Here is a 71,241-nt window from a genome sequence, read left to right as displayed (position 1 = left end):
AGCCTTCATGGAACCTGAATGGATTCAAGCTATGCAAGAAGAGTTTCAACAGTTTGAACTGAATAATGTATGGGAACTGGTTAAGCGCCCTGATCCACGGAAGCACAATATAATAGGCACCAAATGGATATGCCGCAACAAGCAAGATGAGCATGGTCAAGCTGTCAGAAACAAAGCTCGTCTCGTTGCTCAAAGATATACTCAAGTGGAAGGCATTGACTTCGATGAAACATTTGCTCCTGTGGCTAGACTTGAAGCCATACGTATACTGCTAGCCTATGCAAATCATCATAACATACTTCTATATCAAATGGATGTGAAGAGTGCCTTTCTCAATGGCAAGATTGAAGAAGAAGTGTATGTTGCACAACCGCCTGGCTTTGAAGATCCAAAACATCCTGACATGGTATACAAGCTCAAAAAGGCACTGTATGGCCTCAAACAAGCCCCTCGGGCCTGGTATGACACACTCAAATATTTCCTGAAGAGCAAAGGCTTCATACCTGGTTCCCTAGACCCCACTCTCTTCACGAAGACATATGATGGTGAACTGTTTGTGTGCCAAATATATGTGGATGACATTATCTTCGGCTGCACCAATCAGAAGTACAGTGAAGAGTTTGGATACATGATGCAAGAGCAATATCAGATGTCCATGATGGGGGAGCTGAAGTTCTTCCTCGGTCTACAAATACAACAACAACACAGCGGCATCTTCATATCTCAAGAGAAGTATCTCAAAGAGTGCCTGAAGAAGTTTGGTATGCAAGACTGCAAAGGCTTCACAACACCAATGCCAGCCAAACATCATCTGGGTTCCAACGACAATGGTAAAGAGTTCGATCAAAAGGTATACCGCTCCATGATTGGTTCTTTGCTTTATTTATGTGCATCTAGGCCAGATATTATGCTTAGTGTTTGCATGTGTGCTCGATTTCAAGCGGCACCAAAGGAGTCGCATCACTTAGCTGTGAAGCGAATTCTTCGATATTTGGCTCACACCCCAACTCTAGGACTATGGTATCCAAAGGGCTCAGAGTTTGATCTGGTTGGATTCTCGGATGCTGATTATGCTGGTGACAAGGTTGATCGAAAGTCTACATCAGGCACATGTCACTTTCTGGGACGATCACTTGTATGTTGGTCTTCAAAGAAGCAGAACTGTGTATCCCTCTCCACTGCTGAATCTGAATACATTGCTGCTGGATCTTGCTGCGCTCAGCTTCTGTGGATGAAGCAAACTCTCAAGGACTATGGCATTCATCTGAAGCAAGTGCCACTTTACTGCGACAACGAAAGCGCCATCAAGATTGCCAACAACCCAGTTCAGCACTCGAAGACAAAGCACATAGAAATTCGTCATCACTTTCTCAGAGATCATGTTGTGAAGGAAGATATTGATATCATACACGTCAACACTGAAGAGCAATTGGCAGATATCTTCACCAAGCCCTTGGATGAGAAGAGATTTTGCAAGTTACGGTGTGAGCTAAATATCCTGGAATCCTCAAATGTCATGTGATCAGGCACACATCCTAACACTTATGCATATTGATGACTTAGATGTGCAACACACGAAGTAACGTATATCTTCAATCAATGAAGACATACATTCTAAGTGTGAATACATTAATGTGGAATTTGACTTCGGAGCACCACAATAATTGTGCGCCGTGTCTGGGTCTAATACTTCCTATACGGTGGGTAACGCCACCACCAAACGTTCTATTTTGAAGTGTTTCACTCATGGCGTTACCTTGCAATGTCTTCACATTTGGTTTGGCTTCAATCTCAACATGTCTTCATGATTATCTTCACTATGTTAATTATATAGATATATATATACTAGTGTTCTGTCCTCTACAGCATTCACTTATAGCTATGTCTTCTTGTTTGAATCTTTTGAACTAAGTGAATGTGATCGGACCCTAACCTCTCTATGCTTTCTATCTCAAATTCTATCTCTCCAAATCATATGCATTCTATTGAAACTGTCGAATGTCTTCTCTGCGTCCTTGTCAGCAGAAGATATAGAGATAACCATTAAGTCCGTTTTCAATGCTCATTCCTCCACATCAAAACCGGAGAAGTAGGAACGACCACCCGACAATCCAGGCGTGCGTGGGACGTGGAACAAACCCCAAAATTCCGCATGATGGCCATGTGTTCCTCAGATGCAAATCGCCAGGGGCACCTGTGTACTAATGCAGTGCCGCCCCTGTACCTATAAATACACACTCACAGCGGTCATTATCTCTTCTTCCACCCTCGCACGAACCCTAGCGCCACCGCTAGCCCTCGACGACGCCGGCAACGAAGCGCTTCGCTGCCGCAACCTCTCCGACGCCGTCTTCACGCCGATCGCGGACATCGTCCTCTCCGCCGTCGCCGTAGGTGTCCTCCGTCACCAAGTTAGGGCACGGAAGATTGAACTGCTCGGCCTCATCTCCCACTTCGTCTAGCAGTTCTTGGTGTGGTAAATAAAACTCCCTTTTACAGCACTGTTGATCCTATGGATTTATCACTTTCTACCACAAGCAGTTTCTGTTCACACAAGTTAGATCTCCCTCATACTGCATCTCATAACATGCCTAGTATATTCACTTGTGCTTCACAAAGTAGTTAGATTCCTCACTTGTACTGATCTGTGGATTCGTACAAATCTGGAACCAACTTCTTACCTATGAGTGAATGTCTTCGCACGATGAGGTCAATGTCTTCTAAACTGATTTATCTTCAAAATCTTCTGAGAATGCATATGAACTCTTCCCCTTCCCTCGCACCTTAATGCTGTCACAGGTACATGTCCGTGGGAGAATCCTTTGGTTCTCATAGTCTGCATTCATTTGCAGAATTCTTACAGCATCACATAAATTCTCCTGAAGCCAGTTCCTGTTGGTCCAGCAAGAGAAAGCCTTTGAAGCCTTTGAACGTCTTGAAGCCTTTCAAGTTAAAGTTTATGGCTTCAGAGAAAGCAGCAAGGAAGGGGGGCAGACAGCGTCGTGGCGGAACATCCAGAGATCTGCCAGATGAACTCGCAGAAATGTACAAGACAGATCCTGAAGAGGATTACAGTCAGCGCAAGACCCGAATCCAATGGATTCGACGATATTGGGCAGAACAATGGTTCAAATACCACTTCGTAACCCAAGAGTACGCTGAGAAAAGTGCCATCAAAAGACCGTGGGGAGACATCCTATACAAGAACCTTCTACCCAGGTCCAGAGATGAAGCCATTGCCCAAGGCTTCTATCCATGCATGGTCCGTGGGCCACAGCCTGATGATGCACATCCGTCGTCACTACTCTGGTGTCGTGACGACAATCTGTTCAAGTGCAACTTTCAGTTTGCCCAAAACTCAGCAAAGCAGAACAAGAAGAAATTTGGGTTAGACTTCAACCCTGGTCCCTCAGCACCAAGGGCAGATGGCACACGAGAGGCAAAACCCAATGTCATCGGTCCTTACGCCAACCTTGAAGGCCTCATCACCCGCATCTTAGTTCAAGGGACTGCAGTGAATGAGCCTCCAGCTGACTCTGAATCAGAAGAAGCTCCTGCAGTGCTGAAGCCAAAGAAGATGAAGAAGCCTAAAGCTTCAAAGCCTGCCCCTTCACCCAAAATTTCAAGGGCGAAGCCACTGGCAACTGCACCTCCTGAAGACAGTGTGCCGTCTGAAGACTTATCACGCATCTCAAAGCCACAGAAGGCCAACATGCCTCTACCTCACACTGGCCAAGAGCTCACTGTTGCTGCCATTCTGCGCAATGATGACATTGATCTGTCAAGTGACGAAGATCTAGCAGATGACGCTCTTGAGCAACTCATCAAGAGCAAAGAAGAAGCAGAAATCTTCAATGATCTGCCGCTCTTTGACGTCACCATCATCCACAACTTCATTGACGAGTGGTTTGACATGCCAAACATCAGCTTTGATGATCTGCAGCTACCCATTGGCCTCAGTGTCGCCTTCCAAGGAGCCATTGCTTCAGAACTAGCCATCGCCCAGCGCATTGTTGAACTGAGCAGAAGATTGACTATGAAAAAGCACAGTTCAAGAAGCATATGGCCAAGATCAGCGTGCAAGAAGTGAAGAACTTCAAGATCATGATGCACGAGCTCAAGGAAAACTTTCTGAAGAAACGCGCCGAAGCTCAGGGTTCGCGTGAGCGCATGAAGACTCTGGCTGACAGATGTGTGCAAGCCTATAATGAGGCTGAAAAACGCAAGGCACTTGGGCGTCCTGGCATCGACCCCAGGATGGCCGCGAAGAAGAAGAAGAAGCCTGCTATGGCTGAACCCGACGCACCACGGCAAGACGAAGTTCCGATTGCCTTCCCAACTGCAATGACTGGCTCGAAGCCAAAGAGCCGGTCAACAGCTTCAGAGCTCAAGAAGACCAGGACTTCTGAGGCTGAAGCAAGGAGAGAAAATATCCTGAAGCATCTGCAACTGCCCCCTCTAAGAAGAAGAGGAAGACCAAGAAAGATCGGATTGCTCCCACAGAGCCCTTGATGGTTGAACCCATTTCTATGGTCTATCCTGAAGCTGAACGCCAACTGACTGTCAATGAGCCTGCTTCCACAGAGGCTCCTGAAGCTGAAGACACTCCAGCAGCTGATCCCTTCACTGCTGAAGACATTGGTCAACATGACAATGTAGAAGATGATGCAGTCCTTCCTCAGTTTGAACACAGCGAACTCATCAGCATTGGTCGTCCACTGACGCCAATTGCATAGGATGCTTCATGGGCGGATCGCCCACAAGAGGAAGAAGACAATGAGGCCCAGCCCACTCAAACTCCACAGGCGTCGCCCGCGTTGCGCAGGCTTCGCAAAGGTCCAAGGCCTCAAGTCTCTGCTGAAGACATTCCGGCTGCATCAGCCGAAGACGAAGAAGTACCACAAGTCCCCCCGTCTCTCCAAGAAGCAGTTCTTACGGAGAACATGCTTGTGTCCGACCCTCCAGCTCGTCAAGTGGAGGATGAGGCTGCCACAACTAACAATGAAGCTAATGTGGAGCCCTCCCCACCAAAAGCATCAGAAGAAAGCGAAGCCACTGATCCTGACACTTCTGTTCCTGAGTCTGCTGCCGGTCCCCAGTTCGACTATCACGTTGAGCACAGGCCTCAGGTACAGAAGCCAATCCCAAGACTGCCAAGGTTCCCAGGTCCTGCATCTGCACCTGGCTCCTTCAACGTCCATGGCTTCAGGGCAGACAATACATTCTTCAATAGCTCCAAGAACCCCTACTCGAGGGAAAGGATTTCATCAGATCGGTTCTGGAGCTATCCTCGGCGAAGCTATTACTCATGCATATTGTACAACCAAGGTCGCATCTTCCCACACAAGCGCCTTTGACGTTGAAGCTATAGCTGGTCTGCCCTGCCTAGAAGAAGCTTTGGATTGCTTCAAGCAAGTTGGACTGCTGCCATTCATAACTGATCAAGAGCATTGGAATGAGGAGTTGCTGCTCCAATTCTATGCCACACTCCACATCCGTGGGTACAACAGAGATCTGAAGACTTGGGTCCTGGAGTGGATGACCGGCAATGTTCATCACGAAGCCAATGCATTTGACATCATTGAGCTCACTGGCTTGCCCACTCCTGGCGATCTCTTCGAGCAAGGCTGTCAGCTGCATATAGAAGCTATTGAGAGCATCTTTCAGAGGCCTGAACCTGATATGAGTCAGATGCTCAGCATGATGAAGCCATTGCCCCAAGATGCTGCTTATCCCACAGCGTTCTTCGTTGAAGACCTTGAGTATCTGCCAAGAACCATCTATCACATCATCCAGCGGACTCTCTGGCCCATTAAAGGACACTCTCCAAATGCCAAGATTGAGGGTGCAATGAAGACTTTGATATTCTATATCCTTCATGGCAAATGCTTCAATGCACAGGACTTCTTCATACGCCAACTTGCTGCATCAGGCTCTGATCTGTTTGGTTTGAAGTTCTATGCCCCTTGGGTAATGCGGCTGATCAAACTTCACTTTGCTATCTCGTATCAGCCCTCAGCCCGCAACCATTGGATCTTCTTGCCTGATGTGGATGCCTCTGCTGAAGCCATCTATCCTGAGCCTGCCAAGCAACCTCGAAGTCTTCAGAATGCAGAACACCAGAGCTTCACTCAAAACATTGAAGGAGTTGAACCGGTCTCTCGGGTGTATCCTTTGGCTGGCACTACACGTGCACCACGCCCTGCTTCCACTGAAGCCACTGACAGCACAACTGCTCCAAGACCCAAGAAGCGCTCTCGCGTTCTCAACGACCGAGAACTTCTTGTGGCTCTTCATCAGAAACAGGATCGGCATCATGACTGGCTGAAGCGACGGATGAAAAGCCTCTTGGTGGATGTCAATCGCATTCGAAATCTTGCCACCAAGAATGCTTTCGTTGCCCATGAAACCTGTCGACGCACATGGAAAGGACTCACGATGATGTGTTCTGAAGCTGATCTTCAAGAGGATGGCTTCACAGAGTGATTCAAGTTTGACTCCACACCTCCTCGAAGGGCTGTGCTGCGAGGAACTCCATCCCTTGAAGACTCTGAGTTCTCTTCATCTGCTGCCACAGTGACTGCCAAAATTATCGAGGATGAAGACAATGCTACCTCACCACCACCTTCTTCAGCACCGCCAAACACCACCAACGACCCTGCTGCTCATGGGAACGAGTAGAAACTCTATATCTTCAAACCTTTTTGGTCCTTACTGACAAAAGGGGGAGAAGCATATGGGGTTGATAGTCTTCAAGCAGGTCCATATGGGCGGGTGCTTTATATTTTGCTATATTTTGCTTCGTGCTTACAACTCTCGTTTTTCTACATTTGGTTCTTTGAGTTGTAACACTTAAACTCGATGGTCGTCTGCTACTTGTTTGCCACCTTGTTTTGCGAAGATAAATTCCGCACTTAGATCATTCTGCAGACGTCCATTTTCCATTATGCATGACATTATCTTCATATACTTTTACATGCATAGTGGATTGTCATCATAAGTTGAAGTGGATCTCCACAAGTACAACCTGCCATGTGCATTTGCATTCCAAAAGCAAATTACTTATATGCACATCTTCAGGGGGAGCCCTTGCAACTTATGAAGACAATTCCTTATCCTTTACAATTTCACAGATTATATTCCCCGTTGAAAACTTCAACTAGTTTGTCATCAATCACCAAAAAGGGGGAGATTGTAAGTGCATCTAGTGCCACCCCTTGTTGGTTTTGGAGTATTGACGACAAACCTAGTTGAGGGACTAATGTGTTTGTGAGAATTGCAGGATAACACAGGTAGAAGTCCCTCACTGATTCGGTTTTCCTACCAGAGATGACCCCTAAAAATGTATGAAGACATTGAAGTCAATGGTGGTATATGAAGATATTCACATTGAAGACTGTGACAAGAGAAGACACCACATGAAGCCTATGGAGCTCGAAGACTTAGATCTTTCGTAGTTCTTTATCATTTGTGTTGAGTCATAGGAACCACCGTACTGTTAAGTGGGGTCCAAGAGAACCAGTCAGAATGACTGAAGTGATGCCTAATTAAAAACCTATGTCTTCAAGTGAAGACTATGAGAGCAAATCTTGTCCAGAGTCGGACAAGTCAGCTTTGCTTGTAGCCCAAGTAAAGTTGCCGTGTGGGTTTGAAATCTGACCGTTGGAACACGTGTCAGTTCCTTAGTGACCCAGGGTCATTTCGGACAAATCGGGTCGGGTTGCCTAGTGGCTATAAATAGCCCACCCCCTACAACCATAAACGGTTGGCTGCTCAGATTCAGTGCACGGCTTTTGTCGTTTGAGAGCAACCCACCTCGAAGCCTTTGAGAGAGAATACCTTGCGAGGATAAAGCCCTAACCACCCAGAGCCAGAGAGAATTGGGCATCACTTAAGTCTTCTTGTCTGAGTGATCTGAAGACTTATTACACTTGAGGACTGTGCATCCTCCAGCCGGTTAGGCGTCGCGTTCTGAGCATCCAAGAGACATTGTGGATTGCCGGTGAACGAAGTCTGTGAAGGTTTGGGAGTCTACCTTGAAGACTTACCAGAGTGATTGGGCGAGGTCTGTGTGACCTTAGCTCAAGGAGAATACGGTGAGGACTAGGTGTCCTGAGCTGCGTGTTCAGGACTGGGTGTCAGGGACTGTGTGTCCTAAGGTTTAAATGCCTAGCCGCTCCAACCAGACGTACAGTTGTCACAGCAACTGGAACTGGTCCAACAAATCATTGTCTTCAACGAGTCACTGGTTTCATCTTCACTTCTCTTTACTTACTGTTACTCGTTGTGAAGTCATTGCATATTTGCTCTATCTTTTGTCTTCACTGAGTGACTGTGTGTTCTGTTTGGCTTCACAATATCTTCCTACCTGATCCCTACTACACTACAGCTATTTGTCATTGTGCTTTCACTCTATTGAATACTTGACCATGGCTTGCCTAGTGTAGTCTACCTTCCGCTGCATAGTAATAGGCATATTTCTACTGTTTGTCTTCATAACTTCCACGTTTTGAAGACTTTCTTAAAAATCGCCTATTCACCGCCCCTCTAGTCGATATAACGCACTTTCAGACTCCTATGAACCTCTCAAAGGGGAACATATTGTGTAGAAATACAGGACCCAAAACGTTAATCTCTTCGCATAGGTGAACTAGGACGTGCGTCATGATGTTGAAGAAGGATGGTGGGAACACCAACTCGAAACTGACAAGACATTGTACCAAATCATTTTCTAACCTTGGTATGATTTCTGGATCGATTACCTTCTGAGAGATTGCATTGAGAAATGCACATAGCTTCACAATGGCTAATCGAACGTTTTCCGGTAGAAGCCCCCTCAATGCAACCGGAAGCAGTTGCGTCATAATCACGTGACAGTCATGAGACTTTAGGTTCTGAAACTTTTTCTCTGCCATGTTTATTATTCCCTTTATATTCGACGAGAAGCCAGATGGTACCTTAATACTAAGCAGGCATTCAAAAAAGATTTCCTTCTCTTCTTTGGTAAGAGCGTAGCTTGCATGACCCTGATGTATGCCGTCTTTTCCGTGCATATGTTGCTGGCCCTCCCGTGCCTCAGGTGTATCTTTTGTCTTCCCATACACGCCCAAGAAGCCAAGCAGGGTCACACATCTTCGTCACGTGCATCACGTCGATTGCGGAGCGGACCTCTAGGTCTTTCCAATAGGGCGGGTCCCAAAATATAGATTTCTTGTTCCACATGGGTGCACGTCCGTCAGCGTCATTCGGAACAGGTTGTCCACCAGGACCCTTTCCAAAAACCACCTTCAAATCCTTGACCATATCATGTACATCAGCACCAGTACGGTGGCGAGGCTTCGTCCGGTGATCCGCCTCACCTTTGAAATGCTTGCCTTTCTTTCTTACGGGATGCCTGCTCGGAAGAAATCGACGATGTCCCAGGTACACATTCTTCTTACAATTAGCCAAATATATACTGTCGGTATCGTCCAAACAGTGCGTGCATGCGCGGTATCCCTTGTTTGTCTGTCCTGAAAGGTTACTGAGAGCAGGCCAATCATTGATGGTCACGAACAGCAACGCCTTTAGGTCAAATTATTCCCCCATGTGCTCATCCCACGCACGTACACCTGTTCCATTCCACAGTTTTAAGAGTTCTTCAACTAATGGCCTTAGGTACACATCAATGTCATTGCCGGGTTGCTTAGGGCCTTGGATGAGCACTGACATCATAATGAACTTCTGCTTCATGCACAACCAAGGAGGAAGGTTATACAAACATAGAGTCACAGGGCAGGTGCTATGGTTGCTGCTCTGCTCCCCAAAAGGATTAATGTCATCAGTGCTTAGACCAAACCATACGTTCCTTGCGTCATCTGCAAACTCCTTCCCGTACTTTCTTTCGATTTTTCTCCACTGCGACCCGTCAGTGGGTACTCTCAACTTTCCGTCTTTCTTACGGTCTTCTCTGTGCCATCGCATCGCCTTGGCATGCTCTTTGTTTTGGAACAAACGTTTCAACCGTGGTATTATAGGAGCATACCACATCACCTTGGCAAGAATCTTCTTCCTGGGGCGCTCGCCCTCGACATCACCAGGGTCATCGCGGCTGATCTTATAGCGCAATGCACCACATACCGGGCAAGCATTCAAATCCTCGTACTCACGGCGGTAGAGGATGCAATCATTAGGGCATGCATGTATCTTCGGTACCTCTAACCCTAGAGGGCAGACAGCCTTCTTTGCTTGGTACGTACTCTCGGGCAATTCGTTGTCCTTTGGAAGCATATCCTTTATCATTACCAGCAACTTTACAAATCCCTTGTCAGATACACCATTCTCTGCCTTCCATTGCAGCAATTCCAGTGTGGTGCCCAACTTTTTCTTGTCACCTTCGTAATTCGGGTACAACAATTTTTTGTGATCCTCTAACATGCGCTGCAACTTCTTCTTCTCCAAATCACTTGCGCAGTTTCTCTTTGCATCGGCAATGGCCCGACCTAGATCATCAACGGGCTCATCCGATGCCTCTTCTTCAGCTTCTTCCCGCATTGCCGGCTCAGCTTCTTCCCGCATTACCGGCTCAGCTTCTTCCCTCATTGTTGTATCATCGTATTCAGGGAACCCATGGCCAGGATAGTTGTCGTCGTCCTCTTCTTCTTCATTGTCTTCCATCATAACCCCTCTTTCTCCATGCTTGGTCCAAACATTATAGTGGGGCATGAAACCGGACTCAAACAGGTGGACGTGAATGGTTCTTGACGTAGAGTAATTGCGACCATTCTTACAGCCAGCACATGGACAATGCATAAAACCATCCGCTCGCTTGTTTGCCTCAGCCGCAAGCAGAAAAGTACGCACGCCATTAATGAACTCGGGAGAGCATCGGTCATCGTACATCCATTGCCGGCTCATCTTCAATACACAGCACCGAAAACATCAAATTAATACAATACATAAAGTTCATACATAAAGTTCATACATAAAGAGCATACAACACTTCAATGCAACAAACAAATAACTCTCTAGCTAAAGAATTTAAATGCAACAACAAATGCGATCAAGATCGCAACTAAGGTAACAATTGATCTAACAGCATAATGATACCAAGCCTCACTATGAATGGCATATTTTCTAATCTTTCTAATCTTCAAGCGTATTTTCTCCATCTTAATCTTGTGATCATCGACGACATCGGCAACATGCAACTCCAATTCCATCTTCTCCCCCTCAATTCTTTTCAATTTTTCCTTCAAATCCTCGTTTTCTCTTTCAACTAAATTTAACCTCTCGACAATAGGGTCGGTTGGAATTTCAGGTTCAACTACCTCCTACATACAAATATCTATGTCAACTTGATGGGCATAATTTTTCATAAACACGAAATGCAATGGATAGTTTTAAAAAAGAATATACCACATCCGAATCATAACCCGGACGAGGGCCGACGGGGACGGATATCAAAACCATGGCACTATGCATAACAAACAACGTATGGGTAAGATAATTATACGAGTAACTATATATCCAAATCACACAAACATCATTTTTTTTATATAAAACTTCATGAACAAGAGGCTCACCACAAGGTGGTGCCGGCGACGGGACGTTGCGAGCGATCGACGGTGGTTACGACGGAGATTTAGAAGGTACTAAGTAAACCACACCTACATATGCAAAACTAAGTGTTATTTTTGACCTCAAATTGCATATAAATCAAATACTAGCACATATATATAATTCCTCCCAAATTACTAAACTCAAAAATCAATCACTATATAAAGCATTGCACGAGCTAATCTAGCAATGAGAGATGAAAGGAAAGAGTTGCTAACCTTTGTGACCATTTGAATGGATGGGGGCCTTCAAATCTTGGGCAAAATGTGTGATGAGCTTGAGAGGAAGAGGGGAAAGAACAGAGAGGAGAGGGGAAAGGGGAAGAACAGAGCGAGCTCGGGTGGACGAAGGGTCTATGTAGGACGACCTTTAGTACCGGTTCGTGATACGACCCGGTACTAAAGGTGCTGGAGGGGCCCCGGACTGACAACATCCTGCCACCACTCACTTTAGTACCGGTTCGTGGCACGAACCGGTGCTAAAGGTTCGCCACGAACCGGTACTAACGAGAGCAGCCCGACTAGCCGTTGGAACCGACACTAATGTACACATTAGTGCCGGCTCAAATTCAAACCGGCACTAATGTGCTTCACGTTTGACCCTTTTTCTACTAATGACACAAACTCCTTGCCTCTAGTATGATAATCTTGGTGCCACATTTTTGTCTGCTAACCCTGTTTTTCATGCAAGGACAAAACATATTGAAATTGATTTTTATTTTGTTCGAGAAAGAGTTGCCAACAAAGAATTGGAAATTCGCTTTATACACTCAAAGGGTCAGGCTGCTGAGGGTTTCACAAAGGCTTTGCCTACAAGACAGTTTGAGGAGTTCAAGCGTAATCTTAACTTAGCTAAGTTATGATTAAGGGAAGGTGTTAAACATGTAACATGTCACGTCTTGAGGCTGCCTTGTGCACCAAGGAGCTGTAACAGGAGTAGGACTCTGTCTTGTTGGTCTTGGTCTTTCTTATCTCTTGATATCCCTCCCGTAAAATCTCTTCGGTTGTAACCTATGAGAGATGGGTCTCTCCCCGTCAATATATACACCACGCGGCCCTCTGTATGAGGGTAGAGACGCTTACACAAATTGACACCGGTGACCGCCGCAGGGCGCAGATTCGCCTGTGCCGCCTGCACGTCTGCCGCCGAGAACCCACACCCTGACCCGCAGGTGGCTACACTAGAACCTGAACACCCCGATCTCCGAACCCCTACACTGAAGTTGCTAAGTTCTGAATCCCTACACTGTTGTTGACTGTTCATGTGTGCCTGAACTCAGAACTTTCAATCAGACACTGGAATGCGAGGATGTGAAAATGAAGCCTCCACCTCTGCTTGTAAAATCTTGGATGTTAATTTTCCTGCTTGTCAATTCTAATTAACTGTTTGTTTGTACTCGACATTTTCTAGAGCAACATCTTATACTACTGCACTGCTTATTCAAGAATAACTTTTTGAGAACAGCAAATATGGAGCATGTTTCTCTGTTTTGTGTGCAATGTTAAACAGTCAGACACCCAAGACTGATCCTCCTCTGTTTTCTCATGTGTCAGATAGTTATCCTAATGTGGGCCGGTAACAATGTCACGAGGCCGTTCCGAGTTGCTTGCAGCTGCTTTAGCACCGGTGGTGATCGACAGAGGGTTGAAGGGTATTCAGGAGAAACTTTATCTTCCAAGCCAGATATACGCTTTTCTACTTGTGGTTGGATCTGTGGCTGTGGTAAGCTTCACATTCATTGCTAGTTTCCTGGTCGTCTCAAAATGTGGAAAGTGAAAATTCAAGAGTAAACCCCAAGATGGTAAAGTGAATAATGCATCCTTTTGCATATGTTTGCTTTAACCATGAGTTATCTGAATACTGAATCCAAATGGGTCAGTTTAGATGTCTCACAAATCTTATGTTCCTTGTCCTCTTCCAAGGACACTAGTGTCAGGTGGTTAATTCTGCTTACCCTACCAGATAAAAGCAAAAAGTGGAACATCTTATGCGCCTCTGTGCACATCAAATTATGCAATGTGTGGTAAATAAAGGACAATTTAAAATATACATACATCTTGATATTTGACTGTTACATGATTTCTCATTTCACTCTACATAACATATGCATACACTACAGGCTTCAAGCGTTCATGAATTTCTTCAGCAAATTTAGCATTATCACAGAGCAAGCCAAACTTGTGACCAAGCACCCTAAGCACTGCCACAGGGAAACAAATTCTAATAGCAAACAGTGAAACTCCCAAAAACTGTCAGCTTGCTGAAATATATCTCTATTTCCTCTGCTGGTTAATCTTCAGATTTTAACTCACCCTTGCATTCCTCTCGAAGACAGGTCATATCCTCCTTTTATATTCAAGTCTAATAGGAGCAGGTCCTCAGTTTTCGGGGTGCATTTGACACTCTTAGCCTCCTGACTTCGTACACGGTAGAGCTGGAAATCCAAATTATTATCATGAAGATTGTCGTCAGACATATCTTTCACCAACTGTTCACTGCTTTCTTCATACACCTGTGTTCCATTCTCCGACAAGCCCGGAAGAGCCAGGTTAAAGTCCGTGAGCTGTGATCTGGTATTTTCTAGGCCAGCAGATCCATTTGCATCAAAGGAAATGTTTTCCTGAGCTTTCTCTAGTATTTCCTTTAAATACCTCCCTTGAGCCTCTATTCGCATCTGCAGCTTCTTCTGCACCTGATCGCACATATATATAAGCATTTTTAACCTACGCCTGGTACAGAGTCTGGGAGTATAAGCAGTGATGCAGAACTTGTCTAACCTCAAGCTGTTCGCACAGTTCTCTTTGGACCTGAATTTGGTACCTGAGGGTATCCTCGAGCGGCATTTCTCTGATTCACATAAGAAATGTTTTAAAAATGGTTAGTTAAATCATCATATAGTCTCAACTGAAGAAAAAGATCACATAGAAGACACATGGCAGTAAATAATCAGTAGGGTTCCATCTATGTGCCTCTATATAAGGAACTTTGCATATATACTTTTGGAAGGGTTTTTTTCCATCTAAGAAAAGGTGACACTTGTTGTTAACATGTACTCTATACATACTAATCAGATCTCACTTCTCAGTCATACTTGACTATCTAGTACCAATTCCTGGTTTGAGTTTGTTCTATCCATACTTTTACAGTCCCATGCAGGCAAAAACAATAATGCTCCATTTCCAGATTCCTGATGATCTCTGAGAAGTTGGCTCTAGCACACGATGTCTTTTAGTTGACTAAGCAGAATGCAGCGGGGTGGCGCGCATCTTCGAGATAAGCTCGTAAAATACTGTTACTCGCTATTGACTAGTACGTATATTTTTAATCTCTCCCAGTAGACAAAAGAAAAAACAGGTATTTTGCTCTCAGATATGTTCAGAGGGAGAGGAGGAATCTCTAGCCAGTTACCTTGCGGTGTCGCGTCCAGCAGGAACAGCAAGAGGCGCACCGATTTGGAAGCTGATGTCTTGCGAGGTAAACTCTGGTAAAAACAAAGATGGCAAGCTTGGAGTTTAGAAGGGGAAACGTTGGCTTGACTGCATTTTGGCGTTGGCTGTAGCAGTTGCAAGGTACTATATGTGTGTACCTCCATTGTTGGCTAGTTCCAGGTCTGTTGATTTCTTGGTGTGCTTTCCCAGCCTGTATTTCTGACAAGATAAAACAAACATCGCTGTGTTAATTCGTGAGTGGTAGTGTACTACACTGGACTGGACTGCAAAAGGGAAGAGAAGAGAAGAGATATGAGCGAAGAGCAGGAGTGGAGCAGACAGCAGAGTTGTTGAACAACAAACCTGAAGGTGGCTTTTCAGGTGGTACAGAGTGAGGCCCTTCATGGCCATCAGCCTCAGCACTGCCTTGGGCGTCGCCTCTGTTGGCAGGCAACAATAATAATCAGTATAGTTAAGCTGATGCTCAAAGAAGCTAAAGTGATAGTGAGCTGATGAATCAGGCACATGATCGCCGGCGTTGCACTGTGGCGTGACGACTGACGGGCAGGGGGAAGGAGGAGCAAACGAAGAAGACTACTCACTGTCGGGGCCGCCGAGCCTGGCGACGGCGTGCACGAAGCGGTCGTGGAGGTCCGGCGTCCACCGCAGCCGCTGCTTGGGGTCCCGCGACGACAGCGCCGCAGCACCGGCACCAGCACCAGCACCAGCACCACCGCCGCCGCCGTAGCTCATCCCCTCCATCCCTTCAAACATCTCAGACCCGATCGGCTGCTCCCCTGTGCTCGCAAGATCAAGCAAGATGAGCTCCTCCTTACCAGCATATAACGCGATCTTGCTGACTGAGGTGGTGGTGCTGGGAGAAAAGATACGTTGCGCAAGTGTGAAGCCTACGCGAGGACAAGGAGACGAGAGGGGGAGAGATGTTCGATCCGGAGAGCAAGACGACGAGAGGAGGTAGCGGAGATGGTGGCGCGGGGAGGGGGTGCAAGGCATCATGTCATGTGTCTGTGCGCGGAACGGAATCTGCTCGGCCCGGCTGTGGCTGGTGGGTGCAGCGCACGCAGACGCCACAAGAAACAAGACGACAAGCCGGTCGACGACGCCGGGCATCTCGGCGACGGCGACACGCCACGCCCAACCAACTGTGACGGTCGATCCAGCACGACGCCGCCGACGGTAACCAACTGTGGCTGCGTACGTCCTACGTACGTAGTGTGTGACGCTGCACACATGCCTCGTTGTCGTAGGTAGCACATCCCATAGCATCTGTCACCGCTCACCACCCATGGCATCTCCGACGTTGATCCCTGGATAGGACACCGTGTCCGTCCGCGGACGGGTGAAAATCAGTCCGGAAAAAAGTGATGCTCGAGTCGACTATCTAACCATATATGCACACATTTCAAAATAAAATTGAATAAATCAGGCAGATCTTATCAAACATGACAGATTTCAGCATAGTTTGAAGATAATTTACATAAAATGAACGATATTTCAACCGATCAACTGAAAACTAAAAGAGACTAACTTGTAGCGGACGACGACCTTGTACACGTGGCCGCCTTGCCGGCTGCGCCGCCTTCGCCCTCTATGCCATCGTCGTCATCATTCCAACGGCCGTAGGGCGCGAGGCCGCAACCGCCTTGCCCAGCCGCCGCCAGGCACTCATGGAGGAGCCATTCCGCTTTCTCCTGTGCCGTGTGGACGACCGTCGCGACCAATGCCAACCTAGGCCGCGGTGCCCTAGCGGCGGCCTTGGCCCTGACGGCATTGGTGGGCGTGTCGCTTGGCGACCATTCCTCGCCAATGAGCTCCTCGTCGAGACGACGGGGACGAAGGTCGGACCTCTCCACAATGGTGACGGAATGGTCGAGAGCCCAGGTCGCGGTGCCCTGGCGGCGGCATTAGCGAAGGTGTCGCTTGGCTACCATTCCTCGCTAACGAGCTTCCCGTCGAGGCGACGACAACGGAGGTCAGCCCTCTCCACGGTGGTGACGGACTGGTCAAGAACCCAGGCTACTGTCAGGTCGGGGTCGTCACGGACCCACGCTAGCGCCTTGTCCGACTTGACGAACGCGAAGCGGCGGCCGCTCCTGCCTTGCCGCCCTATCCTCGGCCGGCATGAATGCGGCGCAGGGAGCGACGCATCCGTTCGAGAGAAAGCGCGAAAGAGGCGGGAGAGGATTTTAGGTGGGTCCGAGGTGTCGGACACGTGTATGGCAGCGGCGAAGATGTCCGCACCCCCACCCCCCTTCCCGATTTGCGAAAAAATGAACGTCTAGACCAGCCAGTGCACGGATGCGGAACCGTGTTAGATGGCAAAACACTGAATCGCACGATCCAAACAGATAACATGGGTTTGAGGGTGAGCATCGAAGATGCCCCTCGCCACTCGTCGTAGTGTGGCCTATTGACCTGACGGACGCCTACTCGAGATTCGTTGGCAAAGGATGTTACGCTAGGCCAGCGACCTGCCGCGGCCAAAATGGGAAAGCTACGTGAAAAGCGAATCTCGCGGCTTATCCTTTGTTCTCAGATTCGCGCTGATCGATGCCAACCGAACAGGCGGTGCTCCGGGGTGGCTCCGAAATTCATCGAGAGAAGGCGACAGCCACTACGCATGCACGATCGATGCAACGCAACGCAATGCCGACCTGGATCGGCAGGCCAACGGATCGATTTCCTTTCTGCGCGCGCCTTTGCGTTTTGTTCCTGGCTGGAGAAGAGAACCTTCACCGACGGAACATCTGAGACAGTCGCCCTCGTCCTCGTCCGTGGTTAATCGGTGCATCTGGAGAACTGACACTGCAGCGCCGTATCAGCGTACAGTGGGAGTGGTGGCAAAAAGAAGAGGACGATTCTTTTGGTCAGGAATAACATGATTCCTCCGTTCAAAAAAAAAAAAACATGATTCCGAGCGGCGCGTCGGGCCGGGCCGTGGCTGCGGGGGCACGCAAGCGCCAGCTTCCTTCCGTCTGCGCATGCGCGTGTCGACGTGCGCGGGGAATATTCCGTGGTCCACGTGGAAGCCCGTGACGGGACCCGACCCCAGCCGCGGAGCGAGCGAGACGGTGGCGACGCTGCCGCTCGTGTCGCTGGAATATTCGCGCCAGCGCGGCTCGTTTGACTCGCAGCCGGCGACCGGCTGCCCGAGGCGACGGCCCAATAAACGTCGAAATCAGTTTTCAGTTTTTAAAAAAGAGAAAAAAATCGAAATGATAAGAGAAAGTCTGAAATAAACCCTGAATTCGTGCTCCCAGTCTAAATCAAACCCTTGAACTTGAAATCCCTGAAATTAGCACCATATACTTTCTAATCCGGGTCTATCCCGGGTTGATTTCTACTAGATACTTATTTGTCGCGGCGGGAAAAAGACAAACCCCGGAGGGAATCACACACTTGTCACGTTCACTGCGTGGGGCTTACACGCCATCTATTCATCTCCATGACCTCGGCCACGCAGGAGCAACCGGTGTGCAGAGGTTATCAACTTCGTCATCGTGGGCGCCCCCAACCCGCACCATCGGTGGCGAGACTGTTGTGCAGGTGCTGCCAAGTGAAGATGCCACGCAGGAGGTTTCTACCGACCACCTGCCATCTTTTTTTCGCGGATGACCACCAGCCATCTTGACGCGATGGATGAAATCCAAGTGCATGCAAGGTATCAGTAGTTGTGTGTGATGAGTTATGTCACTTGCTTCTATTTGGCGGCCTACGCTGAGACATGGTACGGACTTAAAACTAGTACTGCTACCAAAAAATTGCAGGGAATCAAGGGAGTCAGTGACCACGACGCCAGACGAACTAGAGGAGGAGCTCAAGAAGGAGCATGGCGGGGAAAGACAAGAGGAGCACAACGTCAACGACCACGACAAAGGGAGAGGGTTGGATCTGTTACATGAGAGAGAGCAAGTGTGTGTGTGTGTGAGAGAGAGAGAGAGAGAGGGAGGGTGTGTGAAGGAGGAAGACGAGTATGACACGTGGACCTGTATAGTCATTGAGAGCAGTGTGGGACCCTGTCTGAGATCATCCTTTTCGCGGTGCACCAAAGGAGCACTTAGCATAAATCAATTGGGATAGACCGGGATTAGAGAGCACGTGATGTCAATTTCAGGGATTTTGAGATCAAGGTTTGATATAGATTGAGGGTATAAATTGAAGGTTTATTCCATACCTTTCTCAAATGATAACCGAGCACTGTAGAACTATAATGTTAGCAAACGCTAAGGAAATACCCCGAGGGCCTCATTGATTCAAATGACTTTTATCAAATTCTTGAGGGAGTATAACTATTAGAGTAAATCTTTTACATTAGTCGTTTGATTTTAGATTGGACTAGCAAAAGAGCTCGTGCATTGCAATCGTGACCTACATATTCTTGTGGTTCAACCTCAATTGTGTCTAACATATACCTTTAGCATAAGTCACACATGTTTCAGAGCACATGATAGTGAATTTGAACAGTCTTACTCTAACTATCATGATGTGAAATAGGATGACATTAAGAGAGGTAAGAGAAAGGAGCTTGATCTATCGAGAAGCAATGAGGGATGAAAGACGTATATAGGTTCAGACCCCTCGACGCTGAAGGTAACAACCCTAGTCATGTCTCTCTAAAAGGTGTTCTTGCTTATAAGTATGAGATTACAATGGTTTCGAACCCATAGCCGGACGCTAGGGTAGGCTTATATAGAGTGTTTGTCCTCCTCGAGGCCATCTAATAGTTGCTCCCTCCGTCTCGTATACTATATGTGCCATGTTGGGCTATACCGTGACAGGCACGTTTAGCCCACGATGGGCCGTGGCCAGCTTTGGATACGACACACGGACACACCCAACGTCTGTTTCGGGGTGATTCTATTGTATGCCCATTGGTGTTTAGTAGTTAACCTTTTGCACAAGGCATCACCAAGTGGGCCAGCCTAACAACGAGATGCCACTGTAACTAGTAGATCTATTGTAGCAATTATTTTTTTCTAGTTTTTTAGTTGATTTTTCATATTAAAATACAAACTTTTTGAACAATGAGAGAACGAATTTTGCAATTTCCATTCATTTTTTGAAAGTTTTGAACAAAAAACTAAAAATTTCAAACATCTTTTTAGTATACATGAACATTTTTTAATATACAATGAGCATTTTTAAATGCAAACTGAACATTTTTTAATATATGGTGAATCTAAAATTTTTAAATATATTTTGATTTTTTAAATAAATATTGAACATTTTATAATAAAGGATGAACATTTTCTAATACATGAATTTTTTTTTTTAAAATACATATTGGACATTTTTATAATAATGAATGAACTTGTTTAAAATTCTGATTTTTTGAAAACAATAATCATTTTATAATAAAAAACCGAAAAATAAATAAATGAAAAACTCCAAAAAAAAGAACCAAAACAAAAAAACCTACAGAAAGAAACAAAACAGAAAAAATAAGGAAAGAACCGGAACTATGCCGGCCCACTCGATGTAAACAGCGGCCCGTTTCGTAGACCCGTATAATTGGAAAAAACCCCGTTTCGTGCGTCCTTTATTGCAGCCCTCAAGCCCGGGCGAACGAGCAGAGTCCTTCCCGCGACAGGTAGGGCTAGCCGCCGCCGGCCTGCCTCCACCACTGCCAGCCCGCCGCCGCGGCGCGCCCAGCCGGCCGAAGCCTCCGCTGCCCCGCCGCCGGTACGGGAGCCCAGCAGCGCGTCCCTCCGTCGAGCAGCCGCTCCCACCAGCAGCGCCTCCCTCTCTGGAGCAGCCGCTCCCGCCCAGCAGCGCCTCCCTCTCTGGAGCAGCCGCTCCCGCCCAGCAACGCGCCGCTCTGAGCCACGCCGGCGACCAGTCCATAGGCAGGTAGCGACCACTCCTTCGTCCTTCGTCCTTCGTCCTCCCTCCTTCCTCACCCCCTCCCTCCTTCCTCTTGCATCCTCTGTTTGTTCAATTTTTTTTCCTGATTTTGTATTGGACGAGTACTTTGCTGTAGACTCGATATTGTGAGAACATAATGATGATTATTTCTTGATGAGTACTTGCTGCTTGATTTTTCCAGCGCGTGTTCAGGTTTACATGTGAAAGGATTTTGCTTGATAGGTGTTTGTGATAATGCTTGTAGGGGCAAATGTTTACTATTGTAGTTCGAACTTGTTTCAGATGAGCAAATGGTTTGGTTTAAACGTGCAATGATTGGCGATATATGAAAATGAAAAGATTAAGCTGTTTTATCTGCACTGTCTTGACCTGAAGTCATAGCTTAGCAGTAACATGTAATTTGGGAGAGCAGGAGCTTTGTCTTGGTTACACTGGCCGAAATTGGTTAACACATTAGTACTAATGGTATTGTTGGCATGATAGATGTCCCAAATCTTGTTTATGATTGGGAATATAGTGGTACTATCACGCTGCGTTGTTGATTCTAACAGTCAGACCTTACCATTTAAAGTGATTGTTTCTCCTTTTGCATGTTAGCTGATTGATCTTCAGGTTCCACCTTTCGTGTTATGCCACGATAGATGTACAACTAACTAATGATTTGATTTGATGCTCCATATTCATTTTACACTCAGTAAAAGTCTAATTCTACCCCTTTGGAACTTGGAGTTGGAACAGGGCATCAACATTGTCAATTGGAGGGGCTTGGAGCTGCTTCGGCATCCACAGTAGAGCAAACTAGAAGGTAATCTGCTGTTCCTAGCTTCTATAATTTTCTTTTGTGTCAACTAAAAGATAGTAAAACGTATCCCCTTGTTGGCGCTTTTCAAAATGCCGAATTTATGTATCCGACCCGATACTGATACACGTATCCGCATTGGTGCATTTTAGATGGAGTGGCTTGGAGCTGCTTCGGCATCCTCAGGAGAGCAAACAAAAAGGTATCTGCTGTTTCTGGCTTCTATACATATATTTTTTGCTGAACTAAAAAATAGTAAAACGTATCCCCTTATTGGCGCTTTTCCAAAATGGCTAATTTACGTCCGTATTGGTGCATTTTAGGGTGGGGGAGCCAAAACGAGAGCAAAACTTGGTAAAGGTGGGAATGGACACCTGGAACCAGTCATTCGGTGCATCCTATAAGATCAGGTTGGTCCATATCCTTAAGAATCTCCACACTTCGGAGGTCAAAATCTACTCAGACGCGTCGAGGGAGTTCATCGAGCTATTGGACGGTGATTCTGGTGGTGAGGTGCTACGGGACTATGTCCAGCAGTCCCCGCGGCTCGTGGAGCTGATGGAGGCATGGCGGCTGCACCGGGAGAAGCCAGGGATGGCGTACATACTTTCCCTGTTTGCCACTGTCCTGGGCAACCCCGGTGGCAAGTCGCGGCAGCATGCTTTTTCTAAGAAGTGCTTGGATGCCGTTGCTAGGACGATACTGGAGGATAAGGACAAGGTGGGGGATGTGTACCGTGAACTCAACAGTGGCGAGTTCCGGCGCCAGAATGCTGCATTGGATTTGCTTGCTGCCATTGTCAGGCGTGGTGCGGGGCTGGCGTCGGAGGTTGCCGAGAGCTTTGATTTCAAGATGGCTGTTGTGACGCAACTAGCAGGGATACAGAAGAAGAGAGGGGGCAGGGATGGGAGGAATCAGAAAAAAGGTGCTAATTTTGGCTCTACAAGGCGATCACTTGTTGGGTTTGCCATGTCGTTCCTTGAGGTTGGGAACCCGAAGCTGCTAAGATGGGTCCTTCAACAGAGGGAGCTTTACTCAGGGGTGCTACGCGGGATTGGAGAAGATGATGCTGAGACTGTCGTGTATGTCCTCTCAACACTGCGGGATAATGTTTTGGTAGAGGAGTCACTTGTCCCACCAGGGCTCCGCAGTGTCCTTTTTGGAAGTGCCACATTGGAACAGCTGAGCTTGATATCGGGGAATTTGGATGCAGGTGAAGCAGCTGACCTTGCTCATCAAGTGCTGGTCATGGTCTGCACTGATCCAAAAAATGGATTAATGCCATCCTCACATTTGAGAGGTAACGAGAAACGCTTGCTGGATCTGATGAAGAAGTTGAAGTCTACTGAGAGCGTTCACCACAAGAATCTGTTGCTGGCTATTGTGAGTAAGAGGCTTTCTTTTTGCGCGGCATACATGAACGAGTTCCCTTACAATATTGAACCACGGCCATCCCCCTCTTGGTTAGTTCTTTTAGCATATGTATATAATTAATTTGTTTTGAGTACAGTGCACTTATTTCTGTCTGATTGCCGTTTTGCAGGTTTGCTGCCATCTCCCTAGCAGCGGATATAATATCTTCAGCAAAAACTGATAGCATATTTCATAGTTTCCTGTCACATGATCTGGTATCCGTCGATGATGAACAAGTACAGGTAGTTCTGAAGTGCATCGTGCCCCATGTATGCTCTCGAGCAGTGATAAATAGGGGATTGCAGCATTCTGATGATCTCGTGAAGCATGGTTCTCTGAGGCTTGTTTTTGAGTCAGTGAACCTACTGTGCTGTGTTACTGAAGCAATCAATGGTGTGGTATCAAGTGTGGGATCGACATCAGAATCCAGTAGCTCAACAAAAGGGAAAATCAGAATGAACAGTTTCCCAGGATTAAGTTGTTCCACTGCAACAGATGCATTCTTGGTAGATAAACTTAACCAGGGAGACCAAATGCGTGTCAAGAGGTGGATATCTCTGAGAGAATACATTCAAGATGAAGTGCGCGGAGCTATTCCTGATCCACAGGTCCTTCTGAAGTTACTTTCTTCTGCCAGTCAGAAACACCAAAATTATTCTCAGAGTAGACTTGAGAGACGTGCTCTGGTTTCTGAGCCTCCTCAAAAGAAACAGAGATGTAATGCTATCGATGAGGACGATGATATTATTATTGGTGGAATTGATGTTGAGTGGGCCAAGGATGTATCTGAAGAGCAAGACCAAGACTTGGCAAGCGATCATGCTACCACTCTGTGTGAGATATGGGGCTTAGATAAGCAAGATCTGGAGATGAAAGATGCAGAAGTGGTAGACAGTGTTTTCCACTCGAAGTTGCTTGATGTTCTCCGGCTCTATTTGGTAGGTATAGTTATATTTTATTATGCTTCCTCTATACCTTTTAATGTGTATAAACTTCATTCAACTATCCTAGCCTCTGTCTTCGTTGTCTGTGTCTACTTTTAAGGGATGTGTTTTTTTAATGCAACTTATAGCCTTGACATTCTAATCTAATTCTGTGCATTGATTATCTTCAATTTTTCTTTCAGAGGGTAATGCCCAGCTCATTTGATGGATCATTTGACTTCTTTAGGGTTATACCACCTAATCCGTTGGATCTATCCAAGGATGAGCAGCACTCCTTATTGTCACTTTTAGTTGAGTATTCAGGGCAACACGAGGGACATTGGGACCCAGAGAGAGTTCCAGAATCAATGTACAAGCATTTGCAACCACTGATTGACATCATGTTGCACTCACCAGTTAAGATCATCCGTGAGCAAGCGTACATTTTAGTTAAAGCTGCTCTAGCAAGTTCTGGTGCGTATGATCAGAACTTTGCGGAGATTGATGCATGGTTACTTTTCTTGCCTGGTTATGAAGCCAAATGGTCTGTAAGAGAGAGCCTAGGAGTTGGAGTATCTAATAAATTGTCACAAATTGTGATCCCTTTCCTCTGCGATGCTGTTTCAATGGTTGGGAGCAATTTGTACAAATACCAAGATTACATGCGGAAGTTCATCTCTAAATCAGGCCAGCTTGAAGGTACTATTTTCCTTCATGACATGAATGAGTGCCATTACACTTTTCTGAAATTCATGCCATACTGTTTAACTTTCTTACCTATCATTAGCTGTTTTCCTTGGTCGTTAGGTTCCATTTGATCTGATATAATGCCATATATAAATGTTACCGGTACCTGTAGGCCGCGGTGCAAAACAACATGGAAAATCGACGGCTGCTTTTCAGTAAACCTTTCACGCCCCACCTGAAACACAGCATAACTATCACACTTCTACATTTAAGGGTGCAAAGTCTTCCATGTGTATATGATCAGATCATGTAAAATCATCAGATTTACCAAAATGCTTGGCTGCTTGTCTTGCAGTTGCTTGTTTGTACTATGCACTATGTTGTACTAGCATCCCTTCATCATTTGATCATGTTATCATCAAATTTACTTAAATACTTGTCTGCTGGTCTCATGGTTGTTTTGTTTATACTATGCTGCAATCAGATCTTCTTTTCTTGGACTTCTGTACTTCATTTTGAAATTCGTGATCACTCTTTAGCACTTCCTGATCATAAATGTGTTACTTTATTGCACCTGTCCTTTGACTTTAAGTTACGTAGTCTTCCTTTGATACTTATTATCATGTCTTTTCTTTTAAACAATTCCCTAATGAGATCTAGTTCATTCAGTCATTCATATTCTCACCTTTTTTCTGTGTGTGGTTTGTAGTCTATTCTCCAGCTTTCAGTCCTCTGGTTATTTGTGTTCTTCAGAAATGCCTTAGGCTACTTGACTCTGAGTCTGGAGGTATGAAAGTACATGAGAAGTCGACAATTTCATTATATGTGTGCAACACAATCTACCTTATTCTGCAGTCCCAGGTATATCATTTATGTTGCCTACAGCTCTCTTGCCTATTTACCCTAATAATTGCATGTTCAAGTGACTGATCCGATGATGATCAAACAGGTAGATGCTCAATTATTGCTTGACCTTATTGGTGCTGTTCTGAATCAGAGATTTGATATTTTTTCACCGGAAGAACTACAGTCTAGGATTTATATTGCTGAATGGAGGCCATTCATTAATTTGTTGCATATCTCTAGGAATATCTCAGACCAACAAAATTCTAGTTTGTTCACAGCTGTGGAACATTCTTCTGAACTTCATTCAAACTCTTTGTCCTCTGTGATTAGAAAGGTTCAAGAAATGTTAAGCCAGCAACACACTAATTTGCCAGATGATGTAGCGACTGCATTCTTATTTTCAATCATGTGTGCAGCTCCACAGGACATTATCTGTAGCTTTCCAGAGCTTCTTGATGTTGTGAAAACACACTGTCCTTCTCATATGCAATTCTTGTCGTCAGTTCTTTATCTGCAACATGATTACCTAGCTGAAATTGCTACTTGTTGGCCGGATATTTTCTTCTGTAGTCTCAGACAGATCGAGGGTAATCTTGATGTTGATGAGGGCAAATGTCAAAACCACTCAATTTCTGCAGAATTGACTGCATTGAGTACATTCCTAAATGTGACTCCGTTCTGTGCACTCTTACCTTCAGTATTAAGCCTTGTGTTCTCTGGGCCAGCTAAAACTGGGGAGGCACATGCATTGCTACTTGATGCACTTGTCCGACTTATTCGAGCTAAGCTTTATGAAAGCATAATCAGTGAGTTGACATTTAATCTGAGAGTCATATTATTCTGGAGCCATCGCTTGCTGTTGTCATACACTAGGAAGGGTTCAAATGTTCTTGAAGAACTTTGCCATGTATGCTCCACTCTTGTTGATAGCATATTTGAGCGCATCCGAGTTTTGGCTGCTGATACTGCTGACTTGAATGCTTCAGCGGAATGTTTCCAAGATATTGTTGAATCGGTTCTCCACCATCCTACTATTGACCTGCCATGTTCCTTATCCAATTGCCCGGACTTGACAGATGGGAGTGCGGAACATGTGGAAGAAGCATTTACTAGTTTTTCAAAGGAAAATCTGCACCTTGTAGATGGTTTTGTTGTGAATCTTCTTAGTAAACTATATGACCTTTTACTGTTGGCTGAAAATGATGGTCAGTCCTTAGAGTCGCTGTTTGCTTCCCCAAAGGCCATGCTAGGAAAAATACTGCTGTTGTTCAAGGATAAATTTCAAGTCTGCATGGACAATGGAAACTTTGGACTGCTTTTGCCAAATTTCTACATGGTTCGGGCATTGAAAAAATTCATGTCCCCTGTCAGACTTCTAGAACTTGTAAATTGGATGTTCTCAGAGTTAGAAAGTCGTGGGTCGAGTTGTTCAGCTGCATTTGCCCCTGCTGCTTTTGTATGTCTATCTATTGCTGATATTGCCATGGAATTACTGTATGATTATCTACAACAAACTGATCAGAGATCAGAATCCTGTCAATTATGGGGCTTGGAGATTCGAAGTTCAGATATTGCCACCATTCAGCGAGTATATCATTTCATTCTCCATTTTACTGCTAAACTGAATCTTGAATCTGCTGATGTTTGCTTGCTGAAGATGTTGATTCGTATCCATAATGCAGAAAGATCTGCAGGACAGAACACTGAATATACTGCATTCCACATGATGTTATCTACCATGGCCATCAACACTCCCCTTAGCATTCTTCATCACTGTATGTTTCCCACATCTAAGGTTAAAGCAAAAGTTTTACGGTTGCTTTTGGAAGTAAGCCCTATACACATGAACTTTTTTGGCCAGATGTTGATGAAAGTTCTAGAAGAAGACACTTCTATTCTGCAAGGCATGGATTATAATTCTGATTCTTCATGGGCTCATGCGGATAGCTCTATACTTCTGCTGCCTGCTGCTTTGTCATACATGAGGCATCACAGTGATGGCCATATGCAGTGTGCTGAATTCCTTGAGCCACTTGCAAAATTTTACTGTGAAATGCTGTTAGGTGATAATGGGTTTCCATGTTGGAAAAGTTTTATTACTAGGACCATTTTTGAGGAAAATTTTGGTGACTTTCAACATGAATCAGTTCCAGATATGATGGATTATTTCAGTGACACTCTCTTGGGGAAGTCTGTTACCATGTTGCACTACTGCTTGTCTTTAAAAGAAATGCCCCGGAAGCAACGCTTGGAAATAGTTGCTTCACTTTGTCCACAATCTTCTGGCCTATTAGATTTTGATGTCAATGATATTAATCCTGACTCTCACAAAGGTCATGTGAAGCTTACTAATGAATTGCTTGCAAAGATATCATTGATTAGGTTGTTGCTGTCTCCTCCCAGAAGATTGTCGTCTAATGGGACAGCATCAGATAGGGAGTCCAAGAGAGTGAGCAATGCTAAGCTGAATTTCATAAGCATCTTGGTCAGAACTTTAGATCAAATACTCAGGAATTTCCCCCGCTGTGATGGCTTATCACACTCTGATAAACAACAAAGGGTCATCTGTTCTTTGGAATATACAGTTCTCAAGAATATTATCGAACTGTCTTCAGAGATTCAAACTCATCTGAACCAATTGAAGTCAATACCTTTCCTTAACCAATTCATCAGATCATCTCTCTTGCACAGGTTCAATGATCATGTCACACTAAAAGCAATTCGATGTGTTCTTGTTGTATTATCAGAAGGGAAGTTTCCTGCTGATGAAATTCTTGAGCTCATACTGGGCCACTCTCATTTTCTGTCATCAATAACCTGCAGTGAAGTTTCTGAATATTCATCTGCATTTAATGCTACAGGGAGCCTTCTACAGCCAGCACCAGGCATTTTAAAATCAGTCGATTCTCTTTTCACTAAAGAAAACGAGTTCCATATTTGCATAGCAGAAAAGAGAAAAATAGAAATCATCAGATTACTCAGGATACTGTATGATATTAAGAGTAGACAACAGAGTAATGGCCTATTGAATGAATCAAAAGAGCTAAGTTTCTTGCTTTTATCTGTTTATGGTGCAACTCTTAGCGAAACAGATCTGGAGATATTTAATCTTATGAATGAGATAGAGTCACATGAGTGTAAAACTATTGCTGAAATGGATCATCTATGGGGGAGTGCAGCTGTTAAATATAGAGAAGAACTGAAACTAGATTCTTCAATATCAGAAATCCACAAAACAGAGAACACAGAAAGTAATAGTAGGCGAAGGGCGCTATTTCGGGAGAACATACCAATTGATTCTAAGCTCTGTGTCATGACAGTCTTGCAATTTTGCTACAAAAGGTCTTCAAGGACTTCTGTGTTCTCACTAGAACAGCTTCGTCAGGACAAATTTGATGATATTTTGAAGGTAATTTGTTGAATATTGGTTCCGATAAGGGTTTTAACCTCATTATTGTTTTTTTATGCTTTTGTGGTTGCACTATTTTTGTCCACCCGGCTCACATGTTACCTCATGTTCCTAAACCACTCTTAACATTGATTGACAGACAACATCTCGAAGCATGGATATGGTTCAGATTTATGATCCTATGTTTATCTTGCGTTTCTCGATTCATACTCTTCTCATGGGTTACATTGAGCCTGCTGAATTCTCTCGAGTTGGACTGCTTGCCATTACGCTTGTTTGCATATCATCTCCTGATGAAGAATTGAGAAAGCTGGGTTACGAATCTCTAAATACATTCAAAAAATCACTCGAGGTAATGCTCTGATATTTTTGAGATCCTGATATTTTATCAATTGACTTGTTTATTGATTGTAAGTATCTCATCAATTATACCTTGCCCTGCCTGCAGTTGTCAGTTATGTTTACTTGCTTAGTTGCCAGCTATAGCATTAAAATTTGGGTTGGGTTTCCAGAACATGCATAATATAAATTTCATAATCTATAGCCGTTATACTGCTTCTAACTTTCATAAACAAAATCATATTCTTGCATGAATATATCCATGTTCCAGCACTACTTTACATTTTCTTGGTGCATTCGAACTGCTGTGAAAGATTATCCTTATCGAACATTCTGGGAGCAATTTGATGTCCAATCTGAGTACAGAACAAATTTTGTGCCCGTAATTTAATTTGGGAAGTCCATTTTATATTATGTTGTACACCTGTGACATGTGCAGGCTTCTCAGAAAAGCAAGGAAAAATGGCAGCTCCAGCTTCTTTTGACATATCTACAGAATGGGATATCCAAACCATGGCAGAGGATACCTTCCATTATTGCTATTTTTGCCGCAGAAGCATCATTGACACTGCTGGATAGCTCGCATACCCAGTTCAATACCATAAGCAAATTTTTGATGAATTCGGCCTGTGTCGACATGCAGGTGGGTCGGTTATTTTTCACTTACACATGTGAACTATCCCGAGCTATGACTATCATGTTGAGTTTATCTTTATCACATTTTTTTTGCAGAGCATTCCATTATTTCCAACATTATTGAAGAGTAGTTCTGTGCATTTCAAAGCTGATCGATTGTGGATGCTTCGCTTATTATACGCTGGATCAAATCTAGCTGATGATGCTACGATATGCAAGAACAAAAGTGTTTTAGAGCTTGCTCTTGCCTTTTGTTCTTCAGCTATTTCAGATTCTGAATCGAAGTATTTAATCCTTCAGGTAACACTAATTTTTTATTAGCATACATTTGACTTTAGGATGTGTATGATGATGCACTAAACTTTTAAAAAGTTACTATGTGCGTTACGTTAAGGAGTTAGTGTGCAGCAGTACAAGGACCCTTTTATATGCTTACTATCCTGTCTTACTTTTGTACAACTGCCAAGAGCTGAAGCACGCTCTGAAATACAACTTAAGAAGTGTAACAATGTGTGATAAATAGAGTTGTCTCCAAACATCAGTATACCTTTCTGTGCCGCACTTGACATTAAGCAACATTTCATCATGCATATTTTGTACTGTTATTTGATTTGATCCTGTCCATATTGGCATGTATTGATCTTTTTCATGTGAAATGTGCTATTTTTCTTGTCTCCTGAAATATAATAAATCAGTATTATTTAAAGTATTTATCCCACTTAGATTGCTCCCTTTGCATGTAGGTGCTAAAGAAGTGTGTGAAGCTGCCAGTTCTAGCTCAGCATTTAGTAAAAAATTGTGGCCTTCTGTCGTGGATATCCTCTGTTATTTCAACTCAGGACAAAGGACTGGACAACAACTCTAGTTCCAGAATAGTTGGGTTAGCATTGGAGGTAAGCGACTGTTTTAAACTATCTCAACTATGGTGCACACCTTTCTTAGAAGCAACAATTCAGTATATGCTCTTCCATTTTCCTTGTGAATCTTGACTAACTCGTAATCCATCAATTATATCACGGGGTTTCTGTTTGTGAACATGAGAATCATTGATAACATCAGTTTTTTGTTACACCAATTGTTAGGTGCTGCTTTCTGTGTTAAATACGACTGGCATATTTTTCATTAGACACTGCTAGTTTAATGCCTTCGGCTCCAGCACAAGAACTTCACTACGCGTAGTTGCGTTATGATTTTGGGATCATATGCTGCAAACGATTACTGGATAGAAAAATACTTACCGGAAAATCAGTGAGAGAATAGCCTGACAACCCCCAGGGTCCTCTATGCGTGCATCTCACTCATCCCGATCAACATGGGATTCGTGGTCCATCTTTCCTCCACATCCCGAGTTGGCAGTCAGGAGCATCACAACACTAGCAGGCAGCAGCCTTGAACTGCCAATTGATATTTCATTTACTGTGAAAGTATCTGCTGCTGGCAATGATGCAAGTGTCGAAACGAGTTGCGGCAACTGCCGCTCAAGATCCTCTGTTATGTGGGCCATAACCTTCCAGTGGAGGGCAGGGCCAGCCGGGCCAAGCCGTCCTGCAAGATTCTTTCGTCTTTCACAGCCCATGAGAAGTGCAGATCGACAGTGGAGCGATACGGTGACAGGAGTACTGAGCAAAATGAGTCTGCTGCCTGCCTTGTATCAAGAGGGAGCCTATTAGTAAGGTTGGCCTAGAGCTTGCACCTGTGGAGGTTGGGGCGTGAGGCGCCAGCACTTCTGGGTTCCTTGCTGCGCTGATGGACCCCATAATCCTAACCCAACACATGGGAGATGACGTCTATGTGAGAGTGAATGGTGATCGATTACGGGATGCCAATCTTTGTTGTGCGAGGATATCTGGGCGGATTATGGCAGATTGTTAGGCTTGAGGTTTGGGGATAAAAGATTGAGTAGAACACAAGGTTGAACGAGCATTGTAGTGTGTGAGTGAAGAGGGAGAGGAAGAGTTAAAGGGCAAAAGTGTCATCTCATACACCTGATGTAGTCCCTCTATATGGATATATAGAACCTAGTACATATTTCTAGATTTACTTTGACCATCAATAAGAGCAATAATATATGAGATGTATCTCACAAAAAATATGCCATTCAATTCATATTTAAAAGGAGTTTTCAATGGTATAATTTCTATAGCATACATTTCATATAATATTCATCTTACCGATGGTCAAAGTCAATCTGGAGATACAAATTTGGCCCTACATATCCGGATGGAGGGAGTAGGTTTTTTGGGTCAAGAATCTGTTGTTGAAAGATATAAATGCACATTACACCCCTGAATTATAGCTGGAGTTTGCCCTGAACTCCAAAACAGGTAAGGAGGCACCCCTCAACTATGAAAACTATCGCGTACTACTAGCACATATATATTATCGTAGCTTCCCCAACATTCTTTGAACTACCAAGGATTACTTTGCTAGCTACGGCACTTCCTTAACAGGCTTAAATTGCTCCGAGTACAATCCTTTGTGAATGACCAGCTTTGGCACATGGTTTCTTATGGTTTTGAGAACTAACATTCTCTATATGATTTTTTCTTGCCATGTTCTATGACATATACGCTTTACAATAGTTTTATGAAAGCTATGCTCTCGTTGTCTCTAATTTTTGTGTGTTTTGTTCAGGTACTCGATGTTTTGATCTTATCAAGATTCATTACGGAATGGCTCCAAGAAACTGCACTTGAGCAACTGTCGGAAATATCTCAATATCTGTATCTCCTAGTTGAAGATGGAAAAATATTGAAAGGGGATTTCACCATGTTGAGTTCAGTTCTAAATATTATTGCATCTACAATGAGGTTATCTATGAAAAGGAAGATATACCAACCACATTTTACTTTGTCCCTCCATGGCATATTTAAGTTGTGCCAAGCTATTGATGGCAATTCAAGAAGCATCGAACTTAAGCTATCAATGGAACTTGGTACTGATGTCGTCCTTATGAACGGTCCTCTGCCAATTCTTTCTGAAACGGTACTTTTTTGTGCCCTGAATTCATTTAATGAGCACTTGACATTACTGCTTTATAAGTATTGTTTGTGATCAGAATCTAAATCTAAGTGTTCAAAGTTATTGCTTCTGTATTGTGATCAGAATCTAAATCTTCATAATCATTTTCTGCTTTTGTATTGCAATGACAGGATAAGTCAAGAGCTGTGATGGTTGTTTCATGGGTAACTTCCAATATCTTCTGGTTGTGTAAACAAAAGTCTGCAGTTGAAATGTCATGTGAAGAGCCGCTAAACAATGAATGTCTACTATCGAAGATATTGCGTTGGTTAGTGGCTTCCGTAATCCTTGGCAGAATCTCCCGCATCTCTCCTGAAAAGAGGGGAGGTCTTGCCACGAGCACAAATAGTCCCGGAACTCTTCAGTCTTTCTTGAACCATTCATCTGAAACCGTTGAAATGGTGGATAGTCACGTTGCGGATGAGGCGCTGGCTGCCATTATACTTTACCTACAAGGTCACGTGAAAAAGAAGAGTGATACTTTGCCGTCGGTTGTGACGGCTCTTAGCTTGTTACTTCTTGACAGATGCAGAGAACAAGGTACACTTGGATCTGTTGCATTATGATACTAAGATTTTTTTTATTATATTTCCAAAGTATAAATGTAGAGTCTGGCTCCAGGTTAATTGCTATACGAGCGTGCTAACTATTTTCAAACCTTTGTGAATCAGTTTTGGTTGATGGCCGCGGACAAATCGAAACGCTCTGCTCGAAGATACATTGTCCCGCCGAATCTAATCCCGCATGGAGATGGTATGTGTACCAGTCTTATTATTTGCATATGCTTTTTGTGACAATGAGCAGGTGATTTAACAATGGTCTTTTTATTCTCTCAGGCATTATTATCAACCTTGGAGAGATCCTGCCTTGCAGCACACTGCGACAGAGCGCATGGAAGTAGAGCAGTCGTGCCGAAGCCTGTTGATTATGTTTTCTAATGCTCTGAGCGCTGCTGGGTTGCCGGCAGGTGTTTCGGTGCTGTCAGTTGGTGACATTGAGAAGTCTGGGCTGTTCCAGTGGGAAAGAGACTCGGTGGTTGAGCAGCCGCATGCTTAGTTCGTCGACTGATTTGCTGTTGACTAGGCTAGTTCTTTTTGCGGGAAGTTGACTACTAGGCTAATTGCTGGAGAAATTAGCGAATTCACGAGGGTAATCAAACAATTCATACAGTGCGCTCATCGTTTGTATGATTTATATTTATTTAAAAAAGTGATGGGTGGTTCAGTTGGCGATTTTGGGTTTTAGATGCACCAAACTGAACTTGTGCATGTACTTGTGCGACCGACCTATCTGTTTGGAAGAAAAATGCTTTGTGTTTGTTCACTATTGAGGAGTGATTTTGTTTTTTTTTTTTTTGCTGAGGACTCCTCAAATGTTATTTGGTCATGAAATTTTGCAGGAAGCTAAAACTTTTGATCTAGTTTGATGTCCCAAAATTTCAGATTTTTTCAAGTTTGTTTTATATTTCTTTCAAATGTACTGTTCATGTGGGTGTAGGTGCACCTGGGAGTAGAAAATCCAGTCTCCACGAAGAACCCAGTACTGCATCGACAAAGCGGTGGGGAAGTGCATTTTTCAGCTGGACCCAAAGAGAAAGAACACAATCGAGTCCTTGGCAGCCTCCATCCTAGGAGCTCCCTTTGGTGGAGCTCAGGAATGAACCTAAAACTAATCTAGGATCCAACACCCATCGTGCAGATAATTAATCTTTATGCGAGTGTGACATGTAATGCCTTGTATATTTGTCCACCTTTGGTCCCGAAGAGCAGTAGTTATGGTCATAGTACTCTACGCAGTCCGCCGGAGCGGCACCCAGGCGAATAGCATATATGTTTGGGTTGGATATGAAGGGTGCCGTTCAGCCCGGACGTTTGAGGCCCGTTTGAGTTAGATTTTCGTGTCTGGTCAGTGACCGGACAAGTTGTCCGGGCGTATGAGAAGGGTTTGAGGGGCCCAGTTGTAGATGCTCTTATCATGCTATTTACATACAACTAACCATGGTATTGTTTCAACAACGTTTTTGCTGAACATTTTGACCAAAAACACTAAAAAAAATCATGTACATGGAAATTTCTTCAAAAGCATTTTACCGAACATTTCGAGTGCATGCGATAGATGAACAAAGAAGTAAAATTTAGAAGAAGGTGGTTTGCTGGCAGGTTGCAACATTGCGTTCAAGATGAAAAGTTGTGTTGTGGTTCACCAATTAGTTATCTCGTTTAGGAATGGATACAAGTTCTACACCACGTAAGAAGTTATCACAAGAACCAGCTTAGTCCATGTGGTTCGTGCCCCCTCGTCACAATTCTCAAGTCAAGTTTTGGTGCCACGAGTTTCAAAAGAGTCAAGTTAGTAGAGCTTTTATTTTGATGCCACGAGATTCAAAAGAGTCAAGTTTTTATGCTGGACAGCTAAAAAAGTGGCTAGCGATCCATGCGGTCTGGGAGGGTCGAACCGTCGAACGACTCGGTAAACTCGGGGGGAGATGGATCGTTCGATTGCCCCTAGCGAATCGTTCGGATCTGTTAGTTTTCACCATTACTCAAACTCAAAGTAAGATAACACTAGCGGAGTAGGTAATGGCAGAAGAGAGCAGAGCCAAAATGGCCACCACCTCAAGCGCGGAGCTTCTGCAAGCTGAGTCAGAGCTGGTGCGCCACTCCCTAGGCTACCTCAAGTCCATGGCGCTGCACAGCACGGTGAAGCTTGGGATCCCCGACGCTCTCCACCGCTGCGGCGGCGCGGCCTCGTTGCCGGACCTGTCCTCCGCCCTCGCCCTCCCCTGCAGCAAACGGCCATACCTGTCCCGGCTCATGAAGATGCTAGCCGTGGAAGGAATCTTCACGGCCGTGGATGTTCCCGCCGCCGGCGAGGGCGAGGGCGCCGCCACCGCGCCGAGCGTCCGGTACGGCCTCAACCCGGTGTCCCGCCTTCTCGTCGGCGGCGGCGTGTCCCCGTGCGTGCTCATGGGCACCTCGCCGCTGTTCCTGGAGGCCTCTCTCCGGCTGCCCCAGTGGTTCCAGAGGGACGGCGAGGGCGAGCCGGCGTTCGCGATGGCGCACGGCGAGAGCCCCTACGCCACCACCGGCCATGACATGGAGTTCAACGCGCTGGTGAACGAAGCGATGGGGTCCGACAGCCGCTACATGGCGGAGCTCGTCGTCCGCGAGTGCGGCGAGGTGTTCACGGGCGTGACGTCGCTGGTCGACGTTGGCGGCGGAAACGGCACCATGGCGGCGGCCATCGCCAAGGCCTTCCCGCATGTCAAGTGCTCAGTGCTGGACCTCCCCCACATGTCATACAAGGCGTCGTCTCAACGCATGAGTCAGTTGAGTTTGCTGCCGGCGACATGATGGAATACGTTCCACCAGCTGATGCAGTTCTGCTTAAGGTACTACGTATAATTTATTTATTTTCAAATTTATTTACAGTAAGAAAGACACACTCTACTTCCCGTTCGCATTTATACCAATTCCTCACAAAACTAATTCCTCAAAGAAAAACTTGGGCAACTATACTAGTACATAATGAAAGGCACGACATGAATTGGCAGATTATGTTATGTGAGCGCTTAACAAGAAAATAAACGAGTGGATCCGACAAAAAGAAAAGAATAAACGGGTGGATTAGTGCTTTTTTAAAAATAGTTTGGATTGCTTACCACATGTGTCACATGGTTAGAGTAGTGCTATTTTACTGATAGTTTTTGACTTGTTGGATTGACAGTGTGTGCTACACAACTGGAGCGACCAGGATTGTGTGAAGATCCTGACAAAATGTAAAGAGGCCGTTGCCCAAGGAGCGAAAGCAGGGAAGGTGATAATCATCGATGCTGTTGTTGGATCTCCCTCACACTCACAGCAAGTAGTTGAAGCTCAAGTCTTGATGGATATGCAGATGATGATGCTGTTTATGAGGAAAGAACGTGAGGAACTCAACTGGCAAAAGATATTCACCGAAGCAGGATTTAGTCATTACAAAATACAGCATGTCCTAGGAATGCGATCCATTATCCAACTCTACCCATAGCCTATCCATGGATAGTCCTCTTTTTTTAAAATAAAATGAAACTTTATTCATTAGAAATAACCAATACATCATTTACGAGGATGAGTACAATTTCATTGATAGGCTCCTCGAACCAAACCGAAGGTGATGAAAATCTAGCCAATCTAGCAAGTTCATGTGCTACTCTATTAGCCTCTCTATTACAATGTTCGAATCTAGTCATGGTGAAATCACATACGTAGTGGAAACAGTCATTGAAAATTGCCGCCGCCGCACCCGTTGACTGTCCTCCTTCCTGCATGGTCTCAATCACCTCTAGATTATCTAAGTTGAAGATTAGGCGATTGCACCCCGCCCTTTGCACTAGTGTTAGCCCAAATTTGAGGGCTAAAGCTTCTGCCATCGGAACATCCGCGCAATGGTCAATCTTTTCATTTCCTCCTGCAATAAACCTACCTTTGTCGTCTCGCAAAACCGCCCCCATCGTACCCTTCAGCATGTCCTGATCAAAAGAGGTGTCAACATTGAGTTTCACGAAACCCCTAGAGGGACAATGCCAACCCTCCTTTTTCATGGACGCCTTTGAAGACGATGCATTTACAAAATTGTATGTGAGGGCTATGATCCCCATTCATATCTGAGTTGCATTCTCAATTGTTTCCTTGTGCACTAATTTTCGTCTCTCCCACCATAGATACCAAGCTGAAATAGCTATAATTTCTCGTACATTTTGGTACCCCATAATACGCAAATCTTGATTTGGGAGAACTAAAAGGTATTCCAGTATGGCCTATCCAGCACGATCAACCTCACAAGCTCTATCAATAATCTCATCTATCCCTAGCCTCTTCCAAACCTCCTTTGCTTTAGTACATAGGAAAAACATGTGCTTCGTGTCTTCTACACCCTGATAGCAAGTACTCCCTCCATTCCAAAATAGATGACTCAACTTTGTACTAATTTTAGTACAAAGTTAGTACAAAGTTGGGTCATCTATTTTGGAACAGAGGGAGTAGGAAAAAAGGGCGAGACCTTCATGTGTCTATTAGCAAGTGTTGCCCGGTATGGGAGAGTGCCATGTAACGTACGCCATATAATTTTTTTGACTTTTGTCGGACAGGATAACTTCCATATCTGGCACCAAATAGGGTTAGGTGTGGTTCACCCCGTCCCGTTGGAGCATTATAGTTTACTCCCATACTGATCATTCCACTCCACAGAATAAGCAGACCGTACCGAGACCATACCATTTTTGTATAACTCCAAGCAATGAAATCTGACATGTTATGTTGCGAAAGTGGGATTGAAAGAACCCGTTCAACGTCAATGGGCCACATAGTTTGTCTAATCAGGTCCTCATCCCAATTATTGGAAACAGGGTCAATCAGATCAACCACTCCTGATAACAATTGTCCCTCCTAGGAGTCACAATCTTCCTAGTGGCACAATTTGGGATCCATGTATCTTCTCAAATATTGATGTTACGGAAATAATTTGCTACCCATGGTGGTAGCTACGCACAACCCCAATTTTTATCTCTAGTTATTTTGGACTATGAAAATTAACTCTATAACAAAAATATCGTGACTTTGGACCAGCCAGGCAAACAAACAGGAAATTATGCCAAAAAGACAAGCAAAAAGACTGAGAAAAGTGAGAAAAGACCCTTTCTACACATTGATAAGGCACTATCAAAAAGGTAACAAAAAGACAAAGAGAAGTGAGAAAAAGTCATTTCTATACAATAAAAATGCACTTGTGCCAATGCCATAAGAAACCTGACACCTCATATATAAAAAAGGCACTTATGCTAAAGGGTCTGTAGTTGCCATCCATGCGTGCATAGGTATCACCATGCATAGGAAATCACCTCTCATTGATGTTATGTCCATTTCCCACTCGCCAAATATAGCCACATTTCAGAGTAGTAACGCCTGCCATAATGCTTTGCCAGGTGAAGGAAGCACCATGCTTTGGCTTGGAATTCAGCAAATCGCCATCATGGTAGTACTTGGCCCTTAGAATAGTAGCACACAAGGAATCAGGATTATCAAGGAGACGCCATGCCTGTTTGGCCAGCAGAGCCAGGTTGAAACAGTGGATATCACGGAATCCCATTCCTCCTTGGGTTTTTAGTACACACATTTTCCACTAGGCCATCTAGTGCATCGTCCTCTGGTTCTCCTCGTCTCCCCACCAGAAATGTGTTATTGCGTCAATGATTCCTTTACAATGTTTTTTTAGGAATTTTAAAGACCGACATTGCATAGGTAGGTATGGCTTGGATCACAGCCTTGAGCAGGATCTCCTTCCCCCCGGCAGATAGTAGTTTTTTCTTCCAACCACTAATTTGAAGGAAATATGCCCTAGAGGCAATAATAAAGTTATTATTTATTTCCTTATATCATGATAAAAGTTTATTATTCATGCTAGAATTGTATTAACCGGAAACATAATACATGTGTGAATACATAGACAAACAGAGTGTCACTAGTATGCCTCTACTTGACTAGCTCGTTAATCAAAGATGGTTATGTTTCCTGACCATGGACAAAGAGTTGTTATTTGATTAACGGGATCACATCATTAGTTGAATGATCTGATTGACATGACCCATTCCATTAGCTTAGCACCCGATCGTTTAGTATGTTGCTATTGCTTTCTTCATGACTTATACATGTTCCTATGACTATGAGATTATGCAACTCCCGTGTGCCGGAGGAACACTTTGTGTTCTACCAAATGTCACAACGTAATTGGGTGATTATAAAGGTGCTCTACAGGTGTCTCCAAAGGTACATGTTGGGTTGGCGTATTTCGAGATTGGGATTTGTCACTCCGATCGTCGGAGAGGTATCTCTGGGCCCTCTCGGTAATGCACATCACTTAAGCCTTGCAAGCATTGCAACTAATGAGTTAGTTGTCGGATGATGTATTACGGAACGAGTAAAGAGACTTGCCGGTAACGAGATTGAACTAGGTATTGGATACCGACGATCGAATCTCGGGCAAGTAACATACCGATGACAAAGGGAACAACGTATGTTGTTATGCGGTCTGACCGATAAAAGATCTTCGTAGAATATGTAGGAACCAATATGGGCATCCAGGTCCCGCTATTGGTTATTGACCGGAGACGTGTCTCGGTCATGTCTACATTGTTCTCGAACCCGTAGGGTTCGCACGCTTAAGGTTTCGATGACAGTTATATTATGAGTTTATGCGTTTTGATGTACTGAAGGTTGTTCGGAGTCCCAGATGTGATCACGGACATGACGAGGAGTCTCGAAATGGTCGAGACATAAAGATTGATATATTGGAAGCCTATGTTTGGATATCGGAAGTGTTTCGGGTGAAATCGGGATTTTACCGAAGTACCGGGAGGTTACCGGAACCCCCCGGGAGGTATATGGGCCTTAGTGGGCCTTAGTGGAAGAGAGGAGAGGTAGCCAGAAGTGGGCAGCGCCCCTCCCCCCTTGGTCCGAATAGGACAAGGAGAGGGGGCCGGCCCCCCTTCCTCCTCTCTCTCCTCTTTTCCCCCCTTCGCGAATCCTATTCCAACTAGGAAAGGGGGGAGTCCTACTCCCAGAGGGAGTAGGACTCCTCCTGGCGCGCCTCTCCTGGCCAGCCGCACCCCCTCCCTTTGAGCCTTTATATACGGAGGCAGGGGCACCCCCTAGAGACACAAGTTGATCCACGTGATCATATTCTTAGCCGTGTGCGGTGCCCCCTTCCACCATAGTCCTCGATAATATTGTAGTAGTGCTTAGGCGAACCCTGAGACATTAGTACATCAAGATCGTCACCACGCCGTCGTGCTGACGGAACTCTTCCCCGACACTTTGCTGGATCGGAGTCCGGGGATCGTCATCGAGCTGAACGTGTGCTAGAACTCGGAGGTGCCGTAGTTTCGGTGCTTGATCGGTCGGGCCGTGAAGACGTACGACTACATCAACCTAACGCTTCCGTTGTCGATCTACAAGGGTACGTAGATCACACTCTCCCCTCTCGTTACTATGCATCACCATGATCTTGCATGTGCGTAGGAATTTTTTTGAAATTACTACGTTCCCCAACAGTGGCATCCGAGCCTAGGTTTTATGTGTTGATGTTATATGCACGAGTAGAACACAAGTGAGTTGTGGGCGATATAAGTCATACTGCTTACCAGCATGTCATACTTTGGTTCGGCGGTATTGTTGGATGAAGCGGCCCGGACCGACATTACGCGTACGCTTACGCGAGACCGGTTCTCCCGACGTGCTTTGCACATAGGTGGCTTGCGGGTGACAGTTTCTCCAACTTTAGTTGAACTGAGTGTGGCTACGCCCGGTCCTTGCGAAGGTTAAAAAAGCACCAACTTGACAAACTATCGTTGTGGTTTTGATGCGTAGGTAAGATTGGTTCTTGCTTAAGCCCGTAGCAGCCACGTAAAAATTGCAACAACAAAGTAGAGGACGTCTAACTTGTTTTTGCAGGGCATGTTGTGATGTGATATGGTCAAGACATGATGCTAAATTTTATTGTATGAGATGATCATGTTTTTGTAACCGATTTATCGGCAACTGGCAGGAGCCATATGGTTGTCGCTTTATTGTATGCAATGCAATCGCGCTGTAATGCTTTACTTTATCACTAAGCGGTAGCGATAGTCGTGGAAGCATAAGATTGGCGAGACGACAACGATGCTATGATGGAGATCAAGGTGTCGCGCCGGTGACGATGGTGATCACGACGGTGCTTCGGAGATGGAGATCACAAGCACAAGATGATGATGGCCATATCATATCACTTATATTGATTGCATGTGATGTTTATCTTTTATGCATCTTATCTTGCTTTGATTGACGGTAGCATTATAAGATGATCTCTCACTAAAATTATCAAGAAGTGTTCTCCCTGAGTATGCACCGTTGCGAAAGTTCTTCGTGCTGAGACACCACGTGATGATCGGGTGTGATAGGCTCTACGTTCAAATACAACGGGTGCAAAACAGTTGCACAAGCGGAATACTCAGGTTATACTTGACGAGCCAAGCATATACAGATATGGCCTCAGAACACGGAGACCGAAAGGTCGAGCGTGAATCATATAGTAGATATGATCAACATAGTGATGTTCACCAATGAAACTACTCCATCTCACGTGATGATCGGACATGGTTTAGTTGATTTGGATCACGTAATCACTTAGAGGATTAGAGGGATGTCTATCTAAGTGGGAGTTCTTTAAGTAATATGATTAATTGAACCTAAAAATTATCATGAACTTAGTACCTGATAGTATCTTGCTTGTGTATGTTTGATTGTAGATAGATGGCCCGTGCTATTGTTCCGTTGAATTTTAATGCGTTCCTTGAGAAAGCAAAGTTGAAAGATGATGGTAGCAATTACACGGACTGGGTCCGTAACTTGAGGATTATCCTCATTGCTGCACAGAAGAATTACGTCCTGGAAGCACCGCTGGGTGCCAGGCCTACTGCTGGAGCAACACCAGATGTTATGAACGTCTGGCAGAGCAAAGCTGATGACTACTCGATAGTTCAGTGTGCCATGCTTTACGGCTTAGAATCGGGACTTCAACGACGTTTTGAACGTCATGGAGCATATGAGATGTTCCAGGAGTTGAAGTTAATATTTCAAGCAAATGCCCGGATTGAGAGATATGAAGTCTCCAATAAGTTCTATAGCTGCAAGATGGAAGAGAACAGTTCTGTCAGTGAGCATATACTCAAAATGTCTGGGTATAATAATCACTTGATTCAAATGGGAGTTAATCTTCCAGATGATTGCGTCATTGACAGAATTCTCCAATCACTGCCACCAAGCTACAAGAGCTTCGTGATGAACTATAATATGCAAGGGATGAATAAGACTATTCCCGAGCTCTTCGCAATGCTGAAAGCTGCGGAGGTAGAAATCAAGAAGGAGCATCAAGTGTTGATGGTCAGCAAGACCACTAGTTTCAAGAAAAAGGGCAAAGGAAAGAAGAAGGGGAACTTCAAGAAGAACAGCAAGCAAGTTGCTGCTCAAGAGAAGAAACCCAAGTCTGGACCTAAGCCTGAAACTGAGTGCTTCTACTGCAAGCAGACTGGTCACTGGAAGCGGAACTGCCCCAAGTATTTGGCGGATAAGAAGGATGGCAAGGTGAACAAAGGTATATGTGATATACATGTTATTGATGTGTACCTTACTAATGCTCGCAGTAGCACCTGGGTATTTGATACTGGTTCTGTTGCTAATATTTGCAACTCGAAACGGGGACTACGGATTAAGCGAAGATTAGCTAAGGACGAGGTGACGATGCGCATGGGAAACAGTTCCAAAGTCGATGTGATCGCGGTCGGCACGCTACCTCTACATCTACCTTCGGGATTAATATTAGACCTAAATAAATGTTATTTGGTGCCAGCGTTAAGCATGAACATTATATCTAGATCTTGTTTGATGCGAGATGGTTATTCATTTAAATCAGAGAATAATGGTTGTTCTATTTATATGAGTAATATCTTTTATGGTCATGCACCCTTGAAGAATGGTCTATTCTTATTGAATCTCGATAGTAGTGACACACATATTCATAATGTTGAAGCCAAAAGATGCAGAGTTGATAATGATGGTGCAACTTATTTGTGGCACTGTCGTTTAGGTCATATCGGTATAAAGCGCATGAAGAAACTCCATGCTGATGGACTTTTGGAACCACTTGATTATGAATCACTTGGTACTTGCGAACCGTGCCTCATGGGCAAATGACTAAAACGCCGTTCTCCGGAACTATGGAGAGAGCAACAGATTTGTTGGAAATCATACATATAGATGTATGTGGTCCGATGAATATTGAGGCTCGTGGCGGATATCGTTATTTTCTCACCTTCACAGATGACTTAAGCAGATATGGGTATATCTACTTAATGAAACACAAGTCTGAAACGTTTGAAAAGTTCAAAGAATTTCAGAGTGAAGTTGAAAATCATCATAACAAGAAAATAAAGTTTCTACGATCTGATCGTGGAGGAGAATATTTGAGTTATGAGTTTGGTGTACATTTAAAACAATGCGGAATAGTTTCGCAACTCACGCCACCCGGAACACCACAGCGTAATGGTGTGTCCGAACATCGTAATCGTACTTTACTAGATATGGTGCAATCTATGATGTCTCTTACTAATTTACCGCTATCGTTTTGGGGTTATGCTTTAGAGACGGCCGCATTCATGTTAAATAGGGCACCATCAAAATCCGTTGAGACGACGCCTTATGAACTATGGTTTGGCAAGAAACCAAAATTGTCGTTTCTGAAAGTTTGGGGCTGCGATGCTTATGTGAAAAAGCTTCAACCTGATAAGATCGAACCCAAATCGGAGAAATGTGCCTTCATAGGATATCCAAAGGAGACTATTGGATACACCTTCTATCACAAATCCGAAGGCAAGACTTTTTTTGCTAAGTTCGGAAACTTTCTGGAGAAGGAGTTTCTCTCGAAAGAAGTGAGTGGGAGGAAAGTAGAACTTGACGAGGTAACTGTACCTGCTCCCTTGTTGGAGAGTAATGCATCACAGAAACCTGTTTCTGTGACACCTACACCAATAAGTGAGGAAGCTAATGATAATGGTCATGGAACTTCAGAACAAGATACTACTGAACCTCGTAGATCAACCAGAGTGAGATCCGCACCAGTGTGGTATGGTAATCCTGTTCTAGAAGTCATGCTACTAGATCATGATGAACCTACGAACTATGAAGAAGCGATGGTGAGCCCAGATTCCGCAAAATGGCTTGAAGCCATGAAATCTGAGATGGGATCATGTATGAGAACAAAGTGTGGACTTTGGTTGACTTGCCCGATGATCGGCAAGCGATTGAGAATAAATGGATCTTCAAGAAGAAGACTGACGCTGACGGTAATATTACTGTCTACAAAGCTCGACTTGTCGCAAAAGGGTTTCGGCAAGTTCAAGGGATTGACTACGATGAGACCTTCTCACCCGTAGCGATGCTTAAGTCTGTCCGAATCATGTTAGCAATTGCCGCATTTTATGATTATGAAATTTGGCAGATGGATGTCAAAACTGCATTCCTGAATGGGTTTCTGGAAGAAGAGTTGTATATGATGCAACCAGAAGGTTTTGTCGATCCAAAGGGAGCTAACAAAGTGTGCAAGCTCCAGCGATCCATCTATGGACTGGTGCAAGCCTCTCGGAGTTGGAATAAACGCTTTGATAGTGTGATCAAAGCATTTGGTTTTGTACAGACTTTCGGAGAAGCCTGTATTTACAAGAAAGTGAGTGGGAGCTCTGTAGCATTTCTGATATTATATGTGGATGACATATTACTGATTGGAAATGATATAGAATTTCTGGATAGCATAAAGGGATACCTGAATAAGAGTTTTTCAATGAAAGACCTCGGTGAAGCTGCTTACATATTAGGCATTAAGATCTATAGAGATAGATCAAGACGCTTAATTGGACTTTCACAAAGCACATACCTTGACAAGATTTTGAAGAAGTTCAAAATGGATCAAGCAAAGAAAGGGTTCTTGCCTGTGTTACAAGGTGTGAAATTGAGTCAGACTCAATGCCCGACCACTGCAGAAGATAGAGAGAAAATGAAAGATGTTCCCTATGCTTCAGCCATAGGCTCTATCATGTATCCAATGCTGTGTACCAGACCTGATGTGTGCCTTGCTATAAGTCTAGCAGGAAGGTACCAAAGTAATCCAGGAGTGGATCACTGGACAACGGTCAAGAACATCCTGAAATACCTGAAAAGGACTAAGGATATGTTTCTCGTATATGGAGGTGACAAAGAGCTCATCGTAAACGGTTATGTTGATGCAAGCTTTGACACTGATCCGGACGATTCTAAATTGCAAACCGGATACGTGTTTACATTAAACGATGGAGCTGTCAATTGGTGCAGTTCTAAACAAAGCGTCATGGCGGGATCTACATGTGAAGCGGAATACATAGCTGCTTCGGAAGCAGCAAACGAAGGAGTCTGGATGAAGGAGTTCATATCCGATTTAGGTGTCATACCTAATGCATCGGGTCCAATGAAAATCTTTTGTGACAATACTGGTGCAATTGCCTTGGCGAAGGAATCCAGATTTCACAAGAGAACCAAGCACATCAAGAGACGCTTCAATTCCATCCGGGATCTAGTCCAGGTGGGAGACATAGAGATTTGCAAGATACATACAGATCTGAATGTAGCAGACCCGTTGACTAAGCCTCTTCCACGAGCAAAACATGACCAGCACCAAGGCTCCATGGGTGTTAGGATCATTGCTGTGTAATCTAGATTATTGACTCTAGTGCAAGTGGGAGACTGAAGGAAATATGCCCTAGAGGCAATAATAAAGTTATTATTTATTTCCTTATATCATGATAAAAGTTTATTATTCATGCTAGAATTGTATTAACCGGAAACATAATACATGTGTGAATACATAGACAAACAGAGTGTCACTAGTATGCCTCTACTTGACTAGCTCGTTCATCAAAGATGGTTATGTTTCCTAACCATGGACAAAGAGTTGTTATTTGATTAACGGGATCACATCATTAGTTGAATGATCTGATTGACATGACCCATTCCATTAGCTTAGCACCCGATCGTTTAGTATGTTGCTATTGCTTTCTTCATGACTTATACATGTTCCTATGACTATGAGATTATGCAACTCCCGTGTGCCGGAGGAACACTTTGTGTGCTACCAAATGTCACAACGTAACTGGGTGATTATAAAGGTGCTCTACAGGTGTCTCCAAAGGTACATGTTGGGTTGGCGTATTTCGAGATTGGGATTTGTCACTCCGATCGTCGGAGAGGTATCTCTGGGCCCTCTCGGTAATGCACATCACTTAAGCCTTGCAAGCATTGCAACTAATGAGTTAGTTGTGGGATGATGTATTACGGAACGAGTAAAGAGACTTGCTGGTAACGAGATTGAACTAGGTATTGGATACCGACGATCGAATCTCGGGCAAGTAACATACCGATGACAAAGGGAACAACGTATGTTGTTATGCGGTCTGACCGATAAAAGATCTTCGTAGAATATGTAGGAACCAATATGGGCATCCAGGTCCCGCTATTGGTTATTGACCGGAGACATGTCTCGGTCATGTCTACATTGTTCTCGAACCCGTAGGGTTCGCACGCTTAAGGTTTCGATGACAGTTATATTATGAGTTTATGCGTTTTGATGTACCAAAGGTTGTTCGGAGTCCCGGATGTGATCACGGACATGACGAGGAGTCTCGAAATGGTCGAGACATAAAGATTGATACATTGGAAGCCTATGTTTGGATATCGGAAGTGTTTCGGGTGAAATCGGGATTTTACCGGAGTACCGGGAGGTTACCGGAACCCCCCGGGAGGTATATGGGCCTTAGTGGGCCTTAGTGGAAGAGAGGAGAGGTAGCCAGAAGTGGGCCGCGCGCCCCTCCCCCCTTGGTCCGAATAGGACAAGGAGAGGGGGCCGGCCCCCCTTCCTCCTCTCTCTCCTCTTTTCCCCCCTCCGTGAATCCTATTCCAACTAGGAAAGGGGGAGTCCTACTCCCTCTGGGAGTAGGACTCCTCCTGGCGCGCCTCTCCTGGCCGACCGCACCCCCCCTTTGAGCCTTTATATACGGAGGCAAGGGCATCCCCTAGAGACACAAGTTGATCCACGTGATCATATTCTTAGCCGTGTGCGGTGCCCCCTTCCACCATAGTCCTCGATAATATTGTAGTAGTGCTTAGGTGAAGCCCTGCGACATTAGTACATCAAGATCGTCACCACGCCGTCGTGCTGACGGAACTCTTCCCCGACACTTTACTGGATCGGAGTCCGGGGATCGTCATCGAGCTGAACGTGTGCTAGAACTCGAAGGTGCCGTAGTTTCGGTGCTTGATCGGTCGGGCCGTGAAGACGTACGACTACATCAACCTAACGCTTCCGTTGTCGATCTACAAGGGTACGTAGATCACACTCTCCCCTCTCGTTGCTATGCATCACCATGATCTTGCATGTGCGTAGGAAATTTTTTGAAATTACTACGTTCCCCAACATAATTTTCTTAACAATATGTTCAATTAGAAATTTAAAGTAGTCTATTTTATCAACACCCACATTTGCTGGCAAGCCCAAGTATTTGTCATTCAGGGCCTCCATCATTATATTGAGCGTTGTACACAAGTGTTATCTGACCTCTACCTTTGTATTGGGGCTAAAGAAAATACCATACTTTTCCACGCTTACCAGTTGTCCCGACGCCGCACAATATAAATCTAGTGCTGATTTTAGGGCCGCCGCATTATGTTGGTTGGCTTTCATCAAGATCAACGAGTCATCCACAAAGAGGAGATTAGTTACTCGTGGGGCATCTCTACAGACTTTAACTCCTGATATGTTCCCGTTCTCCTCAGGATGCGAGAGCAAGGCATTCAACCCTTTCGTGCACAACAGGAATAGGTATGGTGATAGCGGGTCCCCCTGTCTCAACTCTCTAGTAGGCTTAAAACTCTCACTTTCCTCTGCATTTATCCATACTTTGTATTCTACTATTGTGACACATTGCATAATCAAATTAACCCACTCTTGAAGGAAACCCATTTTCAGCATAATCTCCTTTTGAAAAGCCCACTCGACTCTATCGTAAGCTTTGTGCATGTCAAGTTTTATAGCACACAAGCCCTCTCTACCCTCTCTTTTATTCTTGATTGTGTGAAAACATTCGTAGGCAACTAAAATATTATCCGTTATCAATCTACTTGGTACAAAAGCATTTTGTGTTGGACTAATAATTTCTGGTAGAAGGTTCTTCAATCGAGAGGCCACCATTTTTGCAATTATTTTGTATACCACATTACATAAGCTAATTGGCCTAAATTGGGATACCTTTTCTGGTGTGTTAATCTTAGGAATCATCACGATTGCAATATCATTCCAACCATTTGGGATAGTACATGTGTTGATTGCTTTCAGCACCTCCTCAATTAGGTCTTCCCCTAGCATCGGCCAGAACCTTTTATAGAAGATAACGTGGAGTCCATCTGGTCCTGGAGCTTTCAAGTCTCCAATATCAAATAAAGCCTTGCGAACATCTTTCGCGGTATAAGGAGCAAGTAGAGCATTATTTATTTCGTTTGACACTCTCTTACACACAAGTGATAAAACTTCTTGATTCGGATGCTGAACTTCCGATGTGAACAACTTTGTGAAATATTTAGTGATGTGATTCATCAAATCCTTTTTTGTTAACCATTTTCTAGACTCATCTAATAGTTTCTTCATATTATATCTTTTTTCCTAGCCATGATAGCATTATGGAAAAAAGGCGTATTACGATCCCTGTGCATCAACCAGTTCGCTCGTCCTCTTTGTAATCAGAAAATTTCCTCTTGATCCATGATATTTTCAATTAGCACAATAATTTCCTTCCGATGACCTTGAGACTCCGTATTTAATGGGCCCTGCCTTAGTCTCTCCAATTCTTTTTTTAAATTTCCTAATTCTCACCTTTGGTCCCTTTAGAGTTTCCCGGTCCCAGGTATGTAGATCGACATGTATTGCTCTCGTACGATCAACAAGTGATGGTCCAATACCAGCAAGTCTTGCTTTCTCCCAAGATGCCTTAACAATTTCAGTGACCGTCTCTTCCTTCAACCACCTCGCCTCAAACTGTTTAACCCGCCCCTCTGGTTGTTTAAAGTTTTTTCTCCATCCAAGTAATCTGTATCCAGTACGATTGGGCGGTGGTCAGAATGAACATGTTCTTCGTTGATTACTACTGCTCGTGGAAATTTGTTTGCCCATGCTATATTACAGACCCTCCGATCAAGACGTTCACGTATTTCGCCTCTCCAAGTGAACAGGTCACCCGTATAGCCAAGGTCATCCAGCCCGCAATCCATTAGGCATTCACGAAATTCTCTCATCATACCAAGTGGTCTAGCCATACCACCCTCTTTTTCTAACGGGTATAAAATTTCATTAAAGTCCCCCAAAACAACCCAGGGGTGATTGCCCTTACTATATAGATTTCGAATATCGTCCTAAGAAAGATGGCGCTCATTCCATTTCGGACGACCATAGAAACCCATGAACCGCCAGTGAACCACTTCCTCATTCATAAAAACAATATCAATAAAGTGGGGCAAGACATAGTTCAACTCGATTTTATCCGACTTATGGTAAAACAAAACTAGGCCACCAGTCTTACCATCGCTTTCCACTACAAACATAGAATCAAAACCTAAATTACGACGAAGCTCATCGGCTTTACAATTATTCAAATGGGATTCAGAAAGGAAAATTAAATATGCCCTTGTACGCTCCTGTAGGTCCAGAAGCTCACGAACTACCGTGTTGGAGAGCATACCATGGAAGTTCCATCCTAGGATTTTCATTTGTCCTAGCGATCCTCCTCCTCAGAGGCCGCCAACGTGCCAATCTTGTCTTTCTCTTCGCCAACCGATTCCACTCCCTGTAGAACGTACTCTTCTTCCTTCTCGTCGGTCTCCTTTGCGACGTGTGTAACCCCGCCCTCCTCGTCCTGGACAGCTACAACTCTACCCGTACACACCCGTTTGGATGAGACGGTTACATCACCAGATAACATGCGCTCATAGCTATCCATCTCCTTTTCAAAGGAAAACTCTAAGTCACTACCTGTCGGCTGAATCCCAAAAGAATGCCCCCCTTTTTTCCCCTAGTGCTTGCTTGTGGGCATCCTCAGCTCTCTTTGCCCCCTTTTTTGTCTTTCTTTTTTGAGTTGCCCTGCATAGAGTTCTTAGTTGCACTGAATGTAAAGCGTACGACATTATTTTTCGTACCACCACCTGTCGTATCAATCCTTGCGGCCACCGCGTTGGACAGCGCCTCTAGCACTGATGACCCACAAGTATAGGGGATCTATCATAGTCCTTTCAATAAGAGTGTCGAACCCAACGAGGAGCAGAAGGAAATGATAAGCAGTTTTCAGTAAGGTATTCTCTGCAAGCACTGAAATTATCGGGAACATATAGTTTTGTGATAAGGTAATTTGTGACGGGTAACAAGTAAGAAAAGTAAATAAGGTGCAGCAAGATGGCCCAATCCTTTTTGTAGCAAAGGACAAGCCTGGACAAACTCTTATATAAAGGAAAATGCTCCCCAGAACACATGGGAATTATCGTCAAGCTAGTTTTCATCACACTCATATGATTCGCGTTCGCTACTTTGATAATTTGATATGTGGGTGGACCGGTGCTTAGGTACTGCCCTTCCTTGGACAAGCATACCACTTATGATTAACCCCTCTTGCAAGCATCCGCAACTACAAAAGAAGTATTAAGGTAAACCTAACAATAGCATGAAACATATGGATCCAAATCAGCCCCTTACGAAGCAACGCATAAACTAGGGTTTAAGCTTCTGTCACTCTAGCAACCCATCATCTACTTATTCTTCCCAATGCCTTCCTCTAGGTCCAAACAATGGTGAAGTGTCATGTACTCTACGTTCACATGACACCACTAGAGGAAAGACAACATACATCTCATCAAAATATCGAACGAATACAAAATTCACATGACTACTTATAGCAAGACTTCTCTCATGTCATCAGGAACAAACGTAACTACTCACAAATCATATTCATGTTCATAATCAGAGGGGTATTAATATGCATAAAGGATCTGAACATATGATCTTCCACCAAGTAAACCAACTAGCATCAACTACAAGGAGTAATCAATACTACTAGCAACCCACAGGTACCAATCTGAGGTTTTGGGACAAAGATTGGATACAAGAGATGAACTAGGGTTTGAGATGAGATGGTGCTGGTGAAGATGTTGATGGAGATTGACCCCCTCCCGCTGAGAGGATCGATGGTGATGATGATGGTGATGATTTCCCCCTCACGGAGGGATGTTTCCCCGGCAGAAAAGCTCCGCCGGAGCCCTAGATTGGTTCCGCCTCGTGGTGGCGGAGTTTCGTCCCGAAAGCTTGCTTATGATTTTTTTTCTCGGACGAAAGACTTCATATAGCCAAAGATGGGCACCGGAGGCCTGCCAGGGGGCCCACGAGACAGGGGGGCGCGCCCAGGGGGTAGGTGATACGTCTCCGTCGTATCTACTTTTTCAAACACTTTTGCCCTTGTTTTGGACTCTAACTTGCATGATTTGAATGGAACTAACCCGGACTGAAGCTGTTTTCAGGAGAATTGCTATGGTGTTATTTATGTGCAGAAAAAAACGTTCTTGGAATGACCTGAAACTTCACGGAACAACTTTTCAGAAATAATAAAAAATCCTCGCAAAAGATGAAGGCCAGGGGGCCCACCACCTGTCCACGAGGGTGGGGCGCGCCCCCCTACCTCGTGGGCCCCCCTGGAGCTCCTCTGGCCTCAACTCCAACTCTATATATTTGGTTTCGGGAAGAAAAAAATCAGATAGAAGGATTCATCGCGTTTTATGATACGGAGCCGCCGCCAAGCCCTAAAACCTCTCGGGAGGGCTGATCTAGAGTCCATTCGGGGCTTCGAAGCGGGGAATCTGTCGCCATCATCATCATCAACCATCCTCCATCACCAATTTCATGATGCTCACCGCCGTGCATGAGTAATTCCATCGTAGGCTTGCTGGACGGTGATGGGTTGGATGCGATTTATCATGTAATCGAGTTAGTTTTGTTAGGGTTTGATCCCTAGTATCCACTATGTTCTGAGATTGATGTTGCTATGACTTTGTTATGCTTAATGCTTGTCACTAGGGCCCGAGTGCCATGATTTCAGATCTGAACCTATTATGTTTTCATCAATATATGAGAGTTCTTGATCCTATCTTGCAAGTCTATAGTCACCTATTATGTGTTATGATCCGTTAACCCCGAAGTGACAATAATCGGGATACTTACCGGTGATGACCATAGTTTGAGGACTTCATGTATTCACTATGTGCTAATGCTTTGTTCCAGTACTCTATTAAAAGGAGGCCTTAATATCCCTTAGTTTCCATTAGGACCCCGCTGCCACGGGAGGGTAGGACAAAATATGTCATGCAAGTTCTTTTCCATAAGCACGTATGACTATATTCGGAATACATGCCTACATTACATTGATGAATTGGAGCTAGTTCTGTGTCACCCTAGGTTATGACTGTTACATGATGAACCGCATCCGGCATAATTCTCCATTACTGATCCATTGCCTACGAGCTTTCCATATATTGTTCTTCGCTTATTTAATTTTCCGTTGCTATTACTATCATCACTACAAAATACCAAAAACACTACTTTTACTACTGTTACCTTTTGCTATCGTTACCACTACTATCATATTACCTTGATACTAAACACTTTGCTGCAGATATTAAGTCTCCAGGTGTGGTTGAATTGACAACTCAACTGCTAATACTTGAGAATATTCTTTGGCCCCCCTTGTGTCGAATCAATAAATTTGGGTTGAATACTCTACCCTCGAAAACTGTTGTGATCCCCTATACTTGTGGGTTATCAGTAGGGCGCGCCCCCACCCTCGTGGCCAGGGTGTGGGCCCCCTCTGGTCAATTCTTTCACCAATATTTTTTAATTCCAAAACATGCTCCCGTGAAGTTTCAAGACTTTTGGAGTTATGCAGAACAGGTCTCTAATATTTGCTCTTTTTCTAGCCCAGAATTCCAGCTGCCGGCATTCTCCCTCTTCATGTAAACCTTGTAAAATAAGAGAGAATAGGCATAAGTATTGGGACATAATATGTAGTAACAGCCCATAATGCAATAAATATCAATATAAAAGCATGATGCAAAATGGACGTATCAAGCACCCCCGGCCGGAAGAGGAGGCTGCCATTATCACCCCCAGGCGCTGGGACCTGGCTGGGCGTCCCCTGTGATTGAGTGCAAGTGACCGTCTGACCTGCCAGGAGGGCTTGGACCGAGTCGACAGTAGCCTGCAGCTACTGGTCTTGCATCCCCTCCTGGCGCAAGTCCTCCGGGGCTACTTGGCCCTGGACCTCATGGTCCCGCCCGGCAAGAGCAGCCATTGCGCCCTCCTGGTCCTCCTAACCAAGTGACGCGCCTTCCAATGCGGGCGGTAAGACCCCCCAAGCTCGGCCCTCCTGGCCGGTGGTCATCTTGACGGAAGAGCCGACCTCCTTATCGGAGACCGTGAGACCACCCACGGCAGTGGCCACCTTGACGACGTCGGCGGGTTTGGCGATGTTGTTGTCGATGATGCCTGTAGACGTATGCTTGCCACCACGAGAGTAGTTCCTGAAGAGGAGACCCCTCCTACTAGTACCTTGGTGATACGTCTCCAACGTATCTATAGTTTTTGATTGTTCCACTACAGGAATCCAGTACTTTGCCGTCTGCCACGGCGGACGGCAAAGGCACGGACGGCTGACGACAAACAGTGACGGCAAAGACAGGGTCGGCAAACAGGTCCTTTGCCGTCTGCTTCTTATGGCGGACGACAAAGAGCCCTTTGCCTACAGCGGCGGACGGCAAAGAGGAGGGACGGCAAAATACTGCACGTTAGTCCGTTAGGCACGTTAGTCCTTTGCCGTCTGCTTCTTATGGTGGACGGCAAAGATCCCTTTGCCAATCAGCTTAGCTTTGCCGTCCGCCATGGTAGGCAAATTTGCCAAATGGCCCATCCCTCAGGAAGCACAGGTGGGCGCCACGTGCCCCCTTTGCCGTCTGCCACCGACGGCAAAGGGGTCTTTGCCGTCTGCCGCGGACGGCAAAGGGGTCTTTGCCATCTGCACTACCTCTTTTTTATTATGTTTTTCTTATATCCAACAATTATCACAGCAAATATATCACAGCACATATATATCCATCACACAAATATCCAGCACATATATATCCAACATAATAAATATCCATCCATACATACATAGTAGGTTGCACATAGTTCCATCGATCCATACATATTACAATATGCAAAGTTTCATCATAGCAATCTAGTTTCATCATAGCAAGCGAGCAGAATACAAGAAGTGCATCAAAGGAAAAAACAAGCAATCCATCATAGGAAGCTGGCTTCCGTGAAGTGAATGAAACCTGCAAATGACAAATAAGAAAGTTAGAAAAAGAAGACTAGAAGAAAAAGAATAGAAGAAGAAGAATAGAAGAAGAAGAAGACTAGAAGAAGAAGTATATGCCATTTATTAGCTAACTTGGGTGAAATGTATCATTTATGAGCTAACCTAGGTGAAATGGGTAGTTTATGAGCTATCCTAGGTGAAATGGATCATTTTGGAGCTAAGTTAGGTGAAATGGGTCGTTTATGAGCTAACCTAGGTGAAATTGATCATTTTGGAGCTAACCTGGGTGAAATTGATCATTTTGGAGCTAACTTAGTTGAAATGGGTCGTTTATGAGCTAACTAAGGTGAAATGCCACGTTTTTGAGCTAACTAAGGTAAAATGGATCGTTATTGAGCTAACGTAGGTGAAATGGGTCATTTTAAAGCTAACGTAGGTAAAATGGATCATTTAGGAGCTAATCTACGTAAAATGGGTCATTTTAGAGCTAACTTGGATAAATTGGATCACTTGTAAGCTAACTAAGGTAAAATGAGTCATTTTAGAGCTAACTTAGGTAAAATGGATCGTTTATGAGCTAACTAAGCTAATTATGCAATTTTGACATAAGTAAGCTAAGTACATATCGTTTTAGAGCTAACTTAGGTAAAATGGATGGTTTATGAGGTCAGTAAGCTTATTAAGTCATTTTGGAGGAAAAGAAGCTAACTCTAGGTCATTATGGTAAGCATATTGGAGGAAATAAAGCTAAGTCTAGGTCTTTATGCATTTGTTAAGAAAAACACTAGAGAAACTTACCGTGATCACGAAGGTGTAGGAGCGGGCTGGCTCGCGCCGGTAGCTGGAGAAGGATCGTGCGATGCGTTTCTGGAGTTAAGCTGCACCAAAGATCATTTCCAATGTCTCGTTAGCATTATGACACTCAAATGTTAAGACTAGCAAGTAATGTCCATTCAAATTAAACTCACCGTGCTCCCAGGAGAAATCACTGGCATCGGCGGAGCGGTCTGACCGGACTTCTAGTTAGTAATGAGACTCAAATGTTAAGACTAGCAAGTAATCTGCAGAAGAAACTTACCACAAGGAGCTCGTACATGGCCCTTGCCTGCATGTCATTCCGTGCCCTCTCCTCCTCCAACATCTTTGTCGTCCTCTCCTCCAATTCCCGCTGCCTCTCCGTCGCCTCCGCCAGAAGTTTCTCCGTTCTATCTCTCTCACTCTGTATAGCAACCTACAACACCACTCACATGACCATTTGTAATCATTGATGGAAGCACACACAATGTAATGGAGAAAGATAGCAGAGTACGTATAACTAACCTTGAAGGCAAGTTGGACTGGCCGTTCATGAGGCCTTATCTCAGGAGCGGAGCTAAACTGGCGCGCCTTGATCTCTAGGAGAGTGCTAGGACAACGGATAAGTCCATCTCCCATGGCTATGGAGCCATGGGACCTCCTGCCACCAGATATCATCAGCAGCTCTGTATCAATGGGACCCTGGCTCGGGTTAAAGTCCTCCCCTTTCCTCGCCTTCCCCTGATCTCTATATTGCACGAGCTTGTCGTGGGCGGAGATGTTGGTGAAGTTCTTTGGATCATCGAGGTCAGACGTAGAGAATGCCTTGACTTTCTTGTAAGGGCCAGTGTGGGCCATGTCATACAAGTCGTACACCTCTAGCACCTTATCCGCCTTATTGTAGCATGCCTGAAAGAGAGAAACAAAGTAAATTAGTAATTAAAGGGCTAAAGCTAGCATGATGAATGAATTGCATGAATCATGAAGCAAACCACATACCCCGTTCCGCCCGTACTGAAATAAGTTGGAGCTGCCTTGGTGGTGTGGCACACCTTCCATTTGGGCACGTTTGTCCTTGGCCTCTTTGTGGGTGGCCAGCCATTCTTTTGAGCACCATGCATTGACCAACACCTCCCAACAATCCATCCGATCCGCACACCATCTCGGAGGGGCCTAAGTTAGCAAATAGACACTTGAGCGCTACGGCTATGAATTACTAAATGAAGGAAGTAAGTACAAGGCCTTAAGAATTACCTTCATGTACTGCTCCTTACTCAAGAACTTATCGCGGCACTCCTGCTTGGGCTTCTTGATACCACGCCCGGCGTAGTAGTCTCGAACAGCCTGCACCTGAACCTCATGCCGTAAGTTCTGAAGTAGGTGCTTGCACTCCTTGTGGATAACATCTGCCGCCTCCTCCTCGTATCCCTCCTCACACCTATAGAATGTCTGCAATCAAATGAGACAATATTGATTAGTACAATTAATAACTAGCTAGTTGAAGATTTTTAATTGTGTAAAGGAGCAATTGCCCAGAACTTTCTGATTACCACGTCTGCCCTCGTCTCGCACAAGACACCGTCGATAATCTCACCCGGCGGGGCCGGGGCAGCCAAGTAGTGCTCCCAAGTCAATCCAACCTCTGGAAGCCGACCCTCACCAGGCAACGTGACAAACCCCGGGAAGTTTTGTCGAATCAGAACTCCAAGGACGGAGTTAGGCCGGCGGACACTTTCATGGTGGTCCCAACCCCTGCAGCATGACAAGGCCAACACATCAGTTATTTGAAGAAACGTGAATGCAGAAGGTACAAAAAGATTAAATGCACTTACCTCTCCCCATCAGGGAAAATCAACCACCTCTGCTCGTGGGTTGCCGGCACAGACGGGAGCCGTGTACCACCACGCTGGTAGACGTTGCCCCCCTCCTCCTCAAAATTAGTCGGCTCCCCGCCATCGTCAGCATGGCCACTCGGCTCCCCACCATCATCAGCATGGCCACTCGGCTCCTCAGGCTGACCCAACCAGTTACCCCATCCAGACGTGTGCTCCTCCGGGGTCTCGTGGGCCGAAGGCCCGTCGACCCGAGGCTCGTGGGACGAAGACCCGTGGACCGGAGTTCGTGCAGCCTCCTCCTCAGACGAGTCCACCCTAGCAGTCACGTGCTCGGGTGAAACAGCTAGGGGCGGCGGCGAGGAAGGCGCCGTAAGAGTCACCCTACCTCCTCTCCCGCGACCACGTGCTCCACCTCCTCTCTTCTTCTTACCTCGTCCCCTGCTGGGCACCGCGGCCGACAAAGAAGGGCCCGGCGGTGTCGCCATACTGTCCAACAACGCTCGGCGGAGAGGTGCGTGTGGAATGGAAGACCTCGCACCACGCGCTGACGAAGAAGGGGCCTCGGCGCGCTCCCAACCAGCGTCCACCATCTTTCAACACCTGCCATGACAAAGAATAAACGAAATTAGTATAACATAAAAAAAAGTACCGACATGAATAATAATATGTATATCACTTAAGTGTATCATCATCAAGTACAACATAAAAAAATTGAATACCTGACACTACTAATAATCTCGATTAGTATCATCAATAAATGCATAATCATCATCATCACTATAATCAATGATGGGCTCATAGGGTTCATTGGCATCAACATGTGCAAGGCCACCTTGATGTAATCAGTCAAGCATTGACAGGTCATCCGCAGCAGTAACCTCTTCTTGTTCCGGCTCTTCTTGTTCCTCCTCTGGGGTGATGTCGGATTCATTGTCGCTGTCTACTTCAATGCTTTGGGGTGAAGTATAGCGGTTCTTGAAACGCTTTTTGGAAAGACGTGTCTCTTGGAAGAATTCTCCTTCATATGTGTCTGGGTTAATGCGAGGTTCATAATCCTCTTCCTTTGGGGGAGAAAGTCTAGCACGTGGCGGCACTTCATAAACGACATCCCAACCTTTCAGATTTGGATTAGTTTGGCAGGCCCACGGTAGATAGAATACTTGGGTCGCCTGTTGAGCCGTAATATAGACATTAGGAACATCTAAATGGGTGCTTTGGTTGATTTCAACTAGCCCTATATGTTCATGAGTCCTTCTAGTCTCCTTCGGCTCAAACTTTTTCCACGCAACACCATCCGATGTGTGTACCATCATCAGATTCCCATCTGCATCTAGTTCGGTTCTTTTGCTTGTTTTGTGCCATGTCATCTGTCTGGCCGTCTCTTCAACCATGAAAAGACGTTGAAGTCTTGGTACGATTGGCATATACCGAAGAACACTAACGGGGATTTTGGTCTGTGTCTTCTCACCCATACCGTTGTTTACCACGATATACCTGGAAGACTTGCAAATGGGACAATAGTTCAAGTCCGCATAGTCAAACCTAAATAAGGCACATCCTTTCTCATAGACATGTATCTTCTCATAGGGCATCTTCAGTGCACGGAGCATTTTGTCCGACTGATACAGGTTTGCAGGCATTACATGGCCTTTGGGTAGAAAGCGTCCAAATACTGTCATAATCGCGTCATAGCATTCTCTGCCCAAGTTGAACTGAGCCTTCAGAGCCATTACTTGTGAGATGGCATCCAACTGACAAAGCTCAGTGTGCTCGTGGAGCGGACGTTTTGAAGACTCCAACATTTCATTGAAGGCCTTTGCAGATTCCTCCATCTCCTCGTCCGAATCCCGAGCATCATCATAGTCTTGCACCATGTTTTCCATCCCGGTACCATGCTCGTCGGTGCAACGACGATCCACCTCAGCTCGGTCACGTTGGGCAGACTCACCATGAAATGGCCACACCGTATAATCGGGCGTAAAACCACTCTTCTGCAGGTGTTTGCCCATTTCAGCCTCTGTCCTCTTTTCCCAATTGCCGCACCGCAAAAAGGGGCACCAGGTTTTCTTCTGGCCATTTGCAAATGCGGCTTGCACAAACCCCTTGGTTTTTGTGAACCATTCAGCACTCCATTTGTTCTGACCAGTGTGACCGGTATACATCCACGCACGATCACTCATCTTGACTTTCAGAGCTACTAGACACACAACAATTATATATGTAATTCACCATGTATATATTCATCAGTTGATCTACTTTGTCAATTTTATTACGTCCATGCAACCTACACTCTAATAGGTAATGATAGGTCCTAATCCCACCCGTGTATGTGTAGATTGGGTTCATTTTCCCATGCTATGCTTCGGATCCGACGCAAAATTTCGGCAGCACCTCCCCGTTGTTCTCCTGATACACGTCTCTGCAATAAACAGAGAGGATGTGTACCCGGAGAACAACAGGGGAGGCACTGACGAAATTTATGCGTCGGATCCAGAGCAAAGCATATGGGAAAACAAACCCAATCTACACATACTCGGGCTGTCCATGGATAGCGTTGGACAATTCGAAAGAATCAAGGTTATAAATATGCAAATGCATGCATATTTATAACTATGACGCTTTCGAACGAGAGACACATATTGGTTATGCATACTGATGATTCAAGACACATATATAGCTAGCTATCAAGTTTCATCGGAATAGATCAAATAATTAATGGGGGAGGAGGACATGTCATTTGTGCTCACCCACGAACGAAGGGGCAGAGCTCGTCAAACGCACGGCGAGGTCGTCGAACACCAAACCTCGCAGCGATGAAACAACTGCACATTTAAAACTACCCGATCAACACAATTATATATGATGTTTTTCATAACAAAATCGAAAAATATATGACCTAACTAATAATTCACAAATATATGACCCCGTCGGCCTCTGGAAGGCCAAAGAACACCTTTTCGGGAGGTGTTGGGGGTCGGGGTGTCGTGTCAGTGTCGGGGTCGGGGTGCTGTTTCGGGGTCGGGGGGTCGGGGTGTCGTGTCGGTGTCGGGGTGCCGTGTCGGGGTCGGGGTGACGTGTCGGGGTCGGGTTGTCGGGGTCAGGGGGTCGGTTGTCGGGGTCGGGGTGTCGGGTCAGGCTCGGTGTCGGGATGTCGGGTCAGGCTCGGGGTCGGGGTGTCGGGGTCGATCGGGGTCTCGCGGTCGGGGTGCCGGGTCGGGGTCGGGGTGCCGTGTCGGTGTTGGGGTCGGGGTGTCGGGTCAGGCTCGGGGGCGGGGTGTCGGGGTCGGGGTCGGGGTCGATCGGGGTGTCGGGGTCGGGGTCTCAGGGTCGGGGTGTCATGTCGGGGTGTCGGGTCGGGTCGGGTTTTTTTCCTCTTTTTTCCTTTTCTTCTTCTTCCTTTTCTTTCCTTTTCCTTCTTCTTCTCCTTCTTCTTCCTCCTTTCCTTTTTCCTCTTCTTCTTCTCCTCCTCTCCTCTTTTTTCTTCTTCTTCCTTTCCTTTTTCCTCTTCTTCTTCTTCCTTTCCTTTTTCCTCTTCTTCTTCTCCTCCTCTCCTCTTTTTTTCTTCTTCTTCTTTCCTAAAACTAAACTAAACCTAAACCTAAACCTAAAACTAAATCTAAATCTAAACTAAACATAAACCTAAAACTAAAAAAACAAAAAAAAGGAAAAAACTAAATCTAAACCTAATACTAAACTAAAACTAAACCTAAACCTAAAACTAAAACTAAATCTAAACTAAACATAAACCTTAAACTAAAAAAACAGAAAAAAAAGAAAAAAAGAGGAGGAGAGCTCACCTGGGGTAGGGCCGGTGGAGGAGGTGGCCGGGGGAGGGGGGGGCGGGCGGCCGGGGGCGGCGGCGCCGGGCGGCAGTGGCGACGGGGCCGGGCCCGGCCGGGGCGGTGGGGTGCCCTTTGCCGTCTGCTAGCAGATCTTTGCCGTCTGCTTTTGGGTAGCTGATGGCAAAGAGCTTCTTTGCCGTCTGCTAGCAGACAGCAAAGAGCTGGCAGATGGCAAAGTAGCTGATTTCAGTAGTGTTCCATGCTATTATATTATCAACCTTGGATGTTTTATATGCATTTATATGCTAATTTTTGTATGATTTTTTGGACTAACCTATTAACCGAAAGCCTAGTGCCAGTTTCTGTTTTTTCCTTATTTTTGAGTATCGCAGAAAAGAAAAATCAAACGGAGTCCAATTGACCTGAAATTTCACGGAGATCATTTTTGGACCAGAAGAAGCCCACGGAGTATCGGCGATGGGCCAGAAGAGTCCCGAGGCCACCACGAGGGTGGGGGCGCGCCCAACCCCACTGGGCGCACCCCCTACCTCGTGGCCAACTTGGGGACCCCCCCTGATTTGTTCCTGACTCCAACACCTCTTATATAACCCCAAACTTCCAGAAAGAAACCTAGATCGGGAGTTCCGCCGCCGCAAGCCTCTGTAGCCACCGAAAACCAATCTAGACACGTTTCGGCACCCTGCCGGAGGGGGGAATCCCTCTCTGGTGGCCATCTTCATCATCCCGGCGCTCTCCATGACGAGGAGTGAGTAGTTCACCCTCGGGGCTGAAGGTATGTACCAGTAGCTATGTGTTTGATCTCTCTCTCTCTCTTGTGTTCTTGATTCACGATCTTGATGCATCACGAGCTTTGTTATTATAGTTGAATCTTATGATGTTTCTCCTCCTCTACTCTCTTGTGATGAATTGAGTTTTCCCTTTGAAGTTATCTTATCGGATTGGGTCTTTAAAGATTTGAGAACACTTGATGTATGTCTTGCATGTGCTTATCTGTGGTGACAATTGGATATCACGTGATCCACTTGATGTATGTTTTGGTGATCAACTTGCGAGTTCGATGACCTCGTGAACTTATGCATAGGGGTTGGCACACGTTTTCGTCTTGACTCTCCGGTACAAGCTTTGGGGCACTCTTTGAAGTTCTTTGTGTTGGTTGAATAGATGAATCTGAGATTGTGTTATTCATATCGTATAATCATATCCACGGATACTTGAGGTGACATTGGAGTATCTAGGTGATATTAGGGTTTTCATTGATTTGTGTCTTAAGATGTTATTCCAGTATGAACTCTAGGATAGACTGAACGGAAAGAATAGCTTCGTGTTATTTTACTACGGACTCTTGAAATAAATCGATCAGAAAGGATAACTTTGAGGTGGTTTCGTATCCTACAATAATCTCTTCGTTTGTTCTATGCTATTAGTGACTTTGGAGTGACTCTTTGTTGCATGTTGAGGGATTGTTATATGACACAATTATGTTGAGAGAACTTGCACTAGTGAAAGTATGAACCCTAGGCCTTGTTTCAACGCATTGCAATATCATTTTCGCTCACTTTTATCACTAGTAAATGCGCATGGGCAACACAGGTTAATATTTAGGCAATATATTAATTCCACGTGGATATTAGGTATGCTAGTTGTGTGTTAATCTTGTGATTAGTGTAATATTTGGTAATGATATTAATTGCATGTTAAACACGTTTAACGCTCACCATTGGAGCAGTCAAGGTCGTTGGATTAACTTAGTTCGATGGTCGAGATACGTCGGATCTGCCCCTTTGGGTCTTTTTACATTGGTATAGATTAGTTACCTTACTATTTTTATATTTTCATATTACAAAAACCTATATCTAACATCCATATTGTACTTGTATCACCATCTCTTCGCCGAACTAGTGCACCTATACAATTTACCATTGTATTGAGTGTGTTGGGGACACAAGAGACTCTTTGCTATTTGGTTGCAGGGTTGTTTGAGAGAGACCATCTTGAGACCATCTTCATCCTACACCTTTCATGAATTGATAAACCTTAGGTCATCCACTTAAGGGAAATTTACTACTGTCCTACAAACCTCTGCACTTGGAGGCCCAACAACGTCTACAAGAAGAAGGTTGTGTAGCAGACATCACTTGGCTCTTCCAGTAAGGCTCAACACTAAGGTTTTTTGGGAAGCAAACTACTCTCTCCTCACTTGGGATTTTACAAAATCTCTCAGAAGTATGACCTACTATCCCACAACACTCACAGTACAAAGGTTGCTTCTTATACTTTACATCAAATTTAAGAATCTTCGAGCTGCCTAAAGGGGTAGTCACTACAGAGCTCTTCAGAGGTTCATGCAATAAAATCTTCACCCGCACACGCAAATGTTTTTCAACAATAATATGGTTACGATGCGATACCTCCAGCACCTCTCCCAGTTGATCCTTAGGAGACCACCTTACATTCTCCGTCTTGAGCTCGAACGGGAGGTCGCGTACCTGGAACCATATGGTCATGACGCCAAGGTCAACCTCCGTCGAGTCGCCCTTGCTGTTGAACTCGGCGAAGATGAGGCCGTCCCGCTTGAAGTGTCATGGCTGTGCCTTAAGCACAAACCGGCAGTCACTCTCAGCGGCTAAGTTGAGAATGAACCTCCCGTTGTCGCTGGCCACCTCTTGGATGATGATGACCCCTTGGTTCTTCCAAATCGTGTTCCAAAGGCCGTCGACAATGACCCTTGGATTAACCTTGAAGGGGGAGAGGAGGCGCCTGACCACCAGAAAACCGCTGACGGCCTTGCGAGCCGCCTCCATGTCGATGACGAGAGGCGTGTTGTTGCCATGGGAGCGCCTCGACACCATCTTCCCCAGCCGATCGGGAGAAGGCTGGATCAGGGAGACCCTAGCCCCGATCATTGCCGGCTGAGATCACAACTCCTCTGCCGCGGCAAGCACCCATCCCGCGCTCACCATACCCTCCATCACCGCCTCCACTGACCTCTCTTTCATCTCACCCCCATCAGCCATGGTGTTCACCACTGAACTCGGGTTCGAGTGCGAGGAAACTGTATGCAGAGAAGACTGATTCGAGAAACTACGTACGAGAGGAACAGGGGTGTCCCCTATTGCCAAAGATATAGCACCTCTTGTCCCCCACCCTCAAATCCTCCAATCCATAATTGATACAATTAACAGAAATTAAATGCCCTTGATTAGTCTGTTTCCTAACAATTCCAATGGAACTCCCTCTTTTTTTGCCATTACAATTAAAATCAACATCTCCCCCGATCAAATCCGAAGCTACAATCGCTCCCCCTGATTCCTCTCCCTATTTCCTAAGAAAATTGGATATCCTGCCAAAGGCACCGGCTCCATATGGCAGTCCGCAGAGTCTGAATCAACGGCTTCCAAAGAAGCGCCCAACACCAGATCCTTTGGTATCTTTGTCTTACTTGACCGGATCGAAACTCCCGCATCAATAGTAGGAAGGAACTCACCTGCCAGGGATCCCTCACGCACTGTCTCCGTGGCCGCCAGATCGCCATAGCGATCGCGGGAGCCCCCGGGTTTTTTTTGCCAAAGTTCCAGCTTGCGGCTTTTCCACCTATCCATGGATAGTCCTTTTTCCTCATATTGCGCTATCCATTTTATACTTTCCGCTACCACGGGGATACGTAATAGTCATTAAATTTATGCATTTCATTCAAAGGATCCAAATTCGCCAGGGATATGTAATAATTATTAAATTTAGTACTTCATTCAAAAGTCTGAATTCGAGAGGGATGTGTAATAATTAATAAACTTGTGTACCTCATTCAAAAGAACGGACAATATATTTCAACAAACAATATCAATGCTACATTGGTGCTCGAGGAACTTGATTGTCCTAGCTATTGACCCTTTGGATCTCGGCTACAATTTTCAGGATCCTGAAAGCATGCACCTGCTGCCAAAAGATCGAGCCCCTAGAGTTCCTTCCTATGAAGTCCGCAGTTACGGCCGACCACGCATCACGCGACAACTCATCGTCGATCACCGAGTACCTCGTCATCGTGCTTTACTCTAGAAAACAACAAGAAGTTCGACAAAAAAGCTCAATGAAATTTGACCGAACACCTGTCGGGCGTGGTATCCGCCATGGACATCGTCGGCAGAGGGGCGGAGGGATCCTGGGTGGACGGTGGCGTAGTCCAAGGAGGGCATGCGCATTGGTGGGGTTGTGGACGTCCTATGATACCTGGACGGTGGCCGGAGATGTACGGCCGCGGCGACATCGGACGAGGAAGGTGCATATGCAAAGCAAGGGGAAAGCAAAGGTGGATTGGAAGAAAAGTGGATCGAGAGGGGATTTGAGTTGGCCTGAGGTGTTGGAGTCCTACGTGGCGGCGGTCCGGACTGCGGCAAAGCCCCTCTCTCCTCACAAATTGTCTCCGGTTTGCGGAGTATCGTGTTTGATGGCAAAATGGGTCTGGACGGTCTGAGGTCAGCGTTGGAGATGCTCTTATGAGTGGATACCCTGTTTTATTTTGATTTGAAGACATTAAACATGGCATGGTACCAGACCCTCTCCTCGTAACACGTGCACCGTTGCTGGTATCGGACCTATAAATCATCCCTAGCTGAGATTTGATTCTCAGACCACACCAGTATTACTCAAACTCTTAGTAAAGATCATAATTGGAGAAGAAAGCAGGGCCAAAATGGCCACCACCTCAAGCGCGGAGCTTCTGCAAGCTGAGGCAGAGCTCGTGCGCCACTCCTTAGGCTACCTCAAGTCCATGGCGTTGCACAGCGCGGTAAAGCTCGGAATCCCCGACGCTCTCCACCGCTGCGGCGGCGCGGCCTCCTTGCCCGACCTGTCCTCCACCCTCGCCCTCCCTTGCAGCAAACGACCGTACCTGTCCCGGCTCATGAAGATGCTAGCCGTGGAAGGAATCTTCACGGCCGTGGCTGTGGATGTGGACGTTCCTACCGCCAGCGGCGGCGAGGGCAGCGTCCGGTACGGCCTCAACCCGGTGTCTCGCCTTCTTGTCAGCGGCAGCGGCGCGTGCCTGTCGCCGTGCGTGCTCATGGGCACCTCGCCGCTGTTCCTGGAGGCTTCCCTCCGGCTGCCCCAGTGGTTCCAGAGGGACGGCCAGGGTGATCAGCCGGCGTTCGCCATGGCGCACGGCGAGAGCCCCTACGGCGCGGCCGGCCATGACACGGAGTTCAACGCGCTGGTGAACGAGGCGATGGGGTCCGACAGCCGACACATGGCGGAGCTCGTCGTCCGCGAGTGCGGCGAGGTGTTCACGGGCGTGACGTCGCTGGTCGACGTCGGCGGCGGGAACGGCACCATGGCGATGGCCATCGCCAAGGCCTTCCCGCATGTCAAGTGTTCGGTGCTGGACCTCCCGCATGTTGTACAAGGCGTCGTCTCGACACATGAGTCGGTTGAGTTTGCTGCCGGCGACATGATGGAATACGTTCCACCAGCTGATGCAGTTCTGCTTAAGGTATAATTTATTTTTAAAAATTTATTTACAGTAGTAAGAAAGGCACATTCTAGCAACTTCCCGTTCACATTTATACCAATTCCTCATGTTGGTTGTAATAATAGTATCATAGCTAGTATCATGCATACCAACTAGATAATTTTGACAAGATGTCATATAATTAAATGAAGAAATAGAGGGTTGAGTATCATATCATGATAACGTATCATAATAAATGCTATATTACTATGTGTCATGCATGGCAATGAAATATAATACCACATGATACTAATATATGATACTATGCATTCGGGAGATAGTATCGTACACTAATATCATATGCATGATACTAATATATGATAGTACTTCCTATTACAACCAGCCCCACAAAACAAGTGAGCGCCTAACGAGAATAAACGGATGCATCCGACAAAAAGAAAAAAAATAAATATTGACGTATAAATGTATTGCCTAATTTATTACTGATATTTTTGACTTGCTCGATTGGCAGTGTGTGCTACACAACTGGAGCGATGAGGATTGTGTGAAGATCCTGACAAAATGCAGAGAGGCCATTGCCCAAGGAGCGAAAGCAGGGAAGGTGATAATCATCGATGCTGTTGTTGGATCTCCTTCACACTCACAGCAAGTACTTGAAGCTCAAGTCTTGATGGATATGCAAATGATGATGCTATTCATGAGCAAAGAACGTGAGGAACTCAGCTGGCAAAAGATATTCATGGAAGCAGGGTTTAGTCATTACAAAATACAGCCCGTCCTAGGGATGCGATCCATCATCCAACTCTACCCATAGCTCATATTGCACTATCCATTTTATATATACTTTCCGCTTCCAAGGTGATACGTAATAATTATTAAATTTGTGTATTTCATTCAAAAGATTCAAATGCGACAGCGATATGTAATAATTATTAAATTTATTATGTACTTCATTCAAAAGTCCGAATTCGACAGCGATATGTAATAGTTATGTACTTCATTCAAAAGAACGGACAATATATTTCAACAACAATATCATGTTTAGGACCCTGAAAGGTAGGACCATATATAAGACTAGAGATGTTTTTGAAGTTAAAAATGCATATAATAGTTCGTTTTAGTCACCATTACACTTTCTTCATCATCATATCCATTTTTTTCATGCACACTCTTATTATGTTCCTCTTCGTCCTCATGGTCTTCATCTTCTTGGTCACTTGAGCCTCTGAGTCTCTCTCATGGACCTTTGTTTCTGGCCATGTATGGTCACTCCAGGTGGATACATAGCCCACAACTCTGTTTTTATCTCTCTGTTGGATTGTTCAATGTGCATCACGAGCAACTCCTGGTATGAATGTGTACTCCAGGCCGGTTTTCAGTTGATTGATGCAGCCACATTAAGTTCTGGATGCCTCCAGTGTTCGAAACTTTGAGAAGGTTGTGATCTTTTTAATATCGCTTTCTAGTTATTTTTCTTTGTTGTCAAATTTTGGGACACAAAATTAGTGGGTGCTTATTTGGTGTTGGTACTCTTTCGTATAAATTTGGTCCAACCATTAGACACAAAACTGCCTTTCATTGCTCATTAGCAATTTCTCAGAGAAAGAAAGAGGCACATCATGTGTGAGCCATGAACATGAGGTACCACATGACAGGATCTCAGGTAATCCAGTGCAACATCAGAACACTGTTGTTATATCCAGTGCAACATCATATAAAGAGTACAACATAATGTTACCGAATGAATCTTACATTCACGTTATGCAGATCATATATGCAATTGTGTATAACACCCTCATTGCTCAGGACAGGACCTGGCAAGTATCATTTCGTTTCACAATAAAGAAGACTTAAAGGAACAATCCTGGGAGACCCCTTTGATGGAGCCCAGGAAAGAACCTAAAACTAATCCAGGATCCAGCACCGACCATGCAGATAATTAATCTTTATGCGAGTGTGACATGTAATGCCTTGTATATTTGTCCACCTTTGGTCCTGAAGAGCCATAGTTCTGGTCATAGTACTCTACTAATGCACAACTACCTAAGGCAGCGATCGTTAGAGCTTGCGCGTGCAACCTGCAAGGTCAAACAGAGTTTTAGATGATATGATTGCAACTTCTTGAATTATGGCATTGTGCAAATCAGATTCATAGATACAGTCCTCTGGAATCTAGCCAAACCCATGTAGAGTTTTAAACACAACCAGCGTCTATATAGTTGCAAGGTAAAAATACTGTCTAGGGTTTCAAACTCTAGTCAAACCTAATTGCAACTGGCAGACAAACATCCTCGACTAAGCATGAGTCCTAGGGAAAGTCACTGCAATACTCAAGATATTAGGCTGATCCAGAAGCAAAGGCTCAATTGGTGGCTGACAGCAACCTGTATTTCGATATGTTCTATAATGTTGCCTACTCTGCAGTAGTGACAGTATAGGACATATCGAAACAGAGCTCGCTGTCAGCCACCAATTGAGTCTTCCCTTATGGTCACCCTAACATGAGGGTTTATGAAAAAATGTTTACAATGTTAGGCTGGTCCAGAAGCAAAGGCTCAATTAGTAGCTGACACGATCCGTATCTTGATATGTTCTATAATGTTGCCTACTCTGCAATTGTGACAGTATAGGACACGTTGAAACAGAGCTGGATGTCAGCCACCAATTGAGCCTTTGCTTATGGTCATCCTAACATGAGAGGTTTACAAGAAAATGTTTACAATGTTAGGCTGATCCAGAAGCGAAGGCTCGATTGGTGGCTGACAGCGACCTGTATTTCAATATGTTCTATATAATGTTGCCTACTCTGCAATAGTGGCAGTGTAGGACATGTCGAAGCAGAGCTCGCTGTGAGCCAAAAAAAACTCGTATATAACGCGAAGCCCATACATATGTGATCACGTATCAACTACCAATACACTGCCAAGGGAGATTAGGCTGCAACCAAAGGCATGCGGCAAGATGGGGCTACAACTAGAACACAAAATACTTGGCAGCAACAGGGGGAATCACATGGGGAAAGAATGGTCGAATTTTGAAACAAACACCATTTCTTCAGATGAAATTGGTTGTGATACTACCACCCACATACTGATGCACAAATGACAGAGATATATTTGAAACCTAAAAACTTGCAAAAACAAGCAACAACATGATCCTCTTTTAGCCTTAGCAAAATTAGAAATAAGAGGCCACCTAACTTAAGTATACAGTTTGCGTCGTACAAGCACAACCATGCACCAAATTAGTAACAAAGGCAAATTGGTCAAGATGAAAATCAAGATAGCCGGTAATTCTCCCACAAATGAAACTGAAACTACCAATCTCAAATCAAAAGAAGCATAAAAAGAATGGGGTGAAACGTAAATAAATGACAGATGGGCAAACCTTGCGTGGATGAGCTTGACGCTGGTCTTCATGTTGGGCCGCGACCAGTTGTACGCGATGGAGCTGGAGATCCCGCTAAGCCACAGGCAACCTGCCCTCGCCGGAAAAGGACGCCATAGATTAGAAAATACATAGGCCTGAATTTGGGGGGAAATCAAGGAGTCCCCCGCCAGAGCCACCGAATGAATATATTGACGCATAATCGCGAGATCAAATCAGATGCTGTGAAACTCGGAATAATCGCCGCCGGGATTCGGCCGACGATCGAAACATCGGCATACAAGGAAACAAACTCGAAATATGTAGATCCGGACCAAGAAAACCAGATCCCCACGGAGAAATTTGGAGGGGATTACCTACGGCTCGGAGCTTGTGATCGACCACCCACTTCCGCATGGATTCGATCTTGCTCGGGGCCTCCGCCATTTGCTTCGCCGCCTCTGTTTCCGCTGTTCGCGTTCGAAGTTTATTAGGCGCTCGCTTTCTCTCTCCCTCTCTGTTTTCTCGATTTAATTTGGGAGGTTCGTCGGCCTCTGCTTTATATAGGAGGGCCTGTTTGCTGGTTTGGCCCCTGGAGAAATCTGGAATTCGTTTAGTACCCGCACATGGTTTGGATCCGTTTCACATGTGACATGTGACATGTCGGGCTCGTTTTCTTGCAACGGAAGAAAGGGTGGTGTACGTTTTCTCTTTCAAAATGCGTCTGCTTCTCCGCGTCTAAATTGGTTCCGGTGTAATTAGAGCACGATGGGCAAATCCAGCCCCTCAAATTTCAAACGGACGCGTACGGGTGTATCTGCAGATACTGATCAGGCACCTTTCAAATAATGCAATCACATCCGGACACCTTAATTATCATATCAGAAATCCATATAAACTCATGCAACTATGTCGATGCACACACATCGTTCGGCTACCCCATCACTACCAACTACATGACAT

General features: G+C 45.1%; 4 protein-coding genes and 1 pseudogene across 5 annotated transcripts; 3 read left to right on the top strand and 2 right to left on the bottom strand.

The window, feature by feature from the left end:
- Positions 1–13,622: 13,622 nt before the first annotated feature.
- Positions 13,623–16,071, bottom strand: LOC125539593 (myb family transcription factor PHL11-like). Its single transcript, XM_048703086.1, has 6 exons — positions 15,629–16,071; positions 15,390–15,466; positions 15,185–15,245; positions 15,007–15,079; positions 14,376–14,445; positions 13,623–14,290 (listed from the first exon to the last, which is right to left on the bottom strand). The coding sequence occupies exons 1-6, from the start codon at positions 16,041–16,043 to the stop codon at positions 13,907–13,909; spliced, it is 1,080 nt and encodes a 359-aa protein (XP_048559043.1). The 5' UTR covers positions 16,044–16,071; the 3' UTR covers positions 13,623–13,906.
- A 4,518-nt stretch (positions 16,072–20,589) lies between these two features.
- Positions 20,590–34,308, top strand: LOC125539592. 2 transcript variants are annotated; one of them, XM_048703084.1, is made up of 16 exons: positions 20,590–20,897; positions 21,651–21,717; positions 21,864–21,913; positions 22,035–23,174; positions 23,255–24,062; positions 24,251–24,746; positions 25,444–25,595; positions 25,684–28,989; positions 29,129–29,341; positions 29,768–29,971; positions 30,061–30,264; positions 30,708–30,857; positions 32,599–32,949; positions 33,117–33,525; positions 33,657–33,738; positions 33,822–34,308. In XM_048703084.1, exons 3-16 carry the CDS (start codon positions 21,864–21,866, stop codon positions 34,039–34,041), a joined length of 7,785 nt encoding a protein of 2,594 aa, XP_048559041.1. In that variant the 5' UTR covers positions 20,590–20,897; positions 21,651–21,717; the 3' UTR covers positions 34,042–34,308. The 2 variants fall into 2 exon arrangements, with proteins under 2 accessions (XP_048559041.1, XP_048559042.1); XM_048703085.1 differs by having other exon boundaries at positions 21,642–21,717.
- A 1,280-nt stretch (positions 34,309–35,588) lies between these two features.
- Positions 35,589–37,014, top strand: LOC125533977 (annotated as a pseudogene).
- A 29,118-nt stretch (positions 37,015–66,132) lies between these two features.
- Positions 66,133–67,877, top strand: LOC125533976 (flavonoid O-methyltransferase-like protein Os11g0303600). The gene is made up of 2 exons (XM_048697292.1): positions 66,133–66,933; positions 67,424–67,877. The coding sequence occupies exons 1-2, from the start codon at positions 66,139–66,141 to the stop codon at positions 67,724–67,726; spliced, it is 1,098 nt and encodes a 365-aa protein (XP_048553249.1). The 5' UTR covers positions 66,133–66,138; the 3' UTR covers positions 67,727–67,877.
- Positions 67,878–68,579: 702 nt separating this feature from the next.
- LOC125533975 lies at positions 68,580–70,800 on the bottom strand. The gene is made up of 3 exons (XM_048697291.1): positions 70,656–70,800; positions 70,300–70,390; positions 68,580–68,990 (listed from the first exon to the last, which is right to left on the bottom strand). Exons 1-3 carry the CDS (start codon positions 70,723–70,725, stop codon positions 68,852–68,854), a joined length of 300 nt encoding a protein of 99 aa, XP_048553248.1. The 5' UTR covers positions 70,726–70,800; the 3' UTR covers positions 68,580–68,851.
- Between the last annotated feature and the right edge of the window lie 441 nt (positions 70,801–71,241).

The sequence above is a fragment of the Triticum urartu genome, chromosome 2 (assembly GCF_003073215.2).
Source record: "Triticum urartu cultivar G1812 chromosome 2, Tu2.1, whole genome shotgun sequence".
Lineage (NCBI taxonomy): Eukaryota > Viridiplantae > Streptophyta > Magnoliopsida > Poales > Poaceae > Triticum > Triticum urartu.
The sequence above is the reverse complement of the archived record's forward strand: the minus strand, read 5'-3'. Positions and strand labels throughout refer to the sequence as shown.

What these genes read in the sequence shown, in the direction of transcription:
- LOC125533975 (XM_048697291.1), bottom strand. Translation starts at nt 70,725, where the DNA reads ATGGCGGAGGCCCCGAGCAAGATCGAATCCATGCGGAAGTGGGTGGTC. An exon ending in TCACAAGCTCCGAGCCGTAG is followed by an intron (nt 70,391 to 70,655) that starts GTAATCCCCTCC and finishes CGGCGAGGGCAG; the next exon opens with GTTGCCTGTGGCTTAGCGGG. An exon ending in GTCAAGCTCATCCACGCAAG is followed by an intron (nt 68,991 to 70,299) that starts GTTTGCCCATCT and finishes TTGACCTTGCAG; the next exon opens with GTTGCACGCGCAAGCTCTAA.
- LOC125539593 (XM_048703086.1), bottom strand. Translation starts at nt 16,043, where the DNA reads ATGATGCCTTGCACCCCCTCCCCGCGCCACCATCTCCGCTACCTCCTC. An exon ending in ACCTGAAAAGCCACCTTCAG is followed by an intron (nt 15,246 to 15,389) that starts GTTTGTTGTTCA and finishes TTATCTTGTCAG; the next exon opens with AAATACAGGCTGGGAAAGCA. An exon ending in GCTGGACGCGACACCGCAAG is followed by an intron (nt 14,446 to 15,006) that starts GTAACTGGCTAG and finishes TATGTGAATCAG; the next exon opens with AGAAATGCCGCTCGAGGATA.
- LOC125539592 (XM_048703084.1), top strand. Translation starts at nt 21,864, where the DNA reads ATGGAGTGGCTTGGAGCTGCTTCGGCATCCTCAGGAGAGCAAACAAAA. An exon ending in TAGTTGGGTTAGCATTGGAG is followed by an intron (nt 30,858 to 32,598) that starts GTAAGCGACTGT and finishes TGTTTTGTTCAG; the next exon opens with GTACTCGATGTTTTGATCTT. An exon ending in TCTAATCCCGCATGGAGATG is followed by an intron (nt 33,739 to 33,821) that starts GTATGTGTACCA and finishes TTATTCTCTCAG; the next exon opens with GCATTATTATCAACCTTGGA.
- LOC125533976 (XM_048697292.1), top strand. Translation starts at nt 66,139, where the DNA reads ATGGCCACCACCTCAAGCGCGGAGCTTCTGCAAGCTGAGGCAGAGCTC. An exon ending in CTGATGCAGTTCTGCTTAAG is followed by an intron (nt 66,934 to 67,423) that starts GTATAATTTATT and finishes CTCGATTGGCAG; the next exon opens with TGTGTGCTACACAACTGGAG.